The sequence below is a fragment of the Dendrobates tinctorius genome, unplaced genomic scaffold, assembly GCF_039654945.1.
Source record: "Dendrobates tinctorius isolate UK_male_01 unplaced genomic scaffold, ASM3965494v1 ptg000158l, whole genome shotgun sequence".
Lineage (NCBI taxonomy): Eukaryota > Metazoa > Chordata > Amphibia > Anura > Dendrobatidae > Dendrobates > Dendrobates tinctorius.
The window spans coordinates 41,808,447-41,880,535 of NW_027361825.1; the positions used below are offsets into that span (position 1 = coordinate 41,808,447).

At 43.8% G+C, this 72,089-nt stretch overlaps 1 protein-coding gene across 5 annotated transcripts; it reads left to right on the top strand.

The window, feature by feature from the left end:
• Window positions 1-4,198: 4,198 nt before the first annotated feature.
• On the top strand, window positions 4,199-55,257 carry LOC141052138 (galectin-4-like). Of its 5 annotated transcripts, none has more exons than XM_073549370.1 (13): window positions 4,199-4,317; window positions 7,342-8,392; window positions 11,501-11,555; window positions 27,608-27,696; window positions 28,979-29,174; window positions 35,418-35,534; window positions 37,404-37,445; window positions 43,034-43,075; window positions 43,491-43,532; window positions 43,631-43,663; window positions 48,175-48,263; window positions 54,346-54,511; window positions 54,778-55,257. In XM_073549370.1, the coding sequence occupies exons 3-13, from the start codon at window positions 11,526-11,528 to the stop codon at window positions 54,919-54,921; spliced, it is 990 nt and encodes a 329-aa protein (XP_073405471.1). In that variant the 5' UTR covers window positions 4,199-4,317; window positions 7,342-8,392; window positions 11,501-11,525; the 3' UTR covers window positions 54,922-55,257. The 5 variants fall into 5 exon arrangements, with proteins under 5 accessions (XP_073405471.1, XP_073405470.1, XP_073405472.1 ...); XM_073549372.1 differs by lacking the exon at window positions 4,199-4,317 and adding an exon at window positions 11,015-11,105 and having other exon boundaries at window positions 8,358-8,392; XM_073549369.1 differs by lacking the exon at window positions 7,342-8,392 and having other exon boundaries at window positions 4,233-4,317.
• The last annotated feature ends 16,832 nt before the right edge of the window (window positions 55,258-72,089 follow it).

The window sequence follows — 72,089 nt, forward strand, 5'->3', positions numbered from 1 at the left end:
GACTTGCACAGACCCCCGCACAGCCCCGCATACCCCCCCACAGACCCCTGCACACTTGCACAGGCCTGCATACCCCTGCACAGACCTGCACAGACTCCCACACAGACCCCCGCACAGCCCCGCACATAGCAACACAGAGACGCACATACCCCGGCACAGCCCCGCACAGACCCCTGCCAGACCCGCACAAATCCCCACACAGCCCTGCACAGACCCCCGCACAGCCCCGCATACCCCTGCACAGACCCCTGCACAGACCCCCGCACAGCCCCGCTTAGACCCGCATACCCCAGCACACACCCGCACAGCCCTGCATACCCCCGCATACCCCCGCACAGCCACACATACCCCCATACACACCAGCATAGCCTCGCACAGACCCCTGCACAGCCCCCCTCAGCTCCACACAGACCCCAGCACAGCCTCGCATACCCCTCCCCACACACGCACACACATATAGCCAGCACACACGCATAGCCCGTGCACACCATACAGGCACACAGTGTCGGCACATGTGCAGTTAAAAAAAACGGAATCCGTCGCTTGATTCCGTCATTTGTCGGACAGCGACGGATCCTTCGTCCATAGGCTTCCAATCTAGCAAAAATCGGACAGCGACGGAGACAAAAAACGTTCCTATGTCCGTTGTCTCCAGCCGATGGACAAAGAATTTCCAAACGCGCGGCCATCCGTTGCAATCCGATGCTAATACAAGTCTATGAAAAAAAAAGGATCCTGCGGCCTCAGTCGCCGGATCCGTTTTTTCAAAAAACGACTGATGGCAAAAAATTGAAATGTGAAAGGGGCCTAAAGTTGCATTGTGAGAATTACTTTAGATGGGGCAACTTATTCAAACCACCCCTAAATGATGGAAAGTTGTGCAGGGATGATCTGATAGTGATGATCCTCACTTGCTTTGGTCAGAGCCAGAGCTAGGCAGCAATCTAATCCTGTAAATGTCACTTCACACGCTATTTACATTTCCTAACCGTGCTGCTCGTGATAGCTTTTATTGTAGAATTACAGATCAAAAAATGGCCGTAAGCAGTAGTAAGACCCAGGTGTAACTCGCCTTCTTTTCACTTCCACAAACTGACTGTTATCACTGCTTTTATGTTACTATTGTTCTCTGCTTAAGGGAACCATTCCCCTGGAGAAACGCTATATAGATTAATCCCATATCTGTAGGTAGATAGCGTTCCTACTGGTGACAGGTTCACTTTAATTTTTTCTTCCTGTTTTTTTTCCCCTTGTTGAACTCATAAGTGCAGTTAAATATATCTGTGGCATGGAAGCTAGAGGTTTATTGCAAACATTCTCTCCTATGCAGAAAGTTTAGGAGCAGGTAAGACAAGGTCAGGGCGATTACTAATATTACTTTTTATCATAAAGCAAAGATGTAAAGGGAACTTGTCAGCGGGATTGTGCTTAGTAAGCTACAAACAGTGCCTGCGCAGTAGCATCTACCACATTACGATAGATGTCACTGCGCAGGCGACGCCATTTTGCTTAAAAAAAAAAAATTGTCTCGAATGGCGGCAGTGGCGGCGCCTGCACAGTAGCATCTAAACACAATAGATGCTATTGCACAGGTGTGGCCGCCAACACCATTTTGATGAAAATAATTATTTTTTTTCCCCACAATACTATATGACTAAATGATAAATGCATATATGAATATTATCCATAGTACCATGCAACAGCACAGGCACCAGCACCTGCGTGATGAATGTTAATTTTTTTTTCCACACTATATTATAGCATTATGTAAAATAGAGGGCAGGTCAGTGACCTGTCATAAGCCCATAAACATGCATATGTAAGCAGATCATCACATAAAGCCCTGCCCACAGGCTGCCGCGGAGAGCTGAAAGCTAAAAATAAAGCTTAAACAACAACCACAAGACGGTTTTCATCAACCAAGGTATCATTATAATCAGTATAACGGCGCTGACCTGACACTGTCTGTAGGTTACTGTGCACAATCCTGCTGACAGGTTCCCTTTAAAATATGGTAATAAGGCTAAGTGCACACGTAGCGGAACTCTCGCGGAAATTACCGCGAGAATTCCGGAATTCCAGTCCGCGGGAAAATCGCATTTTAAATTCCCGCGATTTTCCCGCTGAAAAACTAGCATTTTGCAAGCGTATTTAGCTTGCAAAATGCTAGCGTTTTCCAAGCGATCTGTAACATCGCTTGGAGAACTGATTGACAGGTTGGTCACACTCGTCAAACATAGTGTTTGACGAGTGTGACCAACTTTTTACTACTGAGGCCACCTATGCGGCATCAGTAGTAAAGATAGAATGTAAAAAAAAATAAAAAATGGTGTTATTCTTACCTTCCGGCGTCCCGCGCATCCGTTCCCAGTAGTCCTTTGCAAAAATGCCCGCGATGACGTCCGTTCTCGCGGGATCGCGATGTCTCGCGGTCATTCGCGATGATGTCGCGCGAATGACCGCGAGACTTCGCGATCCCGCGAGAAAGGACGCCATCGCGGGCATTTTCGCAAAGGACTACTGGGAACGAGAGCGTGGAGAGAAGCGGGAAGACTGCGCGGGACGTCGGAGGGTGAGAATAACAATATTTTTTATTTTTAAATTCTATTTTTTACAGGGATATGGTACCCAAAGCCCGGAGGACAGTCTCCTCTCCTCCGGACCGTGGGTACCATCCGCAAATGTTCTGCTTACTTTCCGCATGGTGTGCACAGCCACATGCGGGAAGTAAGCGGAACAATGCATTCCTATGGGTGCGGGATCGCCGCGATTCCGCAAATTAATGAGCATGCTGCGGTTTTTACCGCAAAGCGATTCCGCCGTGGTAAAAACCGCAGCATTAGCACAGCATTGCGGAATCCCATAGGAATGCATGGGATGCTTATTTTTCGCATTTTCGCGGCAAAATCGCGCGGTTAAACCGCCGCGGAAACACGAAAAAAACGCTGCGTGTGAACTCAGCCTAATATGGCAAGAGGAAGTAGAAGGTTGCTTATATGATGCCAACCATGCGATTAAATTCCTATATTGTCTCTGGGCTATACATACATTGGCACACTCCTAGCAGTCGGAGTGTGCACAGTCTGAACCCATAGACAATGCAGCAAGAACAAATTAAAAAGATAAAACTGCAAGTCCAGGGTACTGTGCAATAAACACAGGAGTATCTTAGGGTGGTTTCACATTAGCGTTTAAGGCCGCAGCGTCAGCCTGCGCACGGCCGCCGCTAAGCCCTGCCCCCTGCCGCACCTCCGCCGGTAGCTCCGCCTACGGGCGCATGACGCTGCATGCGTCCTGCATCTCCTATCTTTAGCACTGGGGATGCAGGCCATGCGCAGGTATGCATTTGGTGGCGCATGCGTCCTTTTGACGGTGCGCCGAGCGCACCAAATTGCAACACGTTGCATTTGGTGCTGGTCGGCGCACCCGTCAAAAGGACGCATGAGCCGCCAAATGCATACCTGCGCATGGCCTGCGTCCCCAGCGCTAAAGATAGGGGACGCAGGACGCATGCAGCGGCATGCGCCCGTAGGCGGAGCTACCGGCGGAGGTGCAGCAGGGGCGGGGCTTAGCGGCGGCCGTGCGCAGGCCGACGCTGCGGCCTTAAACGCTAATGTGAAACCACCCTTACTAAATATGAAAACTAGTTTTAAGGCTACTTTCACACTTGCGTTTTTTTGTGCTGCGTGCGCAGTGCAAACGAGCATGAAAAACGCATCATGCGTTTTTATGCGTTTTCTTGTTTTTTTGCGCATGATTTTTAAAAAAAACTGCATGCTTTTTTTGCGCTGACGTGCGCATGGTTATGCGCACGTCAGCGCACCCATAGACTATAATGTGTTTTTGGGTGAATTTCATGTGCATTGCGTGCGCATGCGTTTTTTTGAGACAGGTCGGGCGCACAAAAAATGCAACAGGATACATTTTGTGTGCCCGGGCGCACACTACAAAAAAACGCATGCGCATACAGACGCGTACAAATGCATGACTATGCGCACCAATGTTAAGTATAGGAGAAAAAACGCATTTATGTGCAAAAACGCAGAGCAAAAAAACGCAAGTGTGAAACCAGCCTTAGGCATGTGTTATGCCATACAGTGGTGTTGAAAGTTTGTGAACTCTTTAGAATTTTCCATATTTCTGGATAAATTTGACCTAAAACTACATCACATTTTAACACAAAAGATTAGAGTCTGGTGTTTTCCATCAATGGGATGAGAATCAGGTGTGAGTGGGCGACCTGTTTTAAGTTAAAGAACAGAGGTCCATGAAAATTACTCTGTCATATCAGCATCTCCTCACCCCCTGGGATTGTTAGTAAGTGCCATAATCTTTCATCAAGAAAATATGAAACATGCGTCAGGGTAGTGCGAAAAAGCCAGGAACTTCCATTTTCATGGGTATCCACTGCACTTTATACTACACTTATGTGATCCATTTGGTACTGCAGTTTTTCTGTTATATTTAGTAGTGCTCAGTGGCTCTATATATGATTTTCCTCTTAGTGGCATGTACATGAGTTGATCTTATTTATCTCAGTTGACTTTGATCACTTTACGGAGTTGCTGCAGTATTTTTTTTTTTCCTCCTCCAGTTGAATTTCTTCTTGATTGACCTCCTATGATTTACCGTATCTTTCAATGGTTTACGAATAAACTAATATTGTTATATATTTATTGGTGGTTTTTCAGTTACTTCATTGGTAGCTCCTTGCAGATAGTGCACTGAAGAGGAGTCATCCACTTTATTACTTTTTGAAAAAAATACTGATGAAGCACAAAAAGCAGCACTACCCCAAATGAGCCCAAGACAACGTGGATAAGTGAATATGTGGTGTAGGTTATCAAAATAATAAGTTGTCCTCTACTTTTAGGATACTTCTGCAGAGCGTGGTACCTAAGGTCCGATCTTTGGATTTATGGGAGATGACAGCAGTCATCCACCCAGCAATGAGTATGTTATCCACTATCCTCCTTAATATTTTGGAAATAACCCTTTAACCCCTTCATGACCGGAAGTATTTTCGGTTTTGCGTTTTCGATTTTCGCTCCCCTTCTTTCCAGAGCCATAACTCTTTTATTTTTCCATTAATATGGCCATGTGAGAGCTTGTTTTTTTTGCAGGACGAGTTGTAGTTTTGAACTACACCATTGGTTTTACCATGTAATGTACTAGAAAACATGAAAAAAATTCCAAGTGCGGTAAAATTGCAAAAAAAGTGCAATCCCACACTTGTTTTTTGTTTGGCTTTTTTTGCTAGGTTCACTAAATGCTAAATCTGACCTGCCATTATGATTCTCCACGTCATTACAAGTTCATAGAAACCAAACATGTCTAGGTTCTTTTTTGTGGTGAAAAAAAATGCCAAACTTTGCTAAAAAAAAAATTGTGCCGTATTCCGAGTCCCGTAGCATCTCCATTTTTCATGATCTCGGGTTGGATGAGGGCTTATTTTTTTTGCGTGCCGAGCTGGCGTTTTTAGTGATACCATTTTGGTGCAGATACGTTCTTTTGATCACCCGTTATTGCAAGTTAATGCAATGTTGCGGCGACCAAAAACTGTAATTCTGGCGTTTTGAATTTTTTTTTCTCGCTACGCCGTTTAGCAATCAGGTTAATCCTTTTTTTATTAATAAATCTGGTGATTCTGAACACGGTGATAACTAATATGTGTATGTGGGTTTTTTTTTTTGTTTTTTTTTTTATTTTGAATGGGGCAAAAGGGGGGTGATTTTAAACTTTTATTTATTTTTAAACAATTTTTTTTTTTTTTACTTTTGCCATGCTTCAATAGTCTCCATAGGAGACTAGTAGCATCCACAACTCGATCGGCTCTGCTACATAGAGGCGATGAGCAGATCGCCTCTATGTAGCAGAATTACTGACTTGCTATGAGCTCCAACCACTGGTTGGTGCTCATAGCAATTTGACACTGACAACCATAGATGTCTCAAGGAGACCTCCGGTTGTCATGCCGACGCACTGGTGACCCGCGATCACGTGACATCAGTCACTAGTGAGCACATTTCCAGCCCGATGGTCGGAGCGCCATTTAAATGCCACTGTCAGCGTTTGACAGCGGCATTTAACTAGTTAATAGCAGTGAGGAGATCGCAATTCCACCCATGACTATTGCGGGTGACGCACCCCAGGGGCCGTGGGATACTCGGTACCGGGCCGGTCACCAAAGAGGGATGTGTCAAAGTGGCAGTGACCCGGTCTGTGGCCCCATGCGGTCATGTAAAAGGGGAGTATTGTTTAGGGATAAAGTTTATGTAGAGATTCGTGATGCCAGTTGGAGTGTTCGGCTGTAGTATAGCCGGCACTGCAGATGATCCCTGGGGGAGTAGATGGTGATGGCAGTGCAGATGGTTAACCCTATCCAACCAGGGCTGACCCCCAGAGATTGTGATGGAAGTAGAAGGCACGGAGTAATAAGGCAGGAGACAAGGAAAGTCACTTTAACATTTACTGTAGTTCAGGTGCAGTTCAGAGGAGATATTACAACTCTCACCAGGTTACAGTCTGCTCTGCAGAATTGGAGTTATCCTTCACTCTGCTATGACTCGGTGTAAGCTTCCTGCTATTCTAATCCCTTCAGGGACAAAGGCTTCCCAGAGTTTGGAACTTTCCAGTATAGCCTCAACTCACTGTGTTTTCCTCTTCTGGCAACTTGCAGCTTGGATCCTGCGTGAAGCTCAAGTTCTTTCTTGCACAATCCTTCACTGATCCTAGTTTGCAGCAGTCTTCCCGGGGAAAACACTTTGCTGTTGGTTGTAAAAACTCACACAGTCTCTCAGCTTACTACCCTGCTCTGAAAGCATGGATAGACTAGGGGCTGATACCCTGATGCTTATTAGCCTTACTCCTGAGGGAGCACATACCATCATGGCTTCCAGGAGCGCCCTCTTCCTTCTTCTTCACTGAAACAACAACTCTCGACTCCTCCCCCTCCCAGTCAGGGTATGTCTGCAAAGCTCTAAGCTTCAGACAAGTAAGGGAGTGAGGTAAATTGTGTGTCTGTGTTGTGGTCTCTAGCAGAGAAAGCATAACTCCCATTGCTTACAAAACACATGCAAAACAGTACATATTTAACCCTTTTGTGGCGGTAAAGACGCAGGGCACCACACGGGCACATGTCAACTGTTCAAAACAGCTGATATGTCCCGGAAAAGATGTGGGCTCACTGCCGGAGTCCACATCAAAGGGAGGGATACCAACATTGGCGTACTATTACACCCAATGTCAGTAAGGGGTTAATCTACAATGACAAACATTTAGTATAAAATGTCAGTGTGAAATAAAATCCAGCAAACTTTAGTGTTTTTTTTTTTTACACAGTGCACTGACAAGTTGTAAGGAGGTGCGCCGTGGAAGATGAAGTTCTTCAGCGTTGTGCAGCATATGTAACCGGAGGTTTCCACCTACTGTCCAAACTGAACCCAGCGGAACCATAGGACGGGAGAAGTGTTTCGGGAAGGATGGGTTTAAAGAGAGCACTGGGTCAGGTGACACCTGTGATGCAGTTACCGATATAAAAAGCCAGAGTGACAAGGTGATAAGTTAGTTGGCGCCAACAAGTGAAACCAGTGGAAAGTCCGCGTAGAGGGACGCAGTGGCTGAGTCACCAGGATGCACTTGGAGAACGAGACAGGTGGGACATCGTGAGCCAGTGAGCGAGTTTCAGACAACCCTAATTAAGGCCTGGGATCCAGAATACTCCAGTCAAGACCAGAGGCCCAGCTCTTCTCCATCCTGGCTTGATAGTCAACTGTCACAGGTCAAGCACTGAAGACCAAGTGTGGGCTGCCATGCAGAAGTGGATGCCTTCTGTGGTGATTTGGAGGCGGAAGTGAACTGGGCTGTTACTTCTAATGCTGACTTATGGTATAAGGTTCGATCCAGGGTTGTGCATGAGACGGAATGGGATCTGGCCAGTGTGAGGAGGGCCCATAGAGCATTACTTGACTTTATCGGGAGGACTTGTGGCTTAATGGGAAATACCAGTGACCCCCATTAGAACCTATAACTTAACTGAAAACTTGCTGAAGAGCCTTTCTTGTGTGGCCTTGAGAGTGCTGACTTTGGGAGTTATCGCATAAGGGACACTAGTGCGTCGCTCCTAATGGAAAATAGCCAATTAAAAGCAAAGTCGCAAAAATTGGAATAAAAAATCCTCCAAAAATTCAAGAATTAACACAGCAAAAAAGGGCAGCAGTATTTACCTGCTCAGGTCTCAGAACTAATGCCGGATGCAGCAAACCCATGTAATAAAGATGGCGGTTACACAGGTGCAAAACACTGATGAAACAACTACTCACAACCAACCAATTCATGGAGGGGTGATTGCTTAGTATTAAATTGCACAAAAGCGACTTGTGGTCACACACAGGTAATGGTAAGAGTCTGGCTTGCAGCCTATTAGTGACGCTCCTACTATTAGATTAGGCAGGCTGCCCAGCACTATCTAGGTGGACCCAATGAGAACAGACACGCTAGTTTACAAGGTTAAAAATGCTGGGCTTGGCTGCACCCTGAAAATGACGTGCAAAAAATAATGGTTATGATTAAGGCATAACCAAGATGCGTTGGTTTAATATCACTGGAGGAACCTTAAGTATTTTAATATTCTGCAATAAAAACTGAACTTTTAATCTACCTTTTTGGTTCTTAGCTGGAGAATTCTTCTCTTACTGCCTGAATGTTATACTATGGCGCAGTGCAGATTTGGAATTATTTTCTCATTCCGATTCAGCATGAGAAAACAATCGTGGCACGCTGTGAGTGCATCCAATATTCAGAATCTGAGCACTCATTCAAGTGTATGGGTGTGTGTGAAACATTGGACTGCACTTGGATGTCATAAGAGTGCAGTCCGATGTGCGCTCACAGAGACAATAGAGAAGATGGAGAAATTAAGCTCTCCATATTCTCCGCAAATGTGCTGTGATTTCTCTCATGCGAGAGAATCTGATCACACTCAGATGACACTTGGCTCAAACTCTAGCAGAGATTTAGCCGAATGTCGTTAGCATAATCGGACCGATTCTCTTGCATAAGAGAAAGTGTGTAAGTAGAGGAAATTTTCCCCAGAAATATCAGCTGATAGTGGGGCTTCTTTCTTGCGGATAAGTGAGTCTATGTGACAAAACACTTCCAAATATTAATTTTTTAAAACATTCTTCCTGTATAAAGTTTAATTATATTCCAAAACTCTTATTGTGAGTGTGACTTAAGGTGACAAACTCACAGAACAGTCAGTTTGATAACGCCATCTGATATTTGTAGCTAGGCTGATACAAGCAGAATATTCTATCTTAACTTTCGGTTCCACAACATGAAACACCTTTTCTTGTCTAAAGGAGCTGTATGGGCGTTATTACTGTACGAGGGGGATCAGGGGGCATTATTTGTATACAGTAAGAGGCAAGGACTCACTGGGTGTTATTACGATATGTAGGAGGTCTCAGAGGGCGTTATTACTGAATATAGGGGATCGGGGGCATTATTAGTATACAGTAGGTGGCGAGGACTCAAAGGGCATTATTACTATATGTCGGAGGTCTCAGAGGGCGTTATTACCGTACGTGGGGGGATCAGAGGGCATCATTAGTATACAGTAGGTGGCAAGTACTCAAGGCGCATTACTATATGTGGGAGGTCTCAGAGGGCGTTATTCCTGTATATGGGGATCAGGGCATTATTAGTATACAGTAATTGGCGAGGACTCAAAGGGCGTTATTACTATATGTTGGAGGTCTCAGGAGATATTATTACTATATGAAGTGGGATCAATGGACGAGGACTTTCACATCTTTCACCATAAAAACTCTTAATGGTTCATCATTTCTCTTCTCAAACTTAAACCCATAGGAACGGTTATATAAAGTTTAAATATCCAAAACATTTTGCAAATTAAAAGACCCCCCCCCCCCCCCCCAGGTATTACCTCCATGTAGAGGCGGACATACAATTGGTGCAACCTGTGCAGCAGGTATTTACCTCCAAAACAGGTGGAATTTTACAATATTAATTCAATACCATAAGCACAAAAATGATCAGTTCTACCCTGGTCCACATCAACAATATGTTTAGCAGCACCAGAGACAATTAGTGATATCATTAAGATGCTCAAGAATTCTTACTTGTAAATATGGACAGGAACATCTCATGTAAAGGAGATTGAAATTGACACTCTGTACTATTCTATAATAAACTAGCTGAAGAGCCCGGCGCTGCCCGGGCATAGTAACTAGCTGTGGTTAGTTATAGCAAATTATAATTATCCTCCATCCCATAGTCCCGTGCCCATATACCCATCATACATATCCTCCATCCCATGGTCCAGTGCCCATATACCCATCATACATATCCTCCATCCCATAGTCCCATGCCCATATACCCATCATACATATCCGCGATCCCATAGTCCAGTGCCCATATACCCGTCATACATATCCTCCGTCCCATGCCCATATACCCATCATACATATCTGCTATCCCATAGTCCAGTGCCCATATACTCGTCATAAATATCCTCCATCCCATAGTCCCGTGCCCATATACCTGTCATACATATCCTCCATCCCATAGTCCAGTGCCCATATACCCATCACACATCCTCCATCCCATAGTCAACCATTATGACATCATAATGAGCGGCGGGGCTTGCAAACTATGATGACATCAGCGTCGCCATAGCAACCATTATAACATCATAATGAGGGGCGGGGCTTGATACACACACTTTTTCCCCATTATGTAGATAGAGGCAAAATTGTATGGTGAATTGAAACGCGCGGGGTTAAAATTTCACCTCACAACATAGCCTAGGACACTCTCTGGGTCCAGACATGAGACTGTGCCAAATTTTGTGGCTGTAGCTGCGACGGTGCGGATGCCAATCCCGGATAGATACATACATACATACATACATACATACATACATACACACTTGAGCTTTATATATTAGATATGACATTAGAAAATTTCCAATTTGTTGTAAACTCTGTAGACGAGTTGTGGCTGGAGACGTCGCCATGTCGGTCTGGGCCGGATGGAAAAGACGGGAAAAGTGGACGACTCTATCAGAAAGAACATCAAATGTAAGTCACTATCTGTAACTCTACTGTAGTCTGTTATATGTTCTGTAAGGTTGATATCTGCCACTATATGGTCACCATGTGGTTGTAAGATTTGTACTATCGCTCTAGGCCTTTGCATAGTGGTCTTTGTTAGTGACACCGTGGTCATCTGCTGAGGTGCTCACTATTCCTACTACAAATACAATGCGTCTCCGTAGATTTAGGCAAGGATCTGGGTAAGGTGTCCCCTGAGATGTGTTTTATCCCTCTGTGGTGAATTCAGGCCATGCACACACGAGATATAGTGGCTTCTTTCTATGCCCTTTGTGTAAGCTGAGTGTTGCTTCCTGCTTTCTTTTCCCTTAGCTTAGTGATTCACTGCTTTCAGCCAGAAACGAAACTCTCTTCACCATTAGTCTCTTGCAGGATCAGACTCAGCACATGGCGGCGTTTGCTCCCATTTACAATCCAGTAAGTAATGATCCGTTTGCTCCTTTCTCTGTTCTGCATTATTATACAGGATTAGTCATTATTTCACTTCCATTTGGGGTTTTATAGTAAGAAAAGTATATTTGCAAAATAGATATAAAGATACCTAATGTCTACATTAGTGACATAGAGTCGGACGGTCCGCAGGAAGGGATAATATCATTGTAACAGTATTGGTTCCATAGGAAATATTTTCACACTTTGGACATACAGGCTTCTATTCTGTAGCACTGCATGTATCAAACTTTTGAATTTTTAAAGAGGGTACTCACATCAACCTTTCTATTTCCCCTCTCTTTAAAGCAGTGCTAGAGAATGAGGCTCAATCACACGTCAGCTATTCTTGTACGAGGGCTATCTGCGTTTTTCACGGCTAGCACTTATAATAGTCTCTGGAGCTGTTCACATGTCCGATATTAATCAGGGTGTTGGATCAAAATTGGCAATAGGTTCGTGAAAAAAATCGGACCGCACTGTGATGTCATCCATGTGTGGTCTAATTTTCACTGACTGCTAGATAGGTAAAATGTAGATATTGTTTTTTTTCTTTCCATGTGCAAAAAAAACTGATGACACTCGGGATCAAACTCTGATCAAAATCATAATGATAATCGGTCCGTTTTTCTCAAAAGTGGAAAATACCGGCGTAGAGGTCATACAAGTCAGGAATATTGCTATAAATGGGGCTGAGGAAGCAGGACATCTCTTTTGAGGACTCCCCCATTCTGGCAGTATAGAATACACCAGTATTATAATTTCTGCATGGTAGTTTAGGGGGCTCTGGGAAAGATTTTGCATTAGGATCTAGAAAATTTTCAGTTACACCTCTGTTTCTAGTACCCCAAACAACCAATATATATTCCGTTCTGTACCATTAAACTAGGAACCGACCCTTTAATCCCTTTCCCTTAGTCAAGGAGATGGATGTAGAAAAAAAAGTTCCAGCTGCTGAATATCTCAGGTGGACCGAGAACTATTTAACCGATTAAGAATCAGGGCATATTTACTTATTTTCAATGGGATTTGTTTTGGCGCGAGAAATTGTATTTTTTATTGGCAACATTTAAATGGTATGTCCACCATTGGGGATAAGATTTTATCTATTTTTCTTACTAAAATGCATGCATTTGGGGCTACAAATCATTTTTTAAATTTGGTTTCATTAAAAATTTTGCACCATTTACCTTCTATAATAATAATAAATTTTATTTCTATAGCGCCGACATATTCCGCAGCACTTTACATTTTAGTGGGAACTTGTACAGATAATAGACATTACAGCATAACAATAATCACATAGATTATAACAGATACCAAGAGGAATGAAGGCCCTGCTCGCAAGCTTACAGTCTATGAGGAAAAAGGGGAGACACGAAAGGTGGGTGGTAACAGTTGCCCTGATTGTATGGACCAGCCATAATGTTAAGTGTGTAACAGTACAGACACAGGGGGCTAATGGATGCATAAAGCATGTGGGAACATGATGCGGGGAACCTGGTGTCGGGATCCCTCAGATATCTCTTTCATCTGAAGGACCGATGTTCTTGGGTGTAAGGCACCATATGTCTCTAATTGATTGCTCCGTCGAGAAGAATAACACAGACACAAGCTGTATAATACAACTCGGGATGCCTGCTGCGAGCCTCTGGCTTATCAGTTAGGCTTCCATCTTTTATAGCAAAGAATTTAGACATTTACAGACATGCGCAATAAAGAAAAGAAAAATAGTTACTTCTACAACAGCTTTGCCATGTAAGCAGGAAATATTTGACCTTGGTTCACAAGGGAGATGTCTGAGACATCTCCTCGAAGAAAAGATAAAGTTCAGCAGAATTCATTTAACTCATTCAGTTCTTATCATTCCCCCCTTTGACATCTTCATTTTCCACAATCTGGAACACTGGATCCTGCAACAACAGCGGATAGTGGCTCGTTCACCAGGTACTATCCCAGGCCGACGGGTTGCCCGAGGGAGACAGGTCTTCTACCTTCTCCATCCCCCAGATACTGAAGCCACGTCCATCATTGCAAGAGTACGTTCCTTCATGCCAGAAATGAGATGTCAACCTAGGATTTAAAGGAATAATAGTTCAATTCTTGTTGTTTACAGTCAAACTTCCTTATCTATTTCTGCATCTTTTCTTGCATATAGAGATACACCAAAAAACAAGTTTCAGTAGCACATATATTACAAGGAGACAAACAGCAATACGTAATAAACTTAGTATAATCCCAGCTATCCAGCCTCCAATACCCTTAAACCAATTAGCTGGATTAAGAAAAGAGAAGGTGTCTGACCACCAACTGTCCTTAGTACGATTATTGTCTTTGTCGTACTGATCTCTAAGTCTTTGAACATCCTCTATTTTTGATCTTAACTTTAAACTACTGTTGGGATCTATATAATGACAGCAAGCTGGTCCGATGACTTGACACATACCTCCTTGCGCTGCAGTTAAATAATCTAGTACTATGGTATGCTGATTAGTGACTATGGTAAGCTGATTTTGGACAGCAACAGTGGTGTTCAATATATCCAATATATCCCATATTTGGTCATCTAAGTAATCTGTAGCCCTGACTAATTTATCCCACATTTGAGTAATCATAGGATAAATAAAAATAGAGCTGACAATTTTATTAGCCACACTCATCTGCACTATATGTGGTCTCCCAGAGAGGCGAGGTGTATTGTCAGCAGCTCTTTTGTACAATGTGTGTTTAGGTTTACCCTGAGTATTCAACTGGTCATTCGGAATAACAAAGGTAGCTGGAGTCAAACGACCCAGAGTACAAGCACCTTTTACCCCTACTGGCAACCATTTATATGCATTGTCTCCACATACCCAGTACATGTCACTAGGTAGGTCCCATAGGGCTGAATGTTGTAGTACCAGTCTATGAACTAAATCTATGAACGCAGATGCATTCTGGAGCATGCACCAAGGTGAAAATTGTCCTAAAGGACTACAATAACCTGCATCAGGGTTTCCACAAGGGGAGGTTCCCTTCTTATATTCCGAGGACTCGTTACAAGGCATATTACCAGGAATATTAATACAAGATTCGTTAGTGCCCTGGGGAAATAAATTGGAGTACTCCCATGACATACTGTATTATGTAGCTTTCTTTCCAGCAACATTGGTTTGAAGGCATCAGTAGAATGAGAAGTTACATCAAAGCTAACTTGTAAACCATACGTTGGAACTTGCCCCAAGTAGGTTAACCGAGTTCTATTCCTGGGTACCCAAGCCCCCCCTTTATATGCCAGATATTGAAGGTGTGTATTACTTCCTGAAAGGTTACCCTGCCACCAAGGGTATCCTACCCATCCCACAACAGGTATTCCAACAGTTGTGTTCCATAACTTCACATTATTTGTGGCATTATTAGCAAGTGTATCAGAACAACTGGTCCAGGCAAATAATTCCTCGGGTGGCACAGGAATAACAAGGAACGGAATACTAGTGGCTGATACTGGTGAATGTGTGCAGATCCGGCAATCTGCTGGAGACTGAGTGTCATTTGACCAATCATTCAGTAATTTTTCATGATGTTGTATAAACTTATTATTCAAGGACATTGGAGAATTTAGACTGTCCCACGCAGCTACCATTATTACAGATAATGCAACAAAACCAAACCAAAACATTATGCACTCTTATGCTTTGTTAATTCCTGTGGCTAGTTTGCAATGCGATGCGTGGATCCAGGTTGGTCGTCCTTCCAACTTAACAGAAGTAGGCGTCGTTAGGAGTACTTGGTAAGGTCCTTGATATCGGGGTTCAAGGGTCTTTCTGGAGTGTTTCTTGACATATACGTAATCACCAGGTTGTAGACAGTGAGTTCCTTCCACACTATCTGGATCTGGAATGGAAGAGAAAACTAGAGAATGCATTTGAGTTAAATGCTTTTGCAACTGGATTACATAACTTGTCAAATTATCCACATTAAGTGTTAAGACCTGTGGGTAGTACAACCCTGTGTTTGGTGGTCTTCCAAACAGTATCTCGAAGGGTGACAGTTTAGTTTTCCCCGTGGGTGTGTACCTTACTGAGAATAATGCTAATGGGAGACACTCTGGCCATGGTCTATGGGTCTGCTCCATGGTTTTCTGTATTTTTAATTTTAGTGTCCCGTTCATTCTTTCTACCTTCCCTGAACTCTGTGGGTGGTAGGGTGTATGAAATGCCTGTTCTACACCTATCATTTGCATTACATTTTGCATTACCTCAGCAGTAAAGTGTGTACCTCTGTCTGATTCAATTGTTTCAGGGACACCGAATCGTGGTACTAGTTCCATCACTAGTTTCTTTGCAGTGGCTCGAGCTGTAGCCGTTTTCACCGGGTAGGCCTCTGGCCATCCAGAGAACATGTCAACACACACCAGAACATATTCATATGGTCCACTTCTGGGGAGTTGAATGTAGTCGATCTGTAGTCTCTGGAAGGGATATAACGGCCTAGGACTGTGTTTCCGTGGAGTTTTCACTACCTGTCCGGGATTGTGTGCTAGGCATATGGGACAGGAGGTACAGTGTAGTTGCGCCACCTTCCCAAACCCAGGAGCAATCCAAACCTTCGTGACTAGGCGTGTCATTCCATTGGCGGACATGTGAGTTGGAAGATGAACTACTTCTGCCATCCTTGGGTACAAAACCCTAGGCAAGCAGTACTTCTGATCTTTCTTCCACATTCCGTTCGTCTTCTCAGCTCCCATCTTTTCCCAAGTTTCCTTGTCCGTCTGAGCGGAGTCTTCTTGGAACTTTTGTAAGTCTGTAAACAATTCTGATGCATCCTTGTGCACTATGTTTACTTTTTCTGGAGTCCCCAAGGCAGCTTGCTTCGCCGCCTGGTCTGCTTTTTCGTTGCCTTTTGCCTCCATGTTGTCTTTTCTGGTGTGTGTTGGCACCCTCATAATGTCCACCCCCTGTGTCTGGGCCACATTCTCGAGGATGTCTCTGATCAGTGTGGCATGTTTTATGGGTGTTCCTGCTGCTGTCATGAAACCCCTTGTGCGCCACAAGACCCCAAAATCATGTACTATCCCAAAGGCATATCTCGAGTCAGTGTAGATATTTGCTGTTTTTCCTTTGGAAAGTTTTAATGCCTCATTCAGAGCTGTCAGCTCAGCCTCTTGTGCGGACTTGTGGGGTGGAAGTGCCTTTGCCACAATAGTCTCATGTGGTGATACCACAGCATATCCTGTGTGGAATTTTCCACTTTCATCGGCATATCTGCTGCCATCCACAAAAAGTACAAAGTCTGGATTTGACAATGGTGTGTCTGTGACATTGGGCAAGCCAACAACTTCTTGCTGCATCAGTTCTATGCAATCATGTTCAACCTCGTGTGGGGGCTCAAAAGAAAGCGATAATGTGTTCTCATCTATATCCCCCCTTTCAGAATCTGCAATTGGCAACAATGTAGCCAGATTCAGATTCTGAGTTTTGGTAAACGTAACATTAGGAGGCATAAGCAAGGCACATTGCAATCTGAGTTGTCTTGCCATAGAAATATGTTTAGAAGAAACCTGATTCAGGATACCGTATATATCATGTGTGGTACAGACAGTTAGTGGGTTATCCAGTACAATATCAGAAACTTTGTCAAGTAGCAATGCGATTGCAGAGACTGCTCTAACACAGGATGGTGTTCCCCGTGCTACAGAGTCTAGTTTGGCAGAATAGTATGCAAGGGGTCTATTCTTTTTGTCATGTTTCTGTGTCAAAATGCCAGTAGCATGCCCTCTAATTTCAGCGGCCATCAGTTGAAAGGGTATATCATAGTTAGGTATACCTAATGCTGGGGCTGACACTATGGCCTTCTTCAGATACTGAAATGAGTCTCGTGCAATGTCAGTCAGTTGGAAAGGTATTGTGTTGATGCAATCATACAGTGGCTGCATGTGTTCACTAGCATGTATGACCCATTGGCGGCAAGACGAAACTAAACCCAAAAATGCTCTCAACTGCTTATGAGTTGTCGGTTCCTTCATTTGTTGTACAATTGTGATTCTGTCATTGGTTAAGTGTCGGGTACCATGTGATAGACAATGTCCTAAGAATATGACTTTTGGTTGGCAAAACTGTAATTTTTCTCTGTTGACCTTACATCCATTGTCTGATGAAAACATCAGTAGTGAAAGTGTATGGATTCTACAGTTAGCCTCATCAGGTGCACAAAGCAACAGGTCATCCACATATTGTAAGAGCACTACATCAGGTGGATGTGGCCAGCCGGCCAACACAGACTGCAATGCTTGCGTGTACAGTGTGGGTGAATGCTGCATGCCCTGTGGCAGTCTGGTCCAGGCATATTGTTTGCCCTTAAATGTAAAAGCGAACAGATGCCAACAGCTTTTGTGGAGGGGCACTGAGAAAAATGCGTTTGACAAATCAATCACTGAAAAACATTTCGATTGACTAGGGATTTTTGCCAATAGCGTGTGTGGGTTAGGTACTACTGGTGTCAAAGGAACAAGGACCTTATTTATCTCTCTCAGATCATGTACCATGCGATATTTCGGGGCATCACCTGGTCCTCCTTTCTTTTTGACAGGAAACAATGGCGTATTAGCTTGTGATTTGACACCAATGCTCCATTGTTTACAAGATCAGTGACTTGTGCCTCAATAGCAGCCTCTTGTTGGGCACTGATAGGGTACTGCCGCAGCTGTGGCAACCTTGTGTCTGCGGGCACCTCCACCACAACTGGGGATACGGGAAGTAAGCCAATATCCGCATTCCCTTTTGCCCATAAGGTATCAGGTAATTTGTCTAGGGCTGGGTCCCATGGTTGTGATGTGGTGTCATCAGGATTTTGTGACTCGAGAGCTTGAATTATCATGCAAGCCTCAAGAGCATCCTCATCCTCATCTGGGATAGTAAGATGTACTGTACCATCTTCAGCAAATTTGATATCTGCCTGCAGTTTCTTTAGTACATCTACTCCCAATAGGCAAATTGGTGCTCTTTTGACAAACAAAAATTTATTCAGGAACATTTTAGGTCCTATCTTAACGGGTAAAGGTTTGCTAAAAGGAATTAGGCTAGATTGTCCACTGAATCCTGAGACAAAAGTCGAATACTCTGAAAGGAGGTCTGGAGTTATTACTTTGTCATTAACCACCGAAGAGGTTGCTCCAGTATCTAATAGAAAGGGTACCTTTTTACCATTCACCTGAATTTTAATTACTGGCTCCCTAGAATCGAGTGTCATTCTAGTGGCATTTAGTCAGTCGGTTGTGTCCTCCTTTCTAGATTGATGTTCCCTATCTGCTTTTCTCTTTCGGCAATCTCTTTGAAAGTGACCAGGTTTCTTACAGTAATGGCAAGTAAAAGTCTTTCTCCTTGGTCTCCCTACCGGGTCTTCCAAATCTAGTGTAAGAAACACTTTCCCTTTTTCTCTTTTGTTTTCCCTTAAGTCCATCTCAATTCCCATGGCTCTCTGCTTTAGACCATGGGCATTGTCTGCTGACCTCCAATCGGGAGTACAATTTTTCAACTTCAATTTCATTTCTGGTGTTAACCCATCTATGAAGGACTTAGCAAGCAGTCTCTGTACCCCCGGGTTGGTAAGGTCTAGTCCCTCATCGCTAAATCCCATCTGTCTGGTAAAAATCAGCTACTGTTTGTCCAGGTTGTTGTGAAACAGCTGTCTGTGAACCTCGCTGTCTCTGTTTGTCTCCCATGAACGTGTCAAGGACTTCTAGGAATATTCCTGCTGATGCCTGTGTGCGAGGGTTGTCTGCTGCATCCTCCGCTGGCTTTCTAATTGTCAAAGCCTGCCAGAGCTCGTGTTGGAGTGGCAGAGGTAGTTTTAATCTCAGCATATCTTCCCGGTCATTCCAGGTACCTCTGTGTACCATCAACACCTGTCTTAAGTAAGCAGCAAATCGGGCTGAATTGATAATCGGGTCAGGGGCGTTAGACAACAAAGCCATACATTCAGTTGCAGTCCAAGGCTGGTAATGATTAGTAATTATATGTCTAGTGACGTAATCCCCCTGTCCTGTAATCTCCCTGAAGGGTCTGCTTTGTGATCTGACAGGGGCTAATAGGTTGGGCGCATGGTATCGGGGTGCACCACAGGCAAGACAATTCTCCCTCCAATTGGGGTTTTGTTGACCACAATTACTGCAGACCCATCCAGGTTCATCACTGCCACTAGGTGGCTTAACAGCTATTTGCGTCTCTGGGTACAGCTTAGCCGGTGGTGGAGGTGAACTGGGAGTTGTGGCAGGAGCCATAGGTACTGGTGGTGGTACTGACAAAGGGGTTGGATGGGGTGGAGGCTCATGCATTTTCTCCACTGGGTCATCCGTCATTCTGACCTTCTTTGGACGTATCTATTTCCCTGTCTTCTCGTTATATGCCCACTTTTCCCTCTGAGCAACTTGTGAACATTTTAAACATGCTTCAACCTGTTCTCCCCATCCCGCATCTGCAATTTTTCCTGACTTTGTGTCTTTTATTTCTTTCCATTTATCCTCATTCAAAGCCTCTTTCCCTTCTACCTTGAATTTTTTTAATACCTTTTCTAGGTCTCTTGCTGCACTTTTTCCATATCTATCTTCAATTATATCACATAACCAATTTCCCTCCTCAGTTGTCTTTCCCTGACTGTTCCCCATTTCTTTATCCTGTTTCTCTTGTTCCTTCCTGTTAATCCTCCCTTCCTTAGGTGGTGTATTGGGTAAGCTCAAGACTAGGCTCTACTATAGCTCGTTACCTTCTTCCTAAGGTGCTAACAGGCTAAATGGGGTGTCTGTTCCTCGTTGTACTACGTGTTTCGTGTACTTATATGCTATGTAACATCCGAACAGAAGCACTCCCACAACACACAGGATTGTAAACAAAGTATCCATCTATCGGGGTTCTTCAGTCATATCTTGTCACAGGCTCATTTCGCGGTCCTGTGCTCATTCGATCACACTCTTATCTGTCACAAGGTTTATTCGTAAAGGGTGTTGATTTAAGCTTAGGCGGTGACCTCCCCGAAAGGACGCTGTCACATAACCCAGTTAGGCAATATCACCACTCTTTGAACGAATACCTACTGTGCAGCTTATTTTTCTACTTTCCACAACCTTTCAAATCAAAGTAGCCATTCAACAACCTCCCTGATTCCTAACACGGAATCTTCTATTGTGGAGAACTTGTCAGTCGGGGCTTTGCAGCATGAACTGTTCACCCAGCCTTATATTCCGTAATGTCAGACCTCTCCCATTTCGATTTGCATCAGCTCTTTTTCTAAAAATAAATGTGCACAGACAGAACCTACAGTAACCTCTCATTCGAGCAGAAATTACATATGCGTGTCACACCCGATTTCCTCAGAGTTCTTATATGGACCTGATCTTACGGCCCCCTCCTCTACTAGATTCCCCTTTATACGGACCTTAGTTATAATGATACATTATGAAGAGAAGAGAAGAGAAAAATTGATCTCTTACCTGGCCAGGTGTTTAGGTCTGCTGTTCACAATTTCATCAGTGACTGGAGTGGTCTGTAGATCGGGTAGTCTTGGAGAGGTGCCTATATCAGGTCCCTGTTTCGGGCACCAGGAAACTGTCGGGATCCCTCAGATATCTTTCATCTGAAGGACCGATGTTCTTGGGTGTAAGGCACCATATGTCTCTAATTGATTGCTCCGTCGAGAAGAATAACACAGACACAAGCTGTATAATACAACTCGGGATGCCTGCTGCGCGCCTCTGGCTTATCAGTTAGGCTTCCATCTTTTATAGCAAAGAATTTAGACATTTACAGACATGCGCAATAAAGAAAAGAAAAATAGTTACTTCTACAACAGCTTTGCCATGTAAGCAGGAAATATTTGACCTTGGTTCACAAGGGAGATGTCTGAGACATCTCCTCGAAGAAAAGATAAAGTTCAGCAGAATTCATTTAACTCATTCAGTTCTTATCACTGGTAATGGTAAAACTTTTGGCTGTGCCACACAGGGATAGCTAGTTTAACGTGTTGAGGCGGTAGGCCAGTCTGAATAAATGTGTTTTCAGAGCACGCTTAAAATTGTGGGGATTGGGGACTAATCGTATTGACCTGGGAAGTGCATTCCAAAGAATTGGCGCAGCACGTGTAAAGTCTTGGAGACGGGAGTGGGAGGTTCTGATTATTGAGGATGCTAACCTCAGGTCATCAGCAGAACGGAGGGCACAGGTAGGGTGGTATACTGAAGCAAGGGAGGAGATGTAGGGTGGTGCTGAGCAATGGAGGGCTTTGTGGGTGAGGGTAATAAGTTTATACTGAATTCTGGAGTGGATGGGTAGCCAGTGTAATGAGTGGCACAAGGTAGAGGTATCGGTGTAACGATTGGTGAGGAATATGATCCTGGCAGCAGCATTCAAGACAGATTGGAGAGGGGAGAGTTTGGTAAGAGGGAGACCGATTAGATGAGAGTTACAATAGTCGAGATGAGAATGAATAAGAGAAACGGTAAGAGTTTTTGAAGAGTCAAAAGTAAGAAAAGGTCGAATTCTAGAAATGTTTTTGAGGTGCAGATGACAAGACCCCGCCAGTGATCGAATGTGGGGGGCAAAGGAAAGCTCGGAATCAAGTATGACCCCAAGACAGCGGGCATGTTGCTGGGGAGTAATAGTGGAGCCACACACAGAAATGGCAGTGTCGGGTATAGGTACATTTGTAGAGGGAGGAAACACAAGGAGTTCAGTCTTTGACAGGTTCAGTTTCAGATATAGTGAGGACATGATGTTAGACACAGCGTTTAGACAATCGCTGACAATAGCCTCTGAATTGGGACACGGTCACACGTTCAGCATTTGGTCAGTATTTTACATCAGTATTTGTAAGCTAAAACCAGCAGTGGGTGATAAATCCAGAAGTGGTGACTGGTTTCTATTATACTTTTCCTCTGTTGTTCCACTCCTGGTTTTGGCTTATAAATAATACAAATACTGATAGTGTGACCATAGCCTTATATAAACATATGCGCCACTTTAGTATTTGGTCAGTATTTTACATCAGGATTTATAAGGAGCCGGTGGAGTGGGTGAAAAATGCAGAACGTGTGAGCGTGGCCTTACCCTGTGTATTGCTGACTGCTAAATCGGAGAATCCATCAGTGAGCGCATTCAGATTTAATGTTGGGTAGAGATGAGAGAGAGAGTTATATTGGGACTTACTTCCCCATTGACCTCTAAGGGGTTTGAATTCTGGTTAAAGTTCTGACACTGTCCTGGCACCAAAAATGAACTTTGGAATAATGTTTGCTCGAACCCGACGAATGTGATCTTCCATTGGTCCACTCATCCCTAATGATGAGCGCTTTCCTATCTAGTGATGGGCGAGTAGCATTGTTGCTCGGGTCTCCCTGAGCATGCTAGGGTGATCTCCGAGTATTTTGGCGTGCTTGGAGATTTAGTTTTCGTTGTCTCAGCTGCATGATTTGTGGCTGCTAGACAGCCGGAATACATTTGGGGATTCCCTGACACACAGGGATTCAGGCTGTCTAGCAGCCACAAATCATGCAGCTGAGACAATGAAAACGAAATCTCCGAGCACGCCAAAATACTCGGAGACCACTCGAGCATGTTCGGGGAAACCCGAGCAACGAGTATACTCGCTCATCACTATTCCTAACTCTTTTATCTGTCTTTTTCTGAACTCTCATATGATTTAAGACCACATCAAAGTTTAATGCGCAGTGAAACAAATCCTGTGAAAGCCAAACGCTGCAACATTTTTGATGAATCCTAATTACAAAAATATTTTTTTTAGCCCCAGATACATGCACATGCAATTTTTAACAACAAAAATCCCTTAAACATGATGTGGCGTAATGGAGATGGGGAAGAGCAACCCAAACACTAGCGCCAATTTGCACAAGCTCAAAATTCACTAGAAGACAGGAGAAAAATTGAAGCATGCGATAAATAGCATATAAAATGAACAAATTTTATTAGAATAAAGTACTACAATTAATACATATATAACAGTGTGCTCATCTGACAAGACCTGACAGTATACACCCAAAGTACCCTGTTCCTCCATAGAGATGGAAAACTTAGCCCCAGAACACATCCCCATGAGGGCCCATGACCCACAAACAGCAAAGTAATAAAGGCGCCCAGACAAGAAATCCCAGATTAACCATAATAAAAATGCAGTGAAGGAGGGCATCAGCATTATGTAATGACCTGCTGCAAATTGCATCAAGGTAGCATGGAAAATAGAGACCACAGGGGAGCTTATCGGGACAAGGAGGAAAGGGGGAACCTGGCTATGCCACCCCCGACGCGCGTTTTGCGGCGTCTCAAGCCGCATTCTCAAAAGGAATATGGTAGAAGGTCCAAACAGGACCTTAAAGTAATCCCTGAACTTGGCCATATGACCCGGATTAACCAGTGATGAAGGCGCTCTTGGCGCATGCGCCCCAGCCTCCGCAGGTCCTACAGAGCACTACAGGCATCATGCGCTAGTGCGCACGCGCCAGGGAATACCCGGGCACGCGCGCAGTACATGTAGATGCAGAGTGGAGACGCAGGGAGCGATGCACGCGGCCATACACCACGGAATTGGGATAATGGAAGGGAGGGAAATTCAGTGTAGGGGGATAAATGCAGCAATACAAAATGCTTAGGAAAAGAATGCGTAACATATATAATGCCATAAGATAGATAGAATATATATATATATATATCCATTTAAAAAAAACGCCGAGTGTGAATAGCATAGTGCTTGCATAAGGCATCCAATAATAATGAGAAGAATATGAATATCCATTAGGTGCTGCAGGTGCTTGATAGCAGTCCAATCATATAATAAGATCACATCAAAATCCAGAGCAGGAGAAGTACTGTACACTAAAGAGATATACATAAAAGAGAAAATTAAAAACAGTGACGCAATGGAAATAAAAACAATAAAAACAAAAGGGCTGCCATGGAGCCAATGGGAAGATACAGGGATTTGTGAAGGACAAAAAGGAGATTCCAAAAGGATTTTTTCTTCTTTAAAAGGTATGCAAGAGAGGTGGAGAGTCACAAAAAATACAAAGACGTGATGGATGTATGTAACAAAACATTGATTATTAAAAAGGGGCAAAGCTTAAGTGTTCGTTGAGTCCCCTCGGGATCATAGTATCTAACTCAACAATCCATCTCGCTTCCATTTGTGCGAGAATTTTTTTTTTGTTATCACCACCTCTGATGCCCATGTGTAATACAGCAATTCCCCTCACTTTCAACAAACCAGCATCACAGTGGTGCTGTAGCCGGAAGTATCAGGGGATTGTTTTTAAATCAGCCAAATAGAACACTGTCCTCGCCGCGCCAATGTCCCGCACATGCTCTCGAACCCGCACTCTCAGTTCTCTGGTGGTCAGACCTACATAGATCTTGGGACACGGACACGTGGCGTAAAAAATCACGTTTGATGTACCACACAAGATCCGTTTTTTTGATTTTAAACTGTCTCGTGCCATCTGAGGAACTGAAGGTGGAGCAGCGCAGGACATTAGCGCAAGCGACACAGTGCCTGCACGAAAATGACCCACTGACCAGACCGCTGGAACCAAAAAAGTTCCTGGAAGTAGGAACATTGTGGCTCCGTACCAAGAGGTCGTTTAGATTTTTTGATCGGCGGGGTGTCATAGATGGAAAACTCCCCAGGGCGACCCCCAGGGAGGGGTCTGTCGCAAGTATAGACCAGTGCTTACACAAAATGGTGCGCATATTGTGCCACTCATGATTGTATGTCGAGATGAACCTGACAGGTCAATCGCCGACTGAACCTCCACTCTTCTGGGCTGAGTGTAAAAGACTGCCACGTGGAGTACGTCTCGCCCTGTTATAACCGGCTTTAATACACCTGCGACTATAGCCTTTAGTTAGGAAACGGTCTGTCAAATCCCGGGCCTGTCTCTCAAATCGGTCATCGGTGGAACAGATGCGTCGCATACGGAGAAACTGTCCGACCGGGATGGCCCTCACAGTGGCAGAGTCATGGGCAGACGTGGCGTGTAATAAAGAGTTGACGGACGTGGGCTTCCTGAATACATCCGCCTGGATACGCCGGTCAGCATCGACCTCCAGACGGATGTCCAGGAAGTCCAAGCGTGTGTCATCAAACGAGTATGTTAAACGGATGTTACTAGTATTTACGTTTAACGACCTCATGAAGTCCCCGAGCTGGTCGACTGTCCCATCCCACAAAAAATGTACATGTAATTTGTAAAAAAAAAAGACTGTCCCCAAAGGTGGACGACCCCTTATGAATGATATATTGGAAAGAGGAAAAATAATTACTGCATTTGCTTGCTAGAATGAAAAAAATATAAAACAGCAATTTTACTAGTACTTTTTTGGGTTTTATTTTTGCTATGTTCACTGAATGGTAAAATTAACTGTTTTCTGCCGGTCAGTATAACAACGACAATTTTATACATTTTACTTAAACTTTAGAGAATTTTTCTACTTTTAATAATCCATTGATTTGTGTTGCCATATTATGAGACCTAACATTTTTTTTTTTTACTTTTCTGTAAACGGAGCTAAGTGAGAGCTTGTTTTTGAGGGTCGATTTGTGGATGTTTTCATCATTACATGTGACTTTTTTTAAAATTGATTTCTGTTCGAATTTTTTCAAGATGATAGTTGACCAATTTGACATTTTTATTTTATTGGCTTTTATCATGATGGCTAAGTAACATAATATGTATATGGTTCTAATTTTTTACAAATAGGTTATTACCAATGATGGATTTTTTTTTTTTTATTTAAAGGGAATCTGTCAGTAAGATTATTCCTCCTAATTCGTCTATATGGGCATGCAGGTCATAGAAAGTAGAATAAAATACTTTGACAGCTGCAATCCGATGTCTTATACATATCTCACAACTCCTATTTTATTAAGAATATCAGGAGAGCAGACAGTCAGTCATTACATGTCTCTCACACTGGTAACAACTCCTCCTTCCCTTTACAATAATCTCCGGAGGCAGATTCTCAGGGAGATCTATGTCCGACCCAAAGATCTTAACAGCTCATTTACATAATAAAAAAATGTAGATTTCTCTGAAATGATATCAGTTCACAGATATGAAGGTATCATCTTATTTATAACTTACATGCCCAGATAGACGGCTTAGGAGGATGAATCCTACTGATAGATGCCCTGTAACAATTAGAATAAATATTTTTTTTATTTTTGTTTTCTTTATGCTAAGTTCAGGCTAAGTTACTTTGAGCCATATGCACAATGTACCACACATGGACCAATGTTAGCCTCAGGTCCAGTAGAAGCAGGAAGACATCCCACAACCACAATGGAAAGGACTATAAAAATATAATTATTAGTAAGTATTTAAATATCAAAAGGGAAAAAATAAAGATTAAACACACCAGTCCTACGAGTTTCGAACACTAAGGCTCTTCATCAAAACGGAAAGAATAAAAACAAACACACTAGGCCTACGCATTTCAAGCACAATGACTCTTAATTATCATATGCTATCTGGATGTGAGCCAATCATGTTCTCAATTTGTAGACATAACTGGTCCGCAAAGTTCACTTCTCATTTTAACGCAAGGAAAGATGGGGAAGTGACAAACTTTTCAAAAATAGGGGCCTGGCAAATTATTAAATTAAATAATAAAAAAAACTATGCACCTCCTGTACCAAGTGCTGTACTTCTGTACTGCTGCCGATGTCCCCTGCTGGCCTCCTGGTTTCCTTTTTCAGTGAGTGTTGCACATTAATTTCAGCGGTCACGTTATGTTTGAGTTGTAAGAAATGGTCTCCTGGCTCTATCTTCTGGCTTAGATTGGCTGCAACGATTACTTGTTGCTCCTCATGGTAGGGAAAACCATGAACGTATTTCTTTTATTTCTAGCCCCATCAAGGGCACTTTTTTAGAAAGTTTTTTTTTTTTTTTATTAATAGTGGACAGGTGTCATCATTGCTGAGAGATGTAACGGTTACATAGAATTCTAAGTTTGACAAATTGTGAACCATAAAATCAATGGTTTAATTATGGGGTATATTTGCAGAGTGTCCCCTTCCAGAGTGCAATCCTCGGAGGGATTACGGAAGGGAAGAGAGTGACAATCCAAGGACAAGCCCACAGCCATGCAAAACGGTGAGTTATATGGGGAACCATAAAGGAAAGAGGTCACTTATGAACTATAGACCTTTCCCAACCAACATCCTAAAAGAAGACACGCTTAGGATATGGTCTTACAGTGGTGTAGCGTTGGTAGCCAGCGCACTGGGCAGGGAAAGTTGAGTTAGCCCTAACTCGGTAATAATGCCCACTGAATTTACCCATAAAATATACACCCCCTCAGTGCAGATTAAAACATACAAACCTTCAAAGTGCCTCCATGTAAAGTAAAGATGCTCCTCCTAATAATGCAAACTTTGTGCAGTACCCTGCAAAAAAAAAAATTTATTCTATCCTAATGAGTCCTTTTCTCCTCTGCACACAAAGCGGGCGATGCAGTGACATAATTGTGTCGTCTACATTACAATACTTACAACTTATAGGCTGTGGGTTTACAGTAGCCAACAATTTGGAGAATGGTGGTGAAAGGAGCATATGGCCATAAAAGCGTACATAGCTGAGTTTAACTTTACTGTTATCATGTGCACCCAACCAAAAATTTCGGGCATGTGTCCAGTGACGGACTAGGGTGACAAGGGCCCACCAGTAACCAGCTCCAAGGCCCAACTTTTCAATTACATGCAAATGTCACATTATTCGCAATCACAAATTTATATAACAATGAACGGGGTAGATTAATAATTAAATAAGATGCTGCCTCTGTCTGTACATACCGTAGTTATTCAAGTATTGTGTGACAAGTACTGCTCATATATGAGGGTGGTGGCCCACTCTTGCACAGCAACCCATCGGAGGTTTCTCCTGTCCTCCTGTGGGCCAGTCCAAGTCTGCATGTGCTGTACCCAAAGTACTGCTCATATAAGAGGGTGGTGGCCCACTCTTGCACAGCAGCCCACCGGAGGATTCTCATGTCCTCCTGTGGGCCAGTCCAAGCCTGCATGTGCTGTACCCAGAATCTTTGACGCAAGTGACTGCACTACTTGGAGGTGATAAATAAAAAAAATAGGACCTTTTGCACCCCTAAAAATTTGGCGCCCAGGGCAACTACCCCTGTAGCACCAATTCCACACTTCTCTTTACAAATGGTGACATATACAGCATACTTTGCCATGCTTCATTTCAAATCTGCAGTGCTGATTGATTTATGGTGGCAATAGGGGATGTTTCCAATAACACATATATGCGAAAGGTGAACCTGCGCTGTTTATGTGTGCAATATCTCGTCTGATCTGTAAAGCCTTGAGTTCCTCCAGTCCTATCACGTGTGGCTCACATCTCTCTCAATGTGCATTTCTAGGTTTGCGATCAACTTCATTAACTACAACAATGACATTGCATTTCACTTTAACCCCCGATTTGATGAGGGAAACGTCATCGTATGCAACACAATGCAGAGCAAGAGCTGGGGCTCCGAAGAGAGAAAGTCCCATATGCCTTTCCACCGCAATGGCTATTTTGACATAGCGATCCTGGTGATGGGACACGCGTTTCAGGTGGGTACGTCAAGTGTCTTCTGGGTGCACACTTGCGAAAAAGGAGTGGAACAATGTATTGGTGAAAAAAGAACTCTCTACTGGAAAACATAGCAGTAGCGTAGACCCCTCTCCTGTGCTAGACTCAGAAAAATATATAAAAGTTTACATGACCAGTGACCACCCTTTTCTCGAACCAAAAATATTATCATGTTTAAAAATTAGCATATTTGAAATCCGTAAAAGTACGATTTATTAAAATCTAAAATTAATACATAAGGTAAACTGTAAAAAAAGCAACAAAATTCTATTTTTTTTGCTTACCGCTCCCCCTACAAAATACATTTTAATCAATCTATATTGTATGCTCCCCAAAATGGTGCCAATAAAAGCTGAAGCTCGGCACATAAAAAAACAAGCCTATGATATTCTAGACGAATGCCTACAACATAATTAGAATCATATAGACAGAATGTGTAAATATTTATTTACGCCGCTATTTTAATTAATATTAAAAGTTAAGTTTTAGGGCTTGTTAGTGAGGCTCTTTTTTTTTTAGGGGGGTTTGCCCAATTTGTATGGATAATATTCCTACAGCTGCATAGACAGAAAAGTAGAAAAGTCACAGGTTTCACAAAATGCCGATGGGATCCAGTGTTTTTTATTACAAAGTTCAGAATTTTTTAGAATTACTAAAGTTTTGGAATTGCCGTAATAGTACTGACCTTAATCATTTTACCAGGTCATTTTCACTATACAATGAGCTCTCTAAAAAAAGACAAATCAATGATGCAGTAGCGTTTTTTTTTTTTAAATAACAGTGTAAAATAAAAAGATGGCTGGGTTCTTAAAGGGTTGACTAATAAACCAGCTTGGTGTATATAATCGTGGGAGATAACTCATGAGACTTTGCACAAGTTAATATCTAATTTTATTAGACTGGTGTAATTACCCATTTAAAAGGAGGCGCCATTATATTTCCAGCAGCGTCAAATATCATAAAGCTATCAAAAGATACAACAGAATGTGTAAAGGTCCCTTAAGCCACCGCCACAACCAATGACAAGGAAGCTGAACATTCGGATAATCTTTCATTCCTGATGGTTGCTCTGTGTAATCATTCAAATGTCATAATAGCAAACAAGGGTTAATAATTGATAACAGCACATTGCCATCATTGGCCCTATTATAAAATGAGTTTGTGCACCTTTGGACATTTTAAATTTTTTAAAATTTTCCTTCAATTTGGTTTCATTAAAAATATTGAACCTTTTGACCATTATACGCTTTTTTTTTTTTTTTTTTTTCTCTGCATGTTCAGCTTTTATGTAGTCTGTGGCCATAAATCAGCTCTAAAGAGTTCAGAAAAAGAAAGATTTAAGTGTTACAAACTCCCTTATCAGAATGAGCTCACTGATGGGTTCTCGGATACCTCGTTCTGCAGCCAGCAATAATCAGTGCTGTATATTGGCTATAGAAGACAAGTGTCACAAATCATTTTTTGATTCGTGGCAGGTCTGGTTCCGCTATAATTTAAATGTAGCTTTTCCTTTTTGGGCAAGGGTTGATGTCAGTTTCCTTGCTGGCAGCTGCTTTGTTGCTAGTCAGTTGAGGTGGGTGTTGACAACTCCCACCATCCTTTAAATAGTCAACCGACGCATCAGCTGACCGTTGGTAATAGAGTAATCTATGATGACCGGCCTGGAGAAAGGAGCTCTGTCAGTGGTGAATCTGCTTTTTCCGTGAGTTTGGGTTCCTGGTGCTGTATCCTCAGCTGTTTGGAGCTTTGCAGCAGAGGCAGTAGCTAAGTACAGTTTGCCTAGTCCCTACTTGTCACCTCACTATTCCCTGGCTAATGTTGTCATGCCCGTCATGCTGCTTGCGCTGCATGATCCCCACTGTCATGCTTGTCATGCCGCATTGTTCCCAGTGCCGAGTCCCTGCAGGTGCCTCGAGGGTCCCTCTCGTGTGTGCACGCACACCTAAGAGTTATGCCTGTCCTGTCTGTTATGCGGCATGACCCCTGGAGCAGTGTGCATGCGCACCACACAGTCATGCCTGTCATGTCTGTTATGCTGCATGACTCCTGGAGCAGTGTGCACGCGCACCTCATCCCATGGCTGCCTGCCGTTGCTGGCGCACACTCGTGCTTTACCACATGGCTATACGCTATGGCTTGTGCGCACATGTGCTTCATCTCTTGGCTGTGCGTCATCGCTAGTGTGCACGCGTACCTGACCCTGGCTGCATGCCGTTGCTGTGCGCATGTGTGCCTTACTTTGCGGTTGCTCGCTGGTGCGCACGCGCATCTCCTGGGCTGGATCCTCCGGCCGGACGCCTGTGCTCGACACCCAAGTGCGCACTCATCTCCATGCTGCCTCCAACGATTCCTCTCTATGGTCCTGGAGTACCGAATCCAGCAATCCTCTCTATGGTCCTGGAGGACTGGACCATGTGATCCTCTCTATGGTTCTGGAGGACCCGACCATGTGTTTCTCTCAATGGTCCTGGAGGACCTTTTAATCCAGCAATCCTCTCTATGGTCTGGAGGACCGAATCCAGTGATCCTCTGTGGTCCTGGAGGACCCGACCATGTGATCCTCTCTATGGTCCAGGAGATCCCAATCCAGCTATCCTCTCTATGATCCTGGAGGACTTGAACCGGAAGTCCTTCCCATGGTCCTGACCCGGAAGTCCAGGTGCTCCTGCCCTATATTAGACCACCAATTCCTATGGTCGGAGCCTGATTATCATGTTTGCTTCATGGTCCCTGCTCAGTCGCTCCCTGTATTCAGTGCACCTGTACCCTGCCCTGTTGTGCTTCTCTGCACACGCTCTGTGCTTGTATTCTGTCTAGTGTCCTGTGCCATGTCTTGTGTTGTCTTTTGTGCCATGTTTCATCTTTGCTATTCTTAGCCTTGTAGTACTTTCAATGTGCTTTGTATGAACCCGGCTCTGGGTTCTAGCATACGTTCCGCTTCTTTCTCTTGTACTCGGCTCTGTGCTTCAGCCTACGTTCCGCTTTTTCTGGCTTTGTAGCTTGTCTGTGCTCCTAGCTTGCTTTCTTCACCATGCCATCTTGCAGGCATCTTAGTTCTGTACCTTTTGCCTAGCCCTGCCTTGTGGCTGTGTGCCTCTTGCACACGCCTGGTCGTGCCCGCCTGTCTGTGCCTCAGCCGTGCCGCTTTAGTTGTGCCCGCCTGTCTGTGCCTCAGCCGTGCTCGCCGGCCAGTGCTCTAGCGGTGTCCGCCTGTCTGTGCCTCAGCCGTGCCGCCTCAGTCATGCCCGCCTGTCTGTGCCTCAGCCGGTACCGCTTGCTGGTGCCCCAGTCGTGTTTTCCGTGGTCCCTTGCACGCACGTTGTTTCTCACAATGTGTGTTTTTGTGCTTCTTTAGCACATGTCTTTTGCTATATTTGCTCTGCCCTGAACCTGGTCTCTGTCTTGTGCTGAGTACTATGTCCTTAGTTTCTATCCGGCTCTGGGCTCTAGCATACGCTCCGCTTCTTTCTCTTGTACCCGGCTCTGTTCTACTGCCTACTTTCCGCTGTCTTGCACCCTGCCCCTGGCGTGCCCCTCTGCACGCGCAGGACTATGCCTAGTACCCTGCCCCTGGCGTGCCCCTTTGCACGCGCAGGACTATGTCTAGTACCTTGAACCTTGGGTGTCCCCTATACACGCACCATGCCTAATACCTTGAACCCTGGCATGTCCCCTAAACAAGCACCATGCCTAGTATCTTGATCCTGGTGTTTCCCTAAACACGCACCATGCCTAGTATCTTGATCCTGGTGTTTCCCTAAACACGTACCATGCCTGGAACCTCAGACCTTAGCGTGCCCATTGGCACGTTATCACCTCTGTGTCTTCGTGATTACGTTTTGCACCTTATGGAACCCTGTGACCACGCTTTGCACATCCTAGAACCCTGTCATGCACCTGGCGTGGCCTGTACACAACCTTGTCATGTACCTGGCGTGCCCTCTGCACACAGCCGTCTCAGCCGTGTCTTTTGTGAGCCGGCCATCTGGTCTCAGCAGTTTTGGTGGCTCACTCCCTTGGGCTTGCCCCTGACACTCCCTGTAAAGGGGGTGGTCCTCACTAGGCCAGCTCGCCCTAGGTGAGTGGGTGCCACGACCCAGAGGGTCCACTCCAAGAGTTACGTCACGTCTCGCCACGAGACGTCACAACCCCTAACAAGTGTACTGCTTGGCAAGGGGGGGGGAGGACCTACATAGGGCATTAGGAGAGCTTAGGGATAGGCTCAGGTTGGAGTCAGGAGGTGTCCCATCCATTGCTTCCTACTGTTAGGAACTTCCTCTCCCTATTTCATCCCATTGTTGTTATATGTTGTGTTGTCCGCTGGACCGACCCATGTCGGTCGTGACAACAAGCTGTGCAACATTTTTAACAAGTTTTAACCCAAAATGCATGCATTTAGGTAGAAAAAAGGACAAAACAAGACTGCTCACGTACATCCTCTGCACTTTTGGTCACGCGGAGTGTGCCTCTGAAGCCAGGAAGTGTACACCTAGCTTCAGATGTTGGTTTTTCTACTGATGAGGGGCAAACACCCAGAAACACTGTCTGCAAATTAAGATTTTAGTTTGCCTTTTATCTCAAGTCATATTGCAAGGCTTGTTAAAAGGTCAATATTGACTTTTAGGATCGATGCTTCCAATGGGTGGCAATAGATCATATTCTGATTTATAGTTTGTGTTTAGTTCTTCTAAAATGCATTGTTATTGCCTTGTGTCTATATAGTGGTGTCCTTTAATATTTCCATAGACTCATGCAACCTTCATCCAGGGACACAGCATGCTGCAACTTTTAGGTGATAGTCACATTCAGTGGAATATGTAAAAGGCCTTCCAAGTGGTTGTTTTAGAGCATGGGTGCATAACCTACCCGGGGTCCATATGTGGCCTGCCATGCCACTTTATGCAGTCCCCAGCCTTCCGTATACAGTATTTCCACGTGGGAGGAAAGAAGAGAAGCGCAGTGCTAAGCAGCAGTGATGGGCAAACACGAATGGAGTACTGTGTGAAAATATCTGGGTTCTCCATACATCAAGAATGGCACCCCAATGTTTCAGATTTGAAGAAACTGCATCTCTTAGACAGTTACAGCCTATACTTTTGATATGCCAGAAACCTCTCAAAAGGTCATACCCCATTAAAGGGGAAGACCACTTTCTCTTATTAGTACAGCTACCCTAACCAGCACTTCAGTCCATACAATGGCTGCTGGTGGAAGAGCATGTGACTAGCCCTGTCCATCAGTCTCCTCCAATAGAAAAGCAACTCACAAGGGAAAGCTGTTTTTCTGTTGGAGGAGAATGATTGACAGGTCTGGTCACATGCTCCACCACCAGTAGCCATTGTATGGTCAGAAATTCTAGTCAGTGTGTGAGGAAATTTGCTCTAACAAGAGAAAGTGGGCAACTCCTTTAAATTTTACTGCGACCCTTAGAAGTCATTCAATATGACCATGTGGTCCACGGACCAGAAAAGGTTGTTCATCCCTGCTTTACAGACACAGGGGATCCAATCTTGAGTGGCAGTGCGGTAACCTCATGTTGTGTAAGGCAGAGGAGTGTCCTGGTTGTCAATAATGTGCCTCACGCTGGCCCAGCTTTCTGTCATGAAAAGCCACCTCCCCTCCCCAATTAAACACACACAAGATTCCACAATATATAAAAAGAAAAGGGATATAACAGTGGGAGAGACACACAACTCAGTTCTTACTACCTCACAGGAGCTAGCTCCTCAAACTCTCATGTGACTCCTTCAGCTGCAGTCATTGGCTGACTGCCCAGGGAAGTTTGATAAAGCTCTTTCCAGAAGTTACTGCATACCAAGCAGAGCTAGGTCATATGAATAAGCCTATGTGGGGAACATTAATCTTTTTTGTGTTGCCAGTCACCAGGTTTCACAATGTGTTACAACATACAGTTTACACAGAAATCATACTATTTGCATGGAACACACTATACATCCGGCATCCCATGGAGGTGGCCACTTTGTGGGATACCGCAGCAGCATTCCTTATTTTAAAAGCTGAGGAGAAATTGGGCAGTAATCTTAAATCCACAGACCCTGCAATGGGTGCAGGCAATTAAGGCATTGAGAATCAACCCAACAGTCTCAGAACAGTGCCACCTTGTCTAAAGAAATGTATAATCTAAAGAAAAGTAACGTTGCATGTTATCTCAGAACTTTTAATAATATTAATAATAATAAGAATCATCTTCTTTCTCTATTTAGGTCACTGTAAATGGACAGTACCTACTGGAATATCGGCATCGTCTCTCTTATCAATCCATCCAGTCCCTTCAAATAACTGGAGACCTCAATATTAGCTGTGTCACCTTCTCTCCATCTGTAAGTACCAAATGTTAGCTAGAAGAAAGAATAGTCTCCCATGTAGACTCATCATCTGCATATTATTACAGCTAATTCAGGGAACCTGTCAGGAGACTCATGCTGCCTGAACCACGGGCAGAGGAAACCATAGTCAGGCTCCTTCAATGCAGGCACCTATGTTTTACTCAGAAACGTTGTGACATTATGTTAAAACGTAGTTGAAGTAGGAGTCAGAAAAAGGGAGAATGGACATCTGGGCAGGTCCCCATTATTGTTTCCCTATATAGCTCAGGCAGCTTGAACAGCAGTCAGTCAGTGCTAGAGTAGTGGTTACAGTCGCTACTCACTGTGTTCTGAGCAGTGACTGAGGCCGCACCACTATGACTGAAAGCCAGAGGCTGCCGGGAGAAATAAAGTTAATTTCCTCCCAGTAGCTGGGCTTTCAGTATACGTATTTGGAATGCTGTTAATCTACAGAATAACCCTATATTGGCAGGTAAATAGCATTTTGGGATGTGACAAGTTCCCTTTAATCGTTAGCATGAAATCTTCTCAGCCACTGTCAGACCTTACACTGGTGCAGTGGGCCCTGAGTTCCCCTGTCACGTGTAGCTGGATACACAGCCTCCAGCAGGGCGAATATCGATAATTACATGTGTACCTGGATACACCGCCTCCAGCAGGGCGAATTTACAGCGTAAAGGGGAACACCGGGGAAACAGTGTCAGTGGTGGGCCCTGCAATAGGGAACAGGGACGTGGAGTCCTCCTGCACTCCCCTGAGGCAGTGTCCCTAAACTCCTACCGATCCCTATACAGGTTCCTCACCTGTCACCGAGATGGATACCTCAATCCCTAGCTCGCCCTGCACCTATCCCTTACTAGTGCATTGGACGGTGCAGAAACTAATCCCACCACGGCACTAATACACACACCCAAGGAAAAATATAACAAACAGGGAAAACACCACTTAGCTTTGCTCTGTTGCTATTGCTCCCAGCAACAGAGTACAACACCCGAATTCAGCTTCCACCTGAAGCTACTACACCAGAGCTCTGACTGAGCTGCAAGGAATTCCTTTCTATAGCTCCTTCCTTCACCAAACTTGGTTGGAAATGACCAATATCACCAGCAGTGAATGAGACCACCTGCTACTCCTTTATAGGAAGGAGCCAGGTTCATCACCTGCTTGGTAATTACTTGTAATAACGCTAGCGGCCACCGGGGGCAAAACTAGAACTATAGAAACCACAGTGTAATGACACTAACGGCCACCAGGGGCAAAACTAACTTTAATCCAACAGCTTAAAGGAAAAAAAAGGTTATTTGTGCAAAATCTGTCACAATCCAAACTGGATCATGACATCCCCCTTGTGTGGACAATGCCGTCCTCAAAGTGTGCAGACAGTTCCCAAATGATAAAGGCGTTGTTGTCATTGATTGGCCTAAATGTTCTCCAGATCTGATTCCAATTGAGAACCTTTGTTACATTGAGTATCGGTACATAGGATACCAACAGGTAGACCATCAAGGAGCTCACTGATGCCTTGATCCCAGTCTGAGAGGAGAACCCCCACGATACAACCAGTCATCTCACCACTGTCATGCTCACTTGTGGTGGTTGAGAGTGCATACTGGTACATTGGAGCCATACACAATACTGCGCCACATTATTATTTTGAGGGACATTTACCGTATCTACATATTAGATATAATTAGATACATATGTTTGGATAACTTTCAAGAGAAAGTCTTTTATTGTGTTATTTTTATGCGTACATAGGGAACTTGTGTTTTGAGAAAATTACTGAGTTTTCTCATTTCTAGAAGCTCTTTATCTATCATACCACACAATCTGAGCCTGAGCTATGTTCATGTTTCTTTTTAGGTTCAGATGTCACCGGCTCCGCCGCCGTACACTCCAGGCTATGTGAGTACTCACTTGGTTGTCTCCCAATTTTGTCACATGGGATATAACTAGTAAATAGCTGAATGCAGTTTTTAAGAATTTTCAGAATATTCACTAAGCATTACAATAACAGGCCATCTTAAAGTTGCTCTTTTAAAGGAAAGAGCTATTAATATTACTTGTTAACCCCTTTCTGCTATATGACGTACTATCCCATCCATGTGCCCTGGGACTTAATTCCCAAGGTTGGGATAGTACGTCATAGCCGATCAGCTGCGCTCATGGGGGGAGCGCCGCTGATCGCGGCTGGGTGTCAGCTGATTATCACAGCTGACCCAGGGCACTATGTGCCAGGTGGGGTCACGGACCACTCGCGGCACATTAGCCCCTGGCACACTGTGATCAAGCATGATCGCAGTGTACCGGGGGCATAGGGAGGAATCGCGCAGGGAGGGGGCTCCCTGCGTGCTTCCCTGAGACCCTCGGAACAACGCGATGTGCTTGCGTTGTTCCGAGGGCCTCCCCCCTGCAGGCTCCCAGATCCAAGAAGCCTCCTGCAGTGCCTGTCAGATCGCTGATCACATGTAAAAATAATTTTTTTAAAAATCCTAAATAAATAAATAAAAAAAAAAAAAATATTTCCTGATAAATTATTTTTTTTTGTAAATAAAAAAACAAAAATACACATTTAGTATCGCTGCATCCGTAATGACCCACCCTAGAACCCCTTAAAAAAAAAAAAAAAAAAAAAAGGCAAAAAGCAATGCTTTATCATTCCGCTGAACAAAAAGTGCAATAACAAGCGATCAAAAAGACAGATATAAATAAACATGGTACCGTTGAAAACGTCATCTTGTCCCACAAAAAACAAGCTGCCATACAGCATCATCAGCAAAAAAATAAAAGTTATATCTCTCAGAATAAAGCGATGCAAAAATAATTATTTTTTTATATAAAATTGTTTTTATTGTATAAAAGCACCAAAACATAAAAATATGATATAAATGAGGTATCTCTGTAATCGCACTGACCCGAAGAATAAAATTGCTTTATCAATTTTACCACACGCGGAACGGTGTAAATGCCCCCCCCAAAAGAAATTCATGAATTGATGGTTTTTGTTCATTCTGCGTCCCAAAAATCGGAATAAAAAGCGATCAAAAACTGTCATGTGCCCGAAAATGGTATCAATAAAAACGTCAACTTGTCCCGCAACAAATAAGACCTCACATGACTCTGTGGGTCAAAATATGGAAAAATTATAGCTCTCAAAATGTGGTGATGCAAAACTGTTTTTTGCAATAAAAAGAGTCTTTTAGCTCGTGACAGCTGCCAAACATAAAAACCCGCTATAAATAGTAAATGAAACACCCCCTTAGTTTAGGGAAAAATAATAAAATTAAAAAAAATGTATTAATTTCCATTTTCTGGCTAGGGATAGGGGTGTGTTGGGGTTAGGGTTGGAGTTAGAATTGGGGGGTTTCCACTGATTAGGCACATCAGGGGCTCTCCAAACGTGACATGGTGTCTGATCTCAATTCCAGCCAATTCTGCGTTGAAAAAGTCAAACGGTGCTCCTTCCCTTACAAGCTCTGCCATGCGCCCAAACAGTGGTTTACCCCCCACATATGGGGTATCAGCCTACTTATGACAAATTGTACACCAACTTTTGGGGTCCAATTTCTCCTGTTACCCTTGGGGAAAATAAAAAATTGGGGGCAAAAAGATCATTTTTGTGGAAAAAAAATATGATTTTTTAATTTTTATGACCCTACGTTATAAACTTCTGTGAAGCACTTGGGGGTTCAAAGTGCTCACCACACATCTAGATAAGTTCATTGGGGGGGTCTAGTTTCCAAAATGGGGTCAATTGTGGGAGTTTTCCACTGTTTAGGCACATCAGGGGCATTCCAAACGTGACATGACACCCGCAGACCATTCCATCATAGTCTGCTTTCCAAAACGTCACTACTTCCCTTCCGAGCCCTGACGTGAGCCCATACAGTAGTTTTCTCCCACATATGGGGTATCAGCGTACTGAGGACAAATTGGACAACAACTTTTGGGGTCCAATTTCTTCTGTTACCCTTGGGAAAATAAAAAAAATTGGGGAATAATTCATGTTTGTGGAAAAAATATAATTTTTTTATTTTCACGCCCGGGTGTTATAAACTCTGTGAAGCACTTGGGGGTTCAAAGTGCTCATCACACATCTAGATATTTTCCTTGGGGGGGGGGTCTAGTTTCCAAAATGGGGTCACTTGAGGGGGGTTTCCCCTGTTCAGGCACATCAGGGGCTCTCCAAACACAACAATGGCGCCCGATGTCAATTCCAGCCAGTTTTGCGTCAAACGGCGCTCCTTCCCTTCTGAGCTCTGCCATGCGTCCAAACAGTGATAAAACTCCACATATGGGGTATCAGCCTACTCTGGACAATGTGCACAATAACTTTTGGGGTCCTGTTTCCCTTGGGATATTATATATTGGGGTAAAAAGATCATTTTTGTGGAAAATATATGATTTTTTAACTGTACAGCTGTACATTATAAATTTCTGTGAAGCACTTGCGGGTTCAAAGTTCTCACCACACATCTAGATAAGTTCCTTGGGGGATCTAGTTTCCAAAATGGGGTCAATTGTGGGGGGTTTCCACTGTTTAGGCACATCAGGGGCTCTCCAAACGCAACATGGTGTCCGATCTCAATTTCAGCCAATTTTGCGTTGAAAAAGTCAAACGGCATTCCTTCCCTTCTGTGCCGAAACAGTGGTTCCCCCCCACATATCAGGTATCAGTGTACTCAGGACAAATTGGACAATAACTTTTATGGTTCAATTTCTTCTGTTACCCTTGGTAAAATAAAAAAAAATTGGACCTGAATTAATTTTTTTGGGGAAAAAAAGTTAAATGTTCATTTTTTTTTTTAAACATTCAAAAAATTCGTATGACGCACCTGAAGGGTTAATAAACTTATTGAATGTGGTTTTGAGCACCTTGAGGGGTGCAGTTTTTAGAATGGTATCACTTTTGGTTATTTTCTATCATATAGACCCCTCAAAGTGACTTCAAATGTGATGTGGTCCCTAAAAAAAAAAATGGTGTAAAAATGAGAAATCGCTGGTCAACTTTATAACTTCCTAACAAAAAAAAGTTTTGGTTCCATAATTGTGCTGATGTAAAGTAAACATGTGGGAAATGTTACTTATTAAGTATTTTGTGTGCATTTAAGGGCATGAAAATGCAAAGTTGGAAAATTGCGGAATTTTCACCAAATTTCCGTTTTTTCACAAATAAACGCAAGTTATCTGAAAGAAATTTTACCACTAACATGAAGTACAGTATGTCACGAGAAAAACAATGTCAGAATCACCAGGATCCATGGAAGCTTTCCAGAGTTATTACCTCATAAAGGGACTGTGGTCAGAATTGTAAAAATTGGCCCGGTCATTAACTTGCAAACCAGCCTTGGGGCTTAAGGGGTTAAGAATTTTAGTCCCATCATGCTTCAGGATGGATGTAATCTATCTTGCCTAAGGGCTCGTTCAGATAAGCTGGGTCAATGTGCTGTCCAATTGCAAAACTGATAGCATATGGACAGTATACAGACCAGTCCAAGTCAATGTGTTAGTTTACATGAATGTTTTTGAGCGCAAATTGATGGTTGCATCATGCACTACTTTGATGTCACGTGCCAGTGTAGGAATCGCAGGAAAGCGGGATGCAGTGACGAGCAGGAGGGTTTATTACAGGGGATACTCCATGCACGGCGAGTGTAAGAAGTATAAAGGATAAGGCTCAGTATTATAACAGAAGGGGAATAAATATTCATATAACGGGTAAACTTATCAGTCTGATGTTTCCGGATGGTGAAGGCTTGGAATACCACGGTGGTGCCGCAAGTGACGTGTGAAGTCTCTGGCCTGGTCCTGTAAGAAAGTGAGGCACTGTCTCCTGACGGCAGTGACATATCCTGGCTCTCCTAGGCGTAGCCTCGCGGTCATGGGCCGATGCACATGTTGTGTAGTGGACGGTGGCGCCGCCGTGGAATGACTGGGGCCGGGACTATTCTACCTGGCTCTGTGTGGTCCACCCGGTCAGAACTAAGTCGCGTGCCAGCAACAGTCAGTGGAACAGCACGGGACATTTTCTCTGTATCAGAGGTGAGCGGGCACGCAGTCACAAGTTGCTCACAGTCAATCTGCGTGTTGGCTGGTAATCTGCAGTACGGTATTTTACTCTGGCGTTTCTCTGTGGAGAGAGAATCAACCTTCTCCTGCTGCGCACAATGTTTTCCCGCCAAAAGCCCTGCAGTGGCGCGCACCGTCCCTTTTAAGTCTGACCCGCCTCCTACAGTCGAGTGCAAAGATCTGACCCTCAATACACACCCACACTATGAAATGGTATATGAAGGGAAGGGAGACAAACCAAAAGGGGGATAAGGAAAAGAAAGACACCAGACAAACTTCCAAACAGATGACTCCTAAACCAATTCTCTTTCCACCACTCACAGCTCCAAACCAATTCTAAGATATATCAAGCTGTCACTGGCAACTACCCACGCTAAGAAGTGAATACTTATACCAGAGGGGAGTGGAGAAAATCAGAACAGCTGAGATAATTCAGGACAGAAAGCTTTAGGAGACAAGCAGGAGTGTTTAACCCTTGCCACAACAAAACCAAGGAAGTCTACACAGCTAACTGGAAAGCAAAGCAGATCCAACCAGTGCAGACATGTGTGTAGCCAAATGCTGCGATCTTTTGACCCTTGAAATAGAGGAGACAACTCTTGTGTTGCGGTACCCCAGTGGCATTTGATCTGTATTTTGGATCAAACTTGGCCATTATAAATTAAAGGGGTTGTCCAAGCTTGGGGTACAAATCTTCAGTCATTCCATGTGACTGCAGACTTGTGAATCCTCACAATTCTCTGTGAGCCAATTTCCTTAGTGGACACATTACAACAAGACGTGTCCAGCTTTGCTCAATTCGTATGTATTGAGCGAGGCCGTGCACGTTTAGTTGGCAAGTAACCACATGTATGCAATCATGTGCTTCAGGTCATGTTCCCGCCCACTACTGGTGCATAGCAACTCGATCACATATGGGTTACTATCTTTTTTTTTTTTTTTTTTTTCAGATCCATTGCCATGATTGATATGGCAAACTGTATTTGACCCATTACTATATTTTAAATTATTGATATATAAATCATATCTCAAACAAAAGTAAGGGTCCTAAGGGGTAATGTATCTCCTTGTGGATAGTGACATTGCCTTGTCTGGCATGCCAGTGTGAGGAGGCTTAAATGCAATGCTCCTCTGGGAAATTAAGCATGTACGTAAGTTGCCTCTTCAGAGAGGAGGAGGACTAGAACTCTAGGGCCACTTATTGGAAGTATCAATGTTTAATCCTTTAACAAGCCTTGCCACATGACTTTTTTTAATACTGTCCCTTGTGAGCATAAATACAACCCTAGACAGATAATTTTTATAAATACCCTTTATTATTGGGGCTTTTATTATTTTAAATGACTAACCTGACAATAGAAAATCTATGATATGCATATATAGCTAATAAATAACATGTTCACACATTCATTGTTTTGTTTTAGGCTCAAAATTCACTTGTACCTCCAATCTATGGTGCACAAATGGTGAGTGCACAACATTATATTAAGAAAAATTGTACAAAATTGAACGTTGTAGTAGAAGTTATACTGAAGTCCATTACTATTTGCTATCTACGTTATGGAACCCTAATGGAACTTGTTATGGAACCCTATAGGTGCTAGCTACAAGTCTTTCTTAGGTTTTGTTCACATTAGCTTTATTTATAACGTAAGCCACGACACTGTGCCGGATTCATCCTATGTAAGGTGCAAAATGTGCCAAACGGACCTCCACCGTAGAGGTATGGTAGAAACTATTTGTTATAATTATGTGTTATGACCTCATCAAATCTAAAAATTTTTTAGAAAACTGAAAGTTATCACCCCTCAATAAATATAATAGTCTGTGGGGATAGCAGTGTGAATGTGCATAAACTGTAATATACGTTTATTGCTTTAGATACCAAGTATGGCTGCACCCCCTGTCTTTGGGGCAAACAAGGTGAGCATATATACCTATATTCTGAATGTGTATCTGTCTGTATACTACTAGTGTATCTTTATGATGCGATTTATATATATTCTATTATATGTTTTCAGCCACAGAGAGCGCCCATGACTGTGTATAACCCGGTAGGATTTTAACTTAATTTACTATACCTGTGGGTCTTGTTCTTCCTCATCCTTTTCCTCCTCCTCTTCCTGTTCCTCTTCTTCCTGCTCCTCTTCCTCTTCTTCTTTCATGCAAAACAAGGTATACAGTACATAAGTATTTAGTAAAACAAAACAAGGTACAGAACAAGTATAACTAAATATGGCAAAGTGACAGACAGCTACAGAGCCCATGAGGGCTTGCAATCTAAAAAGAAGGGGAAAGGACAGAGTAGGTGATGGTAAGAGCTGCTGATAAGATTTAGGTTATGTTTAAAGGCATCAAAGGTCAGAGAGAGTCTGATCAGTTGGGGCAAGGAGTTCTAGAGTAAGGGTAAAACATGGAAGAAATTTAAAATGTGGTTGATTGAAGAGATTACGAAAGCTAAACATCTTGAGAAGACCAGCATTTACGTGTGGGGAATGTGGTAGATCGGCTCCTGATCTGGCACAACCCAATAAGTTTGCTAAGTTGGCAGATGAGGGGAGTGTTAGTGCAGGAGTAGCACTGCTGCAGCAAGGCATGTCCTCTGAAAGCTGGAGGAGTGTCTGCTCCAGTAAGGGGGGAAATAGGAGAGCAGGGCAGGCCAGACAGGTGCTGGTAGTGGGGGACTCAATTATTAGGGGAACAGATAGGGCAATCTGTCACAAAGACAGTGATCGTCGGACGGTGTGCTGCCTACCTGGAGCTTGAGTCCGACACATGGCTGATCGGGTTGACAGATTACTGGGAGGGGCTGGTGAGCAACTAGCGGTCATGGTGCACATTGGCACAAATGACAAAGTTAGAGGTAGGTGGAAGGTCCTTTAAGATGATTTCAGGGAATTAGGTTGCAAGCTTAAAGCAAGGACCTTCAAGGTGGTATTTTTGGAAATACTTCCTGTACTTCGTACCAAGCCAGAGAGGCAACGGGAGATTAGGGAGGTTAATAAGTGGCTTAAGAATTGGTGTAGGATGGAGGGGTTTGGGTTACTGGAGAACTGGGCCGACTTCTCGGTTGGCTACAGGTTCTACGCTAGGGACGGGTTGCACCTCAATGGGTTAGAGGAGTGTTTAAACTAGGGACGGGGGGAGGGTATTCCGTTTATAGGAGGGGAAGACAGTGCAGATAGAGACCTGGGCACAAATAATGAAATTGGGGGTGGCATGGGGGGTGGGATTAGAACAGTTATTAATTTAAGAAAGAATAGAGGTACAGAGAGATACATAAAGTGCATGTATACTAATGCCAGAAGCCTCACCAACAAAATGGAGGAATTGGAGTTAATGTTGTTGGAACATAATTATGACATGGTGGGGATATCTGAGATATGGCTGGATGAGAGCCATGACTGGGTGGTTAATTTACAGGGCTATAGTCTGTTCAGAAATGACCGAACAAATAAGCGAGGGGGAGGAGTGTGTTTATATGTAAAATCATCCTTAAAACACATACTGCATGATAATATATGAATCTAATGAAAATGTAGAGTCCCTGTGGGTGGAGATAAGGGGAGGGGGAAATTAATCAATTACTGATGGGGGTTTGTTATTAGTCTCCAAAAATAATGGAAGCAACGGAAAATATATTCATAAAGCAAATAGATGAAGCAGCGACTCAAGGAGAAGTCATTATTATGGGGGACTTCAACTACCCTGAAATACATTGGGGAACCGAAACCTGCAGTTCCAGCAAAGGTAATAGGTTTTTGACAACTATGAGAGACAATTGCCTTTCACAACTGGTTCAGGACCCAACAAGAGGAGGGGGCACTGCTAGACCTAATATTAACCAACAGGCCAGACCGCATATCAAATGTAAGGGTTGGGGGTCACTTGGGTAATAGTGATCACAAATTAATAAGTTTTCATGTATCCTTTAATAAGATGTGTAGTAGAGGGGTTACAAGGACTCTAAACTTCAGGAAGGCAAATTTCCAACGGATGAGAGATGATCTTGGTGCAATTAACTGGGACGATATCCTGAGACATAAAAATACACAAAGAAAATGGGAGACGTTTATTAGCATTCTGAATAGGACCTGTGCACAATATATACCGTATGGGAATAAACATGCTAGAAATAGGAGGAAACCACTATGGCTAAATAGAGCTGTAAGGGGTGCAATAAGAGATAAAAATAAAGCATTTAGAGAATTAAAGCAAGTAGGTAGTGATGAGGCATTAACTAAATACAGAAGATTAAATAAATTCTGTAAAAAGCAAATCAAGACAGCAAAGATTGAGACAGAGAGACTCATTGCCAGAGAAAGTAAAAATAATCCCAAAATATTCTTTAGCTACATAAATAGTAAGAAACTAAAAAAATGATAGTGTTGGTCCCCTTAAAAATAATCTGGGTGAAATGGTGGATGAGGATGAGGAAAAAGCCAATATGCTAAATGACTTTTTTTCAACAGTATTTACACAAGAAAACCCCATGACGGACAACATGATCAGTTATAACAAAAATTCTCCATTAAATGTCACCTGCTTAACCCAGCAGGAAGTACGTCGGCGTCTAAAAATCACTAAAATTGACAAATCCCCGGGCCCGGATGGGATACACCCCCGAGTACTGCAGGAATTAAGTACAGTCATAGATAGACAATTATTTTTAATCTTTAAAGATTCCATAATAACAGGGTCTGTACCACAGGACTGGCGTATAGCAAATGTGGTGCCAATATTCAAAAAGGGGACAAAAACCGAACTTGGAAATTATAGGCCAGTGAGCTTGACCTCTACGGTGGGTAAAATCCAGGAGGGTTTTCTAAGAGATGCTATACTGGAATATCTGAAGAAGACTAACCTCATGACCCAATATCAACATGGGTTTACAAGGGACCGTTCCTGTCAGACTAATCTGATAAGCTTTTATGAAGAGGTAAGTTTCGGACTGGACCAAGGGAATGCAGTGGACGTGGTATACATGAACTTTTCAAAAGCTTTTGATACGGTGCCACACAAAAGATTGATACATAAAATGAGAACAATGGGGATAGGGGAAAATATGTGTAAGTGGGTTAAGAGCTGGCTCAGGGATAGGAAACAAAGGGTGGTTATTGATGGAGCACACTCGGACTGGGTCACGGTTAGCAGTGGGGTACCACAGGGGTCAGTTTTGGGTCCGCTTCTTTTTAACGTATTTATTAATGACCTTGTAAGGGCATAGAGAGTAGAATTTCAATATTTGCAGATGACACTAAACTCTGCAGGGTAATCAATTCAGAGGAGGACAATTTTATATTACAGGAGGATTTATGTAAACTAGAAGCTTGGGCTGATAAATGGCAAATGAGCTTTAATGGGGATAAATGTAAGGTCATGCACTTGGGTAGAACGAACAAGATGTATAATTATGTGCTTAATTGTAAAACACTGGGCAAAACTGTCACTGAAAAAGACTTGGGTGTATGGGTGGACGACAAACTCACATTTAGTGGCCAGTGTCAGGCAGCTGCTGCAAAGGCAAATAAAATAATGGGATGCACTAAAAGAGGCATGGATGCTCATGAGGAGAACATAATTTTACCTCTATATAAGTCACTAGTGTGACCACACTTAGAATACAGTGTACAGTTCTGGTCTCCAGTGTATAAGAAAGGCACAGCTGAACTGGAGCGGGTGCAGAGAAGAGCGACCAAGGTTATTAGGGAACTAGGGGGTCTGCAATACCAAGACAGGTTATTACACTTGGGGTTATTTAGCTTGGAATATTGAAGGCTTAGAGGTGATCTTATTACAATGTATAAATATATGCGGGGACAATACAAAGACCTTTCTAATGATCTTTTCACTGTTAGACCTGTGACTGGCACAAGGGGGCATCCTCTACGTCTGGAGGAAGGAAGGTTTAATCATAATCAGAGACGCGGATTCTTTAGTGTAAGAGCAGTGAGACTATGGAGCTCTCTGCCATATGATGTTGTAATGAGTGATTCCCTACTAAAATTTAAGAAGGGACTGGATGCCTTTCTTGAAAAGTATAATATTACAGGGTATATACACTAGCTTCCTTAATATTGTGTTGATCCAGGGAGCTAGTCTGATTGCGGTATGTGGAGTCGGGAAGAAATTTTTTTCCCCAATGTGAAGCTTACTGTTTGCCACATGGGTTTTTTTTTGCCTTCCTCTGGATCAACATGTTAGGACAGGATATGGGTTGAACTAGATGGACTTAAAGTCTTCCTTCAACCTTGATAACTATGCAAATATGTAACAAGTACGTGAAAAAAACTGGCGTCTGAATTAATTGATGAATTTGGTGCCAAATCAGCCTGCACAAAAATAAAGGCAAGATAAATAAAATGGCAATTAATGAATATTTGTCCGAGTATTTAGCAAAAGGTAAAAAACTAAAATGATTATAAGGACAAAGCCTTCAGAAAGCAGAGCTGTACAAAGTAAACTGCATTTATGAAGTTTCACTTAGAGATATCATACAGAAATGACCAGTCTATACCAGGACTTTTCTTTCCTGTTCTCACATTAAATACTATTTTCTCCCCAGGTCATGCCCTTCCAGGCTGCTTTCCAGAACAATTTTGGTAAACACGGAAAAGTTATTATAACGGGAAATATCTCGTTTGGAGCAGACAGGCGAGTTTCTTCATAGATCACTAATTACCGTAGATCCTTCGGATATTTAAGGAGTACATGTAAGATGTAGGCTGTAAGTTTCAGTTTTTGTGGCCATCAGAATTTTTAAGAATAATTAACCTTTTTTTTTTTCATAATTTTGTTCAGCATGGTTATAAAACGTTTCAAATCACTTTATTGTCTTCATACCTGCAAAAAAATTGCATGCAACTTGCTTCCAAACCCTATTTTTCTCCCATCTAGTTGCCTGTTCCCAACTTCATTAATATCAGAATGTACTCATTTGGAGCATAACAAAAACAGCAGCACAGTCTTCAGTCAATGGTGCAGTCCCTCCAAGGGCTATAACCAAGAAAGTCCTCTTGAAATAAAAAAAAAATGGAGGCAGCACTCAAGTAGTTCAAATGAAAAAAACAAGACAAAAAACAATTTTGTGGAGTTTTAGTAATCCGTCTAGATGCAATGTCTCTGCTTCCCAACTGAAGCCTTTATTAAGAACCATTTGGAGTACAGATGTACTTGAGGAAGTAGGGCTTACCATTGCCATGTCTGCCCATGTGACGGACAATATTGGTCTGGCAGTAAAAGAGTGTTATGGCCGCTACATATACGGCATTCTGATTAGCTGATCTGCCCTATTGAGGGCAGAGTAAAGTACTGCAGTGCGCAGGCGCCGGACCTCTCTGATCTTTCCCGGCACCTGCGCACTGCAGTACTCTGCTCTGCCCTCAATAGGGCAGGTATAGTACGCCTGAGCAGGAGCTGCAGCAGAAGTAAGGAGGAGGACGTTATCGCTAGAAGATGGGAGGCACCGGACCGCAACACCCACCGGACCGGACCCCCAGGTGAGTGTAATCTAACTCGTTTTTCTTATTTTTCAGGTTACATCGGGGCCTTATCTACAGCATTACAGAATGCTGTAGATAAGCCCCTAATGGCGGTGGCCGCATCTCATATCGGAAACATGAGGTGACAGATTCCCTTTAAAGCTTTCTTTATAACCTTTTGATTGGACTGCGCATAGTTTGGAGCAGACTGCATCAGGATCCACTTCAAAAAAGCATCTAGAACTTTTTTTATTCTACCAGTCATTTTTCAGAACTTCCTAAAGGAAAAAGAAAAATGTTCAAAAAACTTCTCATATGAACAGCAATATTTATGCATTTAAAGACATGCATAGGAAGTTTTCCAAATATTTTTGAAGCACTTTTTGGGGGAATTTTGAATAGAATCAGCTCAAGAAAACTTAAAAAATTGAGGGTGAACGTAGACTAAGGTTCCAAGTGCCAAATGTGTTAACTCTGAATAGAATATTAATACTAAAACCAATGGAGTAGAACCTGTATCACAAGTAGAACAACAATAAAAAATGATAACGGTTTTGTAGTAATCCGATTTGCCAGAGCTGAGAAATCAAGTGTTGTAGTTACTTGCAAATTATCCTGGAAATGCATGGGGGTGTGTCAATATAATTGCCCTAATGCACTTAAGGAGATATTGCCATCTCCAAGACCTCATCTCATCCCTATGTAGTAGGTATTTTAATAATATTAGCAAATAACTCTAATTAGAAATGTAGTTTAGTTTTTTAGAATTTTGGATAACTAGAGGAGGAAGACCTGTGAAGACTCAGACTTCAAGGTTAGATTTCAGAAAGGCAGATTTTAAGGGACTAAGAAAGAGAATCAGAGGGATCCAATGGCTGGATATCCTTAAGGACAAAAATGTACAGGAAGGATGGGACATCTTGAAAAATGAGATTCTCAAAGCACAATCGTTAACAATTCTAAAAAGAGGGAAGAATACGAAGTAATTAAGGAAACCAGGATGGATGAACACAGAACTTTAAACACATGCTAAAAAGGAAGAAAGAAATGTTTATCAAATGGAAAGAGGGAGGCATATCTAAAGAAGAATATAATGCTGTCTGCAGGATGAATCAGATTATCTAAAGCTGACAATGAATTAAGGCTTGCAAGAGACGTCAAAGCAATAAAAAAAGTATTTTGGGGATATGTCAAAAGCAAAAGAAAAGTTAAAGATGGTATAGGATTTTTACAGGATGAAAATGATGAAATGGTAAGAAAGGATGTTGATAAGGCCGAATGTTTGCATTCCTATTTTGCATCTGTTTCCTCTCAGAAAGGAAATGTAACATCAACTGACCTTCACTGTCCTATTAAAGGAATAGAAAAATCCAGAATATCTATAAACAGAAAGATAGTGAGGAAACAGCTAACATAAATGAATTCAAGTCTCCAGGTACAAATTAATTATACCCCAGAGTTCTGAAGGAGAGAGCAGAAGAAATTTTTGAACCACTCTCCATAATCTTTGAAAATTCTTGGAGAACAGGAGAAGTCCCAGAAGACTGGAGAAGAGAAAATGTTGTTCTTATCTTCCAAAAGGGAAGAAGGTGGACCCAGGGAACAATAGGCTGGTGAGTCTGACTTCTATACCAGGAAAGATCTTTGAACAAATTATTAAACAACATGTATGTAAGTACCTGGATTAGAATGAAGTCATTAACCAGAGTCCGCATGGGTTTATAAATGAGAAGTCATGTCAGATTAACTTAATTTCCTTTTATGACAGAATCACTGACTGAGTGGATCAGGGAAATGCTGTAGATATAGTATATCTTGACTTCAGCAAAGCATTTAACAAAGTATCTCACACCATCCTTATTGAAAAAATGACTAAGTTTTTAATGCACAAGGCAACTGTTAGGTGAATTCATAACTGGCTTAGTGATCGGACGCAAAGAGTTGTTGTAATTGGCGGCACATCGAGTTGGAAGAATGTCTCAAGTGGTGTACCACAGGGTTCTGTCCTGGGCCCTGTATTGTTCAACATCTTTATCAATGAAATAGATGAAGGAATTGAGGGTACACTGATTAAATTTGCTGATGACTCAAAGCTAGGAGTGATAGCTAACACTAGAGAAGAGAGATGATTCAAAAATATACAAGTAAACTGGAGCAGTTGGAGCTTGGCAGCAACTAATAGAATGGTTTTTAACAGGGAAAAATGCAAAGTACTACATATGGGCAATAAAAATGAAAAAAAGCATGTAAAGAATGGGAGGAGTATGGCTAAGCAACAGCACATGTGAAAAAGACTTGGGTATACTAATAGATCATAAACTGAACATGAGTCAACAGTGTGAATGCAATTCTGGGATGTATTAACAGAAGTGTAGGGGGGGACGAAGAGACAGCGGGAACCTGTGTGCCAGGTCTGGAACTTGAGAGGCTGCATCCACTGTTCCCGAGAGGAAGCTTGAAGAAGGCAGACCTTCCCCTGCAGCCTGGGGGAAGCCTGAGTGAGCTGGACCTTCCTCCTGACCAAGGGGGGCAGCGAGAGCCAGAAAAGCGCACGCAACAGCAGAGGTAAAAGCGCTAAGCAAGTAAGTGTGGTGCCAGCACAGAGGAGTGAGCAGCGCGCTCTGCTTCCCCACCAGAGAGTGCCGGGGCCCAGACAGGCCATGCTGCAGCAGACCTGAAGAACGGGGACTGTTGTGTTGAGGGGAGAGAGACTGCTGCAGATCAGAGCCGTGCAGAGCAGAGCTGGGTGTTACAGCAGCCACAAAGAGGAGCACTCCGGCCGGGAGCACCAGTGCCACGCAGACCAGCGTCACCCGACACCAACAGCGGGGACCAGGGAGAGCGGGACATGCAGTGTGTGGATTGTGATTGCCAGAGAACCGGGTGCCGTACACTACTTGACCGTGAGTGCCGCACTCGTGCTGCCCAAGAGGGACCGCATATGAGACTGACACTTGCGCCCTGACATTGGCAGCGAGTAGTTGCCCTGACACTTGTGACCTGACTTCACCAGTGAAGAATAGTGTCACACTTATAGTACAGCAAGAGTGAGTGACAGGTTTGCAGAGGGCCCAGGTATGGACAGTAGCACAGAGAAATGGTACTCACGGTCTGCTTGGGCAGGAGCGTGGCTATAGTGATGGAAACCTTGCTCTAGGACCTGCGGGAGGGGAGGAGCGACAGCAAAGCACTCTGATGCCCGCAGCACCTTATGGTCATGTGACCGTGCGTCAGAAGGTGGGCGGGGTTTACAGCCAGCCTCCAACAGCACTGATGACAGTGTTTAGAGACACCGCAGGGAGAGAATAAACCGTTGTCAGACAAGCCAGGGGTCATGCACAGGAGGCGCACGTAGAAACAGAGACAGATATCAGTGCAGGGTCAGACAGAGCATAAGATCATACACAGGAGGTCAGTAATAGTACAGAAGGGCGATCACAGGGAGGTCAAGACAAAGCCAGTGGTCATACACAGGAGGTCAGTAATAGTACAGAAGGGTGATCACAGGGAGGTCAAGACAAAGCCAGTGGTCATACACAGGAGGTCACGCAGGAACAGAATCACAATCCAAGAGACGTTACCATAGTCAAAACCGAGTCATATACCAATCAAGCACACAGGGACAGGAGAGAGCACAAACGAAGCAGGGTTGGCAACACCCAAGCAAGGATGAGATTCAATGGCTAGCACACGATAGGTACGGGGGTATGGTGCTAGTGAAGGAGGCTCATGAGTCCCACATAAATGTCTATTAGAATCACTGCACACATACACTTAAGGAGTATTTGCTTATTAGTGAAATTTATTGAGAGCACTTGTTTTCAATAAATTTCACTAATAAGCAAATACTCCTTAAGTGTATGTGTGCAGTGATTCTAATAGACACCCAAGCAAGGAGTATAAACGACAGGGAGGGTGCTCACCTGAAGCTATAAAAACCCTCCCTGGTGTCAGAGAGGCTCTCCCTATTAACCCCTGCACCATTTATCCAAGATCCTGACTAACCATGACAAATAGCTGTGGAGCCACGTTTGGCTCAGACCGTACCGTGACCCACGCTCCTCCGGCCACAGTAGTATATGGACTATGGGCAGTGGAAGGTGCCGGAGACCGACTGCTGTCACCAGAAGATGGGGTTTTGTTGCACACAGAACCTTCTCGGAAGATACAGCTCGCCAGCTGTTGCCGGCGCTATTGAGTTCGCAGCAGGAGCTGCAGTTTAAGGACTTCCTGACACACGTACTAAGAAACTGCTGTTATCTGAAACTTAGTTCTCCACTTCACCATATCTTTTGCCTTTTAGTCTGTTTAATACCCTGTTTAACCCTTTACCTCCCTGCGTGGAGTATTCCCCTGTAAATAAATCTGTCAACCCTTGCTCTGCCTTCCGTCCATCACTGCATCCCACGTTCCTGCTGTAACCTTACAGAAGCATACAGTTTAGATCACATGAAGTCATTATTGCCCTCTACTCCTCTTTGGTCAGACCTCATCTGTAATACTGTGTCCAGTTTTGGGCACCACATTCTAAAAAAGTTCAGAGAAGAGCGACCAGAATGGTGACCGGTCTGCAAACCATGTCCTATGAGGAACGGTTACAGGAATGTTTAGCTTGCAAAAAAGAAGACTGAAAGGAGACAATAGTTCTCAACAAATATCTCAAGGGCTGTCACATTGTAGAAGGATCATCTTTTATTCTAATTTTCACAAGGAAAGACTAGAAGCTATGGGATGAAACTGAATGGGAGGAGACACAGATTAGATATTAGAAAAAACTTTTTGACAGGCTGCCATGAGAGGTGGTGAGTTCTCCTTCCGTGGAAGTCTTCAAACAGGCTGGACAGACATCTGTCTTGGATGTTTAGTGAATCCTGCTTTGAGCAGGGCGTTGGACCAGATGACCCAGGAGGTCCCTTCCAGCTCTACCATTCTATGATTCTTCTGATTCGCTATGTCGCTTATCCCATGTGACGGGAATTGCAGTAGATTAGGTATCTATGGTTACAATCACTAATTGACCAATCTACTGCAATTCCCTGCACATGGGGTAAGCGACATAGCAAATCAGAAGAACTATACTACATTTCTAATTGGAGGTATTTGCTAATATTATTATTACACCAACTACATATTGGGATAGGATCTTGGAGATGGGAATACCATTTTAATGGATATTATCTGTCCATCCTTATCACTAACTTCAGTTGTAAAATCGCCTTCATTCATTCCCTTTAAAATACATGTTCCCATTTCAGATTCCATGTCAATCTTCTGAACAGCAGAACAAGAAATATTCACCTTCATATAGCCCCTCGTTTTAATGAAGGAGTATTAGTAAGAAATACTCAGGACAGAGGAGCCTGGGGTCCTGAGGAAAGACAGATATCATTCATGCCATTCCATCCTGGGCAAAGCTTTCAGGTAAGAACAAGAGTTTTCAAGGATTACAGAAACATGTCTACTTTCAAAAACAGTGCCACATTGGTCCACAGGTCACATATGGTATTGCAGCTCATGCCAAATAATTTGCTAAGAGCTGAGCTGCACTACCAGACACAACCTATGGACTGGAGTGCTACTGTTTTTGGAAGAAAGTTGTTATATTCTAATCCTGGACACCAGGTTTAAAGACAGGGGCATCAGTAAGTAATAATGTTTGTTTCATCCTACATATTCTTCACTAACAGATGGAAATCAGGAATGAAGGAGGCTCCTTCGGGGTCTATTCTAATGGAACAAAAATATTCAACTTTGTGCACCGCCTACCTTTCAATCAAATTGACATGATAGAAGTTGGAGGAGATGTCGTCCTGACCTTTGTCCAGTACTAACCTCATGCAAGATACAAGAATAAGTCAACAGGGAACCTAAACCAGCAACATCATTACCTCTAAATCACACTGAAAGACCAAGTCAGTGGAGGAATACATGGAGGCATGTTGGTTACCGTACACCACGTTTCATCCATCAAGGATCTTCTTTGATTCTGATCAATGTCTTAATAATTTACATTTATATTTTCTAAGTTGCCAATCTCAAAATTTCAACTTTGTAATTTCCTTAAAAATTGTTATTTATGCTAATTGAAAAAAATCTAAAAGGACCCTCCTATCTGCTCTGACATGCGTTTTAATTTGGCTGCTGAATAAATTAATTGAGTGAATTGATTAAGGAGTCTCTTGTATGCTTAGACTATTAAAACTTGATGAAGTACGAACTTCACTTTACCTAGCTGGCATCTCTAGTAGCAAAGTACAAGTGTTCATACAGTACAGAAATGAATGTCCACACGGGTCCAGGGAGGTACGGGGAGTGAGAGGATGAGGTCCATGCAGTCACTGACGTGTCACTACACTCGCTCACAATCCTGACAGGCTGAAGGGCTCCTTTCACTAGTGTAGGAGCACGAGCAGGTACGCTGAATATAGTAACGAGCAGGAGGCAGAGCAAGAGTTAACGGGTACTTTATACAGAAAAAGGAAATCACAGTATACGCTCCTCGCAGGCAGCACGAGAATTTGAGCAGTATGAGGTGTAAACTAATTATAAGTAACAAACGGTGCAGGGGAATGAGATTAAATGAGTTAACTTAACGCTCCATGGGTCCTGGAAGAAGGAGTTTGGAAGATCCCACGATGGCGCTGTAGGAGGCGCGAGACTTCATTGAAACGGTCCTGGAAATAGTTGTGATGCAGCCTCTGTACTGAAGCGGTGTTTCCTAGTTGTCCCCGGTGGAATCTCTCGGTTCAGGCATACGACGTGGAACAGCGGGAGTTCTGTGGCATGAAGAGCGGAGTACGGAGTCCTGGAGCAATACCTGCGGCTGTGTTGTCGAGAGCCGCGTGGTGAGAGGAATCAGCATTGTCGCGTGACTGGTGTATTCGGGGGCACCGGTCTGTCTGGACCCACAAGGTCAGAGGTCAGGTCGGAAGGGAACTAACGTCAGAAACTGTACAGTCAGTGCGCGCAGGGGAGATGAGGCAGTGGAGCGGACTTGATAGTTGGCCTGGGCCAGCAGAGACGGAGTCAACCTTCTCCTTCTGGGTAAGCTGTCTTCCCACCAAAAGCCCCGACTTCCCACGCTTCCCTCTTTTTACATCCAACCCACCCCCTTCAGTCAGGTGCTCAGGTTTGCTCTGTAAAGAAAGCCCTTTTCCCGGCAACACTGATGACCGGCCCGGCAGTTCCGGCAAGGAGATGCAAGGAGCAGACCTAGCTTGGTCCATCCTCCTATATTCCCCCACTCCTTTCGCTCGCCATTCCACGGTCGAGGCTTCCTGAGAGCTACGTGGACTTTCTCTTTTCTTTTATACTTTTTGATGCCAAATAAATTGGTCTTGTTCATAACAATTGGGGGGTTGCCAGCAGTTGTTTTTCGGAGCGTCGTTAGTTGAGAGGAGTAGTGGAGTCCTCTGGGATGGTGAATTCTGGCTGTGCTGAGGAAAGCCTGGGAAGATCCGTACTCTCTGAATCACATTCTTGGAGAGCTCAGGCCCTCTGATCAACATCTTCTTCTATCACCACAGGAAGCAGTTCTAGGGGCTCTGGTTCTTCTTCTACTCATTCTGGGTCTTTTGATAGGCAAGGGCGCAGCATATTATGGTGAACTTCCCGAGTAGGAGAGTTTTCTTCCCCTTCAAGCTGGATCTCATACACAGGCCCTTCAAAGTTGACTCGTCGTTTGACCCGATACGGTTCTTTCTCCCAGCAATGTTCTAACTTGTCTCGAGGACGTTTCTCCCTGACCAAGACACGGTCCCCCACCTGAAGATCTGCTGCCCACAGCAGAGTTTTCTCAGCATGCTCCAGCTCTTGAAGACGAGTCTGTACTAGTCTATGCAAGGTCTACAGGTGATGACGATGTTCCCATATCCATGAGGACATCCCAGCTCGAGAGCACTTTTCCTCTGGATCCAACACTAATTCGGTGATACTTTTTCTAGCTCTACCAAGCAGGAGAGAATAAGGCGTGTGTCCTGTGGTTCGGTATACCCGATCATTGTACACCCATACCAATTATGGTACGTATTCGGGCCATCTGGCCTCCAGTTCTTCTTCTGAAGTTCTTAACATTTGAATCAAGGTACGGTTGAACTGCTCGCATGTGCCGTTTCCCTGAGGATGATATGGAGTAGTGCGTGACTTGTATATTCGAAGCAACTCTTCCATTACTTTTCCCAAGAAGCAGGCTCCTCGATCAGAGTGGATCTATTTTGGACAGCCATAAACTTGAATAAAATTTTTACAGATGGCATGTGCGGCTGATTCTGCAGTTTGATCTCGGGTGGGAGTAACGCGAACTTGTGAAATGGTCTATCATAACTAAACAATGTTCATATCCTTGGTTGGCTAGCCCGATGATCAAATAGTCTATCATTAATAGTTCTAGCGGATGTCACAATGGTTTACGTGGGAGCTTTTTGCTCTGGTGGTTTGGTCAATTCGCACATACGACAAGCCCTACAAGTCTCTTCAACCACCACCTTATGCCTGGGATGATAAATGAACCACTGCAACCACTGAAAAGTGTGCTCCCTTGTTGTGAGCCTCAGTGGAGATCTCGGATAACAGGCTATCTGGAACTACCACTTGCCATTTAGCTCCCAGCTCTGACTGTAGTTGTATCTTCCGGTAGAGTAAGCCATTCTTCATCTGAAGACGTTCCCATTGACGAATAATCTGCAAGGTGTTTGGAGTAAGCGCATTCGTTTCAGCAAGGCTGGGGAGTCTCTTTGAAGTCAAACACTGCCTCAGCAGAGCAAGTTCTACATCTTCTTGTTGTAAACGGACCCAGTTGTCTTGAGAGCGGCCCAGGATATCTTCACTGTACGTGCTGGCACTTTGGAGCTGCTTCGCTGCCACCATCCTGGCAGATCTTAGAAACCGGGGAATCTCTTCACTCTAATTCTTCGTCTCTATTTTTTCCAGGTTCAGCGTGTCTGACTCTAGACAGGGCATCCACGTGAACATTCTCTGCTTCTCTCTTGTATGAGATTTTATACCGTATTTTCGCCATTCTGGCCACCCTTCTCTGTTCTAGGGCCGCGAGCTTTAAATTTTCCAAATGTGCAAGAGGATTATTATCAGTGCGTATGAGAACCTCTGACTCAGACAGATACTCCGCGAACCGCTCTGTCATGGCCTATACCAACGCCAGCAGCTCCAACTTGAAAGAACTGTAGTTGTCCAGATTACATTCAGAATCGTGAAGAGACCGACTTGCAAAAGCAATCACCCTCTCGCTTCCTCCCTGAATCTGCGACAACACAGCCCCAAATCCATGCAAACTACTGTCGGTGCGGAGAATAAACGGTTGAGCAAAGTCCGCATAAGCCAACACGGGTGCTTCAGTCAATGTCTTCTGTTGTGAGTTCATTTTCTCCTTCACCGTCGATGTCTGATGAACTCCCTCTTCTGGTGAAGGAAGGTAGTGAGGCTGATTACCAAACACCTGGTCTTGTAGATGATGACTGGGTGACGGGAACTTCTAACTGGATATAAGGCAGCCGACGCCCTTCTGAGTCGCTGGTGATTTCTCTGCTGGATTCTTGGAGACCAGTCTGATTCCTGCTTCCCTAAGAAGTTTTTTGCTCTGCTATTGAACTTATTAGTTTTGTTTTGTTTACCTTTTTTTTTTTGGAGTTTAGCCATCCCCGGTCGGGGGTGTGCTGAGTTCCATTTTTGTCTCTGATCAGTTTGTCTTTTTGCTCTGTCTTCAGAATTTACCTGAGTGCTGATATAGTCTTTTTGAAGTCCTAGCGACTTCAGGGCCTGTTTTTCCTATCAGACGGTTGGGACATTTTTTGGTAGGGTTTTTTATTTACGGATTGCAGACAGCAGCTTTTCTATCCTGTCCTTTTTAGTTAGCTTGGGCCCCATCGTTTGCTCAACCTATCTTTCTGTCTGTGTTGGTGTTTTCATCTTGCTTCACCGTCATTATATGTTGGGGGCTGCCTATTGCTTTGGGGTCTGCTCTGGGGCAGTTTAGATTTCCCCTTTCTTTCTTTAGGCCTATTTAGTTCTCCTGCTGTGATCGAGAGGTCTAGGGCATCGTAGGAACCCCCCACGGCTACGGTTAGTTGTTGTGGATAGGATCAGGGGTCTGCAATCCGATAGCTACCAACCTCTCCGGTTTTCTGGACTTAGCTTGTATTTTTGTTTTTTCCTCCTTCGGTGACTAATTCATAACAGTCTTCTTTAGGTCTTGAAAGGCTTCTTCCTGAAGTGAGTAGGCCAATCCTGTATCATCACGATTTTCTCTCGAGAAGGTTTCTCTCCTACCACAGATACTACATAACCCAGGTATTCGATCTGGGTGTGAAACAGATGCCATTTTTGGGGTTTCACTTTCAACCCCTGTTTCTGCAAGAGACTTAACACTTGTTCCAGGCGTTGTAGATGTTCCTTAAATGACGCAGCATAAATCATGATGTCATTTAGGTAAATGAGTGTGTCTTCGACGTTCAGATCACCCAGACAACGTTCCATGAGCCGCTGAAAAGTTCCAGGGGCATTGGCCAAACCGAACGGCATACGGCTGAACTTGAACAAGCCCATAGGCAAGATGAAGGCAGTCTTGGCTCAATCCCGTTTTGACATTGGTACTTGCCAATAGCCACTGGCGAGATCCTAGGTGGAAAAGAATTTCGCCTTCCCTAGCGCTGACAAAGATTCTTCAATCCTGGGGAGAGGATACGAGTCTTTCACGGTACAGGCGTTCAGTTTCCGATAGTCATACAAAAACACAAAGTGCCTTCTTTCTTCCACAACAACACTATCGGGGCTACCCAGGGACTTTGGCTTTCACGGATTACCCCTTTCTGCCGCATTTGTCCCAACATACTCTTCATCTCTTGGTACAATTGAGGGGAAATTCGACAATAACACTGTCTTATGGATGCCGTGTTTTCTGTGGGTATTTTGTGAGTAATGGCTGTGGTGCAGCTAAAATCATCTTCATGTTGAGCAAATACATCCTTATATCTCCTTAAAAGAGCTTCCACCTGTAGAACCTGTCCCGTGGTGAGTCCAGTCAACTCAGCTCACATTTGTTCTAGTATGTTTCCTCCATCTTGGATATGCTGATGCTCTGTCTTCAACGGAGAATTCACTTTTACAGTCCAGGGGTCCCCCTGATGAACTTTGAGTTGTATCGATTGAGGTGGCATAATCTCTTCAAGCAGGCCCACGATCTGAGCTACTTCACTTCTGGGACGGATGGTAATGTCTTCATCTTCCAAGTTCACACATCGTATGAGCACAGCTCCATCTCGCACAGTGGCTAACGCATGGGCTACCAAAAACCCAGAGGGCAGTTGTTCGGAACAAGAAGGTTCAACTTGTATTTCCACCCCTTCCAAAGGAATGCGAGCTCGGACGGGTAGAGTGAGTACAGTTTGCCCAGGGGGCAGGACAAGTTTAGTCGTAGTGGGCATGATCACTTTTCCTAGCACTCCTCCATCCTGACACAACTCCTGAGCCTGAGCCACCCATATTAGCTGCTGGAAAATTGTCCTCTGAGGGGTGTGGGGGCTCCACTGCTTTAAAGTTTCATTGGCGGGCTCATGAATGAGAAGACTACCAAATTCTTGTAGAACATTCATTCCCAGGGTAACGGCGTGTCCGTTGCTCATTTCTCCCTGTGTTAACACCACTCCCTTCCGTTCCAGATCTTTGCCACAAATGGAGATTAGTGTCCATGCTACTTCCACGATGGGAAAAGACAGTTGGTTAGCAGCCATCAGTTTTATCACAGGGCCCCACTCAGTTCATATGGCTTTGGGAAAATTCTGCTGACAACAGGCTTCTGGCATTGTTGTCACCTGTGAGCCCAGAATTCAGCCCAGACCATTGGGCATGTAGACACCAAACTTGCGGGACTTCCACTAATCCCTTGCATCTGTTCTGGCTCCGGGCGGCGTCCCCCCGGCTCGGAGCCTTTTAGTTTAACCGACGACAGGGTTGAATACTACCTCGACGAGGACACTCCATCGCGAAATGTCCGCCTCAGCCACAATTAAAGCACGTGAGAAGTCTCTGCAGATGAGGCATTCTTGATTCGTGAAGGGACTCTGAACCTTTTCTGGCCCCAGAAGCATTTGTAGCGGCCTCAGTTTTCTTTTTAACATCTGCTAATTCTCTTTTTATACTTTGAAGTTCTTTTCTCATCTCTTTCACACATTGGGGTTCGGTAATTGCCTTCATGGACACTTCTACGCTCCAGACCTTCCCTGCCGGGACTGTCACCTCCTGCTCCTGTTCACATGTGCACGCTTCACTTCCTATTTTGAAAAAAGTCAGTGGGGGGTTCACCTGTTATATATATATCCATAACCCCTGAGGGCTAGTATGGACCATGGCCCTGGAAGGCATTTGGTCTGGTCTGGGGATCTCTGAAATATACACGCTATATGGCTAGGACATATAGTATCTGCATAAATCCTTATGGAATCATAGCTGACCTAAAGCAATTTTGACCACATGGTCTCCACATGGCAGCAAGGCTTTTGTTCTGCTCTGACCTGGTGAAGTTGTGAGATCTGTTACTCACAGCCCTTCAACTCTTGACTAGAGATGAGCGAACATGTTTGGAAAAGATTTGTCAATCTTAAATTCGGCACGAACGTAGCACATTCGGATTCATGTTCGCATTTTTACTCAGAGTCGGCAAAAATCGGTCACAGTTCAGTAAATCATCGCGTCTCCAGTAATGATTTTGTATTACTTTTTGTCTACTATAGTGGTGCTGTATGATGAGCAGGGAGGGAGAGGGGGGGGCAGGGATATGTGTTTGATAAGGGAGGGGGTGTAGAGGGGTGAAAGGAGCATCTGAAGAGATTGCAAGAGCGATGTGCGCTTTTTTTAACGTAACTTTGTGTGTTGATTCCGGCAACCAATCAGAGCGCAGAAACCATCCACAATGTCATGACACAAAGTCTTCTGTGATTGGCTGCTGAAGTCAAATGTCCCTGGCCATATAAATAGCAGACACCTTGTTCTGCTGGCGCCTTTGGTCAGTGTCACAGCTCAGAGAGGTCGTTTCTGTGTTGGTGCTGGAAGTGAACTTGTAAGTGAAATAGGATCCTGTCCTGTATTAAATTGATCTTCCAGCATTGAAGTAGATTGTGCAAAACTGTGTGGTAGTCTCTGGAAGCCCCATTTGCTTCTTCACATCGTTTGTACTAAAACTGTGTTTTAGTGGCAAATCAGAAGACCAGATTTCCACATAAAAATCGTTAGGCCTAACCAATCCTGCATGATAATATATATGAATCTAATGAAAATGTAGTCCCTGTGGGTAGAGATAAGGGGAGGGGGGAAAAATAATAAATTACTTATAGGTGTTTGTTATAAGTCTCCCAAAATAACTGAAGCAACAGAGAATATCCTCATCAAGCAAATAGATGAAGCAGCGACTCAAGGAGAAGTCATTATTATGGGGGACTTCAACTACCCTGAAATACATTGGGGAACAGAAACCTGCAGTTCCAGCAAAGGTAATGGGTTTTTGACAACTATGAGAGACAATTACCTTTCACAACTGGTTCAGGACCCAACAAGAGGGGGGCACTGCTAGACCTAATATTAACCAACAGGCCAGACCGCATATCAAATGTAAGGGTTGAGGGTCACTTGGGTAATAGTGATCACAAATTAATAAGTTTTCATGTATCCTTTAATAAGATGTGTAGTAGAGGGGTAACTAGGACACTAAACTTCAGGAAAGCAAATTTCCAACGGATGAGAGATGATCTTGGTGCAATTAACTGGGACGATATCCTGAGACATAAAAATACATAAAGAAAATGGGAGACGTTTATTAGCATCCTGAATAGGACCTGTGCACAATATATACTGTATGGGAATAAACATGCTAGAAATAGGAGGAAACCACTATGGCTAAATAGAGCTGTAAGGGGCGCAATAAGAGATAAAAATAAAGCATTTAGAGAATTAAAGCAAGTAGGTAGTGATGAGGCATTAAATAAACACTGAAAATTAAATAAATTCTGTAAAAAGCAAATCAAGACAGCAAAGATTGAGACAGAGAGACTCATTGCCAGAGAAAGTAAAAATAATCCAAAAATATTCTTTAACTACATAAATAGTAAAAAACTAAAAATGATAGTGTTGGCCCCCTTAAAAATAGTCTGGGTGAAATGGCGGATGAGGATGAGGAAAAAGCCAATATGCTAAATGACTTTTTTTTAACATTATTTACACAAGAAAATCCCATGACGGATAACATGATCAGGGATAAAAATTCTCCATTAAATGTCACCTGCTTAACCCAGCAGGAAGTACAGCGGCGTCTAAATATCACTAAAATTGACAAATCCCCAGGCCTGGATGGGATACACCCGCGAGTACTGCAGGAATTAAGTACAGTCATAGATAGACCATTATTTTTAATCTTTAAAGATTCCATAATAACAGGGTCTGTACCACAGGACTGGCGTATAGCAAATGTGGTGCCAATATTCAAAAAGGGGACAAAAACTGAACTTGGAAATTATAGGCCAGTAAGTTTAACCTCAACTGTCAGTAAAATCCTGGAGGGTTTTCTAAGAGATACTATACTGGAGTATCTGAAGAAGAATGACCTCATGACCCAATATCAACATGGGTTTACAAGGGACCGTTCCTGTCAGACTAATCTGATAAGCTTTTATGCAGAGTTAAGTTCTGGACTGGACTAAGGGAATGCAGTGGACGTGGTGTACATGGACTTTTCAAAAGCTTTTGATACAGTGCCACACAAAAGGTTGATACATAAAATGAGAACAATGGGGATAGGGGAAAATATGTGTAAGTGGGTTAAGAGCTGGCTCAGGGATGGGAAACAAAGGGTGGTTATTAATGGAGCACACTCGGACTGGGTCACGGTTAGCAGTGGGGTACCACAGGGGTCAGTATTGGGCCCGCTTCTTTTTAACATATTTATTAATGACCTTGTAGGGGGCATAGAGAGTAGAATTTCAATATTTGCAGATGAAACTAAACACTACAGGGTAATCAATACAGAGGAGGACAATTTTATATTACAGGAGGATTTATGTAAACTAGAAGCTTGGGCTGATAAATGGCAAATGAGCTTTAATGGGGATAAATGTAAGGTCATGCACTTGGGTAGAACAAACAAGATGTATAATTATGTGCTTAATTGTAAAACACTGGGCAAAACTGTCACTGAAAAAGACCTGGGTGTATGGGTGGACGACAAACTCACATTTAGTGGCCAGTGTCAGGCAGCTGCTGCAAAGGCAAATAAAATAATGGGATGCATTAAAAGAGGCATAGATGCTCATGAGGAGAACATAATTTTACCTCTATATAAGTCACTAGTGCGACCACACTTAGGCTACTTTCACACATCAGGTTTTCGGCGTCAGGCGCGATCCGGCGTCGTGCCGGAACGCCGGATCCGGCAAATGTTTCGTAAAACCGGATGTGACGGATCCGGTTTTCTGCCGGATCCGTCTTTTTCTTGACAGACAAAACCGGATCCGTCTCATCCGGTACATCCGTTTTTCTATCCGTTTTTCGACGGATTACGCCGGATCCGGTTTTTAAAATTGACCCTTGTGGCCTTCCGAACGGGATTGGCTACAGGAAAACTATATATAGCATGTTCCTACAGCCCTTCTTTGACAGGTTGTAGAGGAGAAAGTGCAGGTTGGAGAGAAGAGCAAGTTACTGGCGAAGATGGATGTTGTCATTGGAAATATTTTGAAGAATTTGGCGGATTTTATAGCGGAGGCGAATCGTTTGAGGGTGATTGTTCTGGAGAAGGAGAGAGCGAGACAGCAGCGCATCAGGCATCGTAGACGACGTTTGTGGATCCACCCCATCACAGCCAAGAGAATGACGCGTGGGGTCTATTCTACACTCTGCATGGACCTTCGACGAAACCCGGATAAATTTTTTGGATATGTTAGGATGAAAATGGAGAATTTTGATTACTTGGTGGAGCGCATTGCACACCTCATAAGAAAAGCGGACACCTATTGCCGCTTCTCTGTTTCACCCGCAGAGCGTCTGATGGTGACTTTAAGGTAAGCCACATTTATTGGATGTGATCGCATCAGAGCACACTTTCACTGCAATCTTGTTGGTGGTAGTTTGTATCTCCAAGTGTTATAGCTCAGTTTTAGTATGTAATGCTGTGATTTAAAACTAATTTATTGTTTTTTAATTCCCCACAGATTTCTTGCAACTGGAGAATCCCTTTCATCACTGCATTTCCAGTACAGACTCGGGATTTCCACCATATCTGGAATTGTGAAGTACACATGCCGTGCACTGTGGGACTCCTTAGCTGAAGAGTTTTTACCAGAGCCCACAACAGAGAGGTGGAGTGAAATTGCTGACAAGTTTCAACAGATATGTCAGTTTCCAAACTGCTTGGGCGCTGTGGACGGGAAACATATCCGCATTGTAAAGCCAGCTGGATCGGGATTGGAATATTTCAATTACAAGAAATATTTTTCAATTGTCCTCATGGCCATCGCTGACGCGGAATACAAATTTATTGCGGTTGATATTGGGGCATATGGCCGCTCCAATGACTCTCAAGTTTTCAAACTGTCTGCCATGGGGCGTAAACTGTATGGAAACACCTTCCAGTTCCCACCACCTAGACCGCTGCCGCAAACATCTGGTCCACCTATGCCATTTGTCTGTGTAGGGGATGAAGCCTTCCAGCTGTCAGAACACCTTTTGAAACCGTACTCTAGCAGAGGATTGACAAGACCAAAATGCATTTTTAATTACCACCTCACAAGAGCAAGAAGAATGGTTGAATGTACCTTTGGTATTCTGACAGCCAAATGGCGGGTCCTATTGACTGCGATCAACCTCAAGACAGAAACTGTGGACGAGGTGATCAAAGCGTGCGTGGTACTCCACAATTTTGTTATCTGCAAGGAACCCATTTCCATTGAGGACACCTCTGAAGAAACCACCTTGCAAGATTACCATGACATTACCACTAGAAGTTCTGTGACGGTTTCAGTAATGAGGGACAATTTTGCACTATACTTTATGTCACCTCAAGGCAGAGTACACTGGCAGGATGACAGAGTGTGAAAGATTTGTGCCCTAACCAAACTTGTGTACCTTCTGGACCAACAGTATATACCTTTGCCAACCAAAGTTGGCTATCTTGTCATGGTCTTACTATTTTTAGCTTTAGGCCACAGGTGTGTACCTGGTTGTGTTTTATGCAAAGTATTTCACCTTTTAACAAAAGTTGTGTACATTGTTGGGAAATCACCAACAATAAACACAACTTTTTAGGTGAAATACTTTGCTTCAAACACAACCAGGAACACAACTGTGGCAAAAAGCTAAAATTTACCCACAGTTATATACCTGGTTTTGAATACCTTTTTACCTTTGAAATACCCTGTATTTAACCTTTTTTTTTAAACATAGTTCGCCGCAGAAAGAAATGACAGACAACCATTGTGAAACGATAATTTAACTTTTATTTAAAATTTTTTTTTTTTTTGTAAAATGTTTTTAAAGTGCAAAAAAACTTTTTTAATAAAGGTTTTAAACCCAATGGGCATTTTTATTAAAAAACACACATTACAAATCTGTGTAGTGTGGGGTGGAAATACTGCTGGAGGGGCTGCGGGACACTTCGACACTGGGTGTGTGGAGAGAGGACTGGGATCGTGGTGGGGAAGGAACAGTTAGAGGTGAAGGTGTGGAAAAATCTACAGAATGGGTGGACATGTGGGAGGCAGAAGAGGTGGTGGGCGGTGGAGTGGAGGGTTGGGCAGGGACTGTAGGAGCAGATGATGTTGATGGAAAGTTGTATGGGGAAGGAGTTTGGTACGGGGAAGGAGTTTGGTACGGGGCAGGTTGCTGGAAGTGGGGAGATGTCTGGTACTGGGGAGGTTGCTGGTATGTAATAGGAGGGGGAGGATGGAAAGTGGCTGGAGGGGGTGCAGATGTAATAGGAGGGGGAGGATGGAAAGTGGCTGGAGGGGGTGCAGGTGGAGGAACTACAGTGGTGGGAGGTGGAGGTTGGGAGGTAACCTGCTGTAGAGCACCGTGGCACGAATGCATTACATGCATCTGCTGGGTTGGAGATAGTGTTGCCATGCGCTCCACAACAGACCTGAAAAAGGTGTGGTTTGGCGAAGATCTTGCTTCTGAATGCATGGTTTGCAGAAGTGTCTTCACCTCCAGAATGCTGGAGTTGATCTGCTGAAAGCCTGCGGAGATTTGCTCTGACAAGACTTTTAGACAGTTCTGGAAAGATGCATTCAGATGCAAGAACTCTTGCGCATAACTCTTTTCCTGACCCCTCTGCCGCTGTCGCCCAGTACCCGCAGGTGTACTAGAGGTGGCAGGGGCAGAAGGGTGGGGTAAAGGGAAAGCGATCTCCTCACCAGCAGCTTCATGTAATGTAGGTGGCCACGATGCTCCTGTGCTGGTGGATGGGACAGATGGGTCGAATGTGTGGGAAGGCTGGGAAGGTGCAGTTGTACCGGGGCGGGCGAAGTGTCCCTCAGTGCCGGTCTCCTCAGGGATCGCCTCAGAAGGGTCCAATCGTGCAGGCTCCCGAGTGCTGCTCACCGTGCTGTGGAATAAAGAGGAAAAAAAAACAATTAAAATAGTGACATGGTATGGCCCTGGCTGAAAAAAAAAAGTTACATCTAAACATTTTTTTGTCACATGTGTTGTGTAATATTTACCTTCTGGTGAGCATTGTCTCCCGGAGGAACGACAGGGCTTGTGCGTACTTGTACTTGCTCCTGCGTCCTCCAGATCCACTCAGGGCCCGCATCTCTTTATTGAACTCCTTCTTGAAACGATCCCTCACAGACCGCCACCGATTCACAATTCTGTTCCCTGAAACGAGAAAGGAGTGGTTAGTATACAACATCAGTGTTTCCCAAACTCCAGTCCTCATGGTCCCCAGGGGTCATGTTTTCAGGATTTCCATAGTAAATAGAAATCCTGAACACATGATCCGTGGGGACCACGAGGACTGGAGTTCGGGAAACACTGGTTTACATCAAGCAACCGGTACTGTATATACTTACGCTCTTTAATCTGGGCCCGAACATCGAGGTCCTCCCAGCGGCCCACAAGGAGTGAACAGATTTCCTCCCAGAGTCGTCGGGTAACGATAAGGTCAGCGTGGCGGCGGTCAGCCATATTCCAGAGCGGCTCCCTTTCTCTGACGAGATCGATGAGGTGGTCCACATCGAGTCCTCCATCCTCACCGTCAGAGTCGGGAGCACGCTGTGAAGGCTGTTAAAGAAAAAGACAAAAATAACATAATTAGCCTCCACAAAAGAAATGAAATAAAAAGTGCAAAAAAACAAAGCAAAAATATTTATACTTACACGCTGGTGACCGCCGCGTTGCTGTCGCCGACGACCCTGGGAGGCACTGCGAGGACCTCTTGGCCGAGCACCAGATTGGGAAGACTAGAGAAGAAAACAAAAAATGTTATGTCTTTGGATGTAGGCATTTGTTTGCTGTGTGTGGTCTGCAGAACATTGTTTTCTATGTGTTGTGTGTGGTGTGATGTGTTTCTGCGTTTGATGCAAAAAACTTACCAATTGTGAGCCCACTCCAGGTGTCTGTCCACCCCTTCCTTCTTCTTCTGGGAGCTCCTCTTCATCTTGTGATTCCTGTTTTGAAATAAAAGGCAATGAATAGACATATATTACAGAGATGATGGATTTTGGAAATAAAAACTTACCGTCAAACGCTGACGATGCGAGGGAGGGCTCCCAGAAGAAGATGTGCTGTCCTGTTGATGGCCAGACTCCATGGCTGTGGGTATTGCTGCTGCTGTTGCTGCTGCCAGTGATGCCATTTCTGCTGCTGCTGCTGCTGCATCTCTTTGGCGGCTGTTGAATAAAGAGAAACAAAGGGCCAATGAATATCTTGATATTCCATGGCCCTAGTTTGGAGGAATGGGGGATTTGATAATTACAGTCTCTCATCTGCTTCTGGACTCCCCTCCTCAGCATGTTCCATTTGCTGCTCCATTTGGGGTGGTGGTGGTGCTGATGGTGCTGCAGATGTCTGCTGCCTTCTCCTGGTTCTTGGCTTGGGTGGCATGTTGGGTGTGGCTGTGGGTCCCACTGTCTTGCTTTTATATATGTCTTGTGGGCAGAGCTACTGAGCATGCTCAGACCAAAAAAAATGGATCCGGCCACCGGATCCGGCTTTCGCCGGATCAGGCGCATTGCGGCGCTCATAGGCTTTCATTGTGTGAAAAAGCCGGACGCGCCGGATCCGGCGTGTCCGGCTTTTTCGCCGGAGACAAAAAACGTTACAGTAGCCGTTTTTTCCAGACGCCGGATCGCGACACATTGCCGGATCCGGCGAAAACCGGATGAAACGCATGGCCATCCGGCGCGATCCGGCGCAAATGCAAGTCAATGGGGGGGGAACCGGATCCGGCATTGCATTTCGCCGGATCCGGTTTCTGTCAAAAGCGCCGGATCGCGCCTGACGGCGAAAACCTGATGTGTGAAAGAGGCCTTAGAATACTGTGTACCGTTCTGGTCTCCGGTGTATAAGAAAGACATAGCTGAACTGGAGTGGGCGCAGAGAAGAGCAACCAAGGATATTAGGGAACTGGGGGGTCTGCAATACCAAGACAGGTTATTACACTTGGGGTTATTTAGCTTGGAAAATCGAAGGCTTAGGGGTGATCTTATTACAATGTATAAATATATGCGGGGACAGTACAAAGACTTTTCTAATGATCTTTTTACTCTTAGACCTGTGACGGGAACAAGGGGGCATCCTCTACGTCTGGAGGAAAGAAGGTTTAAGCATACTCACAGACGCAGATTCTTTACTGTAAGAGCAGTGAGACTATGGAACTCTCTGCCATATGATGTTGTAATGAGTGATTCACTACTAAGATTTAAGAAGGGACTGGATGCCTTTCTTGAAAAGTATAATATTACAGGGTCCAAAAACGAATATATTCAGCTCACCTTTTTTACTTGTCACGTTGGAGGCAGTTCTTTGATGAAGGTGCTAGGAAATGTCACAAGCTGACATAAATTACTTAAAAATAGAATTTTTATTGAGAAATCTTCATTAAAAATCCAAAAGCAGGATACAGGTTGAAAAACCATGGTAAAGACAGGCATTTGAAACGCGTTAATGCCTGTCTTTACCATGGTTTTTTACCCTGTATCCTGCTTTTGGATTTTTAATGAAGATTTCTCAATAAAGATTCTATTTTTAAGTAAGAAGATGTGCTGGAATATTTGGATCTTAGTATAATATTACAGGGTATGTACAATAGTTTCCTTAATATTGCGTTGATCCAGGGAGCTAGTCTGATCGCCGTATGTGGAGTCGGGAAGGAATTTTTTTCTAAAATGTGAAGCTCTCTGTTTGCCACAGGGGTTTTTTTTGCCTTCCTCTGGATCAACATGTTAGGGCAAGTTAGGATAGGATATGGGTTGAACTAGATGGACTTAAAGTCTTCCATCAACCTTAATAACTATGTTACTATGTTACTCTGTAACATTTTGGTGTAGCCATGAGGTCCAATTAGCTACTGAAAATCGTTTGTGGTAAAACTGTGTTTCAAAGACAAATTAGAAGGCCAGATTTCCACTTAAAAATTGTTAGGACTAATGTTGGGTTACAAGGTGGAGGGCCAAATAGCTACTTCAAATAGTTTGTGCTAAAACTCTATTTCAGTGGCAAATTAGAAGCCCATATTTCCAAATAAAAATAGTTAGGCATAACAGTGATTTTCATTTAGTAACATGTGACTGACAGCTGTGGGTCTAAGGTTGTGAAACAGCAGGTTACAAGAGGGGAAGGCTACTTACAACATGAGTGGGGAAAAAGCAAGGTCATGGTGAAAGGGGGAATAGGCTTGGTGTTCGACGTGTACATAGGTTAGGTGTTAATGTGAATGAAAGTTCAACTGAACAAACATCGTCTCGCTCTATCCAAAGACCACTGACAACATTTGTTACTTGATGGGCTACTCCACTCCCTTTCTTTTGCAGCCACACAGTGTAGATGAGGGTCAGAAAGAGCATGTGCTCCAGTGGATGCCAAGCGCTGCATCACGTGGCCTCTCCTCTTCCGCCACCTTAACATCACACACAGTAAAATCCTCAGAGGTGGCACCCAATCACCTTTGTTTCTTTCCGCATAAAAAATTTCCAAATGCCCAACTAACTGTGGGGAACCTCAGATGGGCCATTCTGAAGAGTTGTTTACACATTCTATTCAAAGGGAATCAGAGGTCTGCTCTGAAGAATCAAAGAATCCAGAGGAGTAAAGCATCGGCACCAATGCCCAAAATGTTTTCATGTTGAATTCGGGGTTGGACGAAGTAGGGTCCGAGTAGAATCCAGACCCTTGTCACCAGATATTAACCACCAAGGGTGGAGGTGATCCTGATGAGACTCAGATACCAGTGGCGCATGCCGACTGTACTGTGGTGTCAGGGCAGGAAGAGGAGGAGGGTGACTCTTAGGGTGAGGAGTGTGAGAACAGAGAGGATGACGCTGAGTTTGTAGATCTCACTTTGTGTCAACCCAGAGGTACGCAGCTGAGTAGCTCAGCAGAGGAGGTGGAGGTGGAGGAAGATGAGGAGGTCATGGTGTATCCTCAGCCCCAACTCTGGCTGTGGCCAGTACCAGTTGCGAGTGTACAGTACGCAGGGGTTGCCTAGCGTGGGCATTATTTGAGACCACAAAGGATGTCCCAACACACTTTATCTGTAAAATTGGCAAAATAATACTCAGTAGAGGCAAAAATTACAATAATTTGACAACTATATGTATAAACCGGCAACATGCCTTAGTGTGGGAATCTCACTGCCCTAAAATGCGCACTAGCAGGTGTCGCCAACCACTGGCATTCCATCAATCCCATCTGCTGCTTCTTCCTCCTTCGTCATCATTTCAAGTCTTCGCACACAGGTCTCCGGCCGCAGAAACTACAATTTTTTACCCACCACAGTCAGACTGAGTTA

Coding starts and splice junctions, on each gene's coding strand:
- LOC141052138 (XM_073549368.1), top strand. CDS start 11,040: ATGTCGGTCTGGGCCGGATGGAAAAGACGGGAAAAGTGGACGACTCTA. Junction 27,697..28,978: donor GCCCACAGCCATGCAAAACG/GTGAGTTATATG, acceptor GTGCATTTCTAG/GTTTGCGATCAACTTCATTA. Junction 54,512..54,777: donor ATCCTGGGCAAAGCTTTCAG/GTAAGAACAAGA, acceptor CTTCACTAACAG/ATGGAAATCAGGAATGAAGG.